The sequence below is a fragment of the Papilio machaon genome, chromosome 21 (genome assembly GCF_912999745.1).
Source record: "Papilio machaon chromosome 21, ilPapMach1.1, whole genome shotgun sequence".
Classification (NCBI taxonomy): domain Eukaryota; kingdom Metazoa; phylum Arthropoda; class Insecta; order Lepidoptera; family Papilionidae; genus Papilio; species Papilio machaon.
In genome coordinates, this window is record NC_060006.1 from 5,651,181 (window position 1) to 5,723,269 (window position 72,089).

The 72,089-nt window shown below is 33.3% G+C and overlaps 3 protein-coding genes and 2 non-coding genes across 6 annotated transcripts in view; 3 read left to right on the forward strand and 2 right to left on the reverse strand.

The window, feature by feature from the left end:
- The first annotated feature begins 9,099 nt into the window (after positions 1-9,099).
- LOC106714509 (odorant receptor coreceptor) lies at positions 9,100-13,817 on the forward strand. The gene is made up of 11 exons (XM_014507563.2): positions 9,100-9,289; positions 9,521-9,620; positions 9,884-10,094; positions 10,732-10,868; positions 11,170-11,330; positions 11,507-11,693; positions 11,964-12,180; positions 12,544-12,643; positions 12,753-12,857; positions 13,147-13,302; positions 13,743-13,817. Exons 2-11 carry the CDS (start codon positions 9,521-9,523, stop codon positions 13,791-13,793), a joined length of 1,425 nt encoding a protein of 474 aa, XP_014363049.2. The 5' UTR covers positions 9,100-9,289; the 3' UTR covers positions 13,794-13,817.
- A 522-nt stretch (positions 13,818-14,339) lies between these two features.
- Trnat-agu lies at positions 14,340-14,413 on the reverse strand. The gene has a single exon. It is a non-coding gene; the product is annotated as a tRNA-Thr (tRNA).
- Positions 14,414-29,944: 15,531 nt separating this feature from the next.
- Trnat-agu lies at positions 29,945-30,018 on the forward strand. The gene has a single exon. It is a non-coding gene; the product is annotated as a tRNA-Thr (tRNA).
- A 7,015-nt stretch (positions 30,019-37,033) lies between these two features.
- On the reverse strand, positions 37,034-57,703 carry LOC106714592 (ras-like protein family member 10B). Of its 2 annotated transcripts, XM_045683062.1 has the most exons (4): positions 57,594-57,703; positions 55,365-55,442; positions 38,004-38,149; positions 37,034-37,756 (listed from the first exon to the last, which is right to left on the reverse strand). In XM_045683062.1, exons 2-4 carry the CDS (start codon positions 55,432-55,434, stop codon positions 37,130-37,132), a joined length of 843 nt encoding a protein of 280 aa, XP_045539018.1. In that variant the 5' UTR covers positions 55,435-55,442; positions 57,594-57,703; the 3' UTR covers positions 37,034-37,129. The 2 variants fall into 2 exon arrangements, with proteins under 2 accessions (XP_045539018.1, XP_014363152.2); XM_014507666.2 differs by lacking the exons at positions 55,365-55,442; positions 57,594-57,703 and adding an exon at positions 42,995-43,103.
- A 4,475-nt stretch (positions 57,704-62,178) lies between these two features.
- Positions 62,179-72,089, forward strand: part of LOC106714499 (alpha-tocopherol transfer protein) — a 16,125-nt gene continuing 6,214 nt past the window's right edge. The window contains exon 1 of the mRNA XM_045683192.1: positions 62,179-62,273. The gene's annotated coding sequence lies outside the window, so the exon portion shown is untranslated. The remainder of the gene's footprint in view (positions 62,274-72,089) is intronic.

The following is a 72,089-nucleotide window of genomic DNA, read 5'->3' on the forward strand; positions in this document are numbered from 1 at the left end:
GGGTGACGAAAGCTGGATTTATTGCTATGATCCGGAAACCAAGAGACAATCTGCTCAGGGGGTGTTTCCTTCCAAGGAGTTGCCAACTAATTTGAAGAAAGGTCGAAGTGTAGGAAAAATGATGGTGGCCTCATTCTTCGGAAGGACCGGTCATTATGCGACAATTGTTTTAGAAGATTAAAAGTTACTTACTGCAGAGTCGTATACTAACAAATGTTTGCCACTTGTCTTGGAAAAAGATCGAGAAAAACGACCTTGAAGTAGGATCCTCCTTCATCACGACAACGCCTGTTCGCACACCTGCGGGCGAACGATCGACTATTTGGCGTCGTCAGACGTGGAATTGCTTGGTCACCCGCCATTTAGCCCCGACCTCGCACCTTGCTATATTTATTTATTCCCGAAAATAAAAGAAAAACTTGGAGGAAAAAAAAAATTATGGACGCCAAACAACCAGTGGGTGCGTTCCAGAAGGCCATCGAAGAGACCCCTAAGGACGATTGGGCAAAGTGGTTTTCTCGGTGGTTCTATCGAATGCAGCGATGTATTAATGTTAACAGTAATATTCTGAAAAGATATAATATAAATAACAACTTGCTAGTTTGCTCAGTTTTTGATTTTCTAAGAACTTTCAGTGTGACCCTCGTATAAATAATTTACTGTTCTAATAAAAGTTAAGGTTAAAAACCTTAATTGTTCAGGTTTCCTTTTAGTGCTTGTGAGTAATAAGTGAATAGGGATTCATATTTATGACTAATTAGCGTTTATTTAGTCATTTTTAATTGTTTTTTGTATACAATAACCAGGGTAAAGTCTGTTACACACCTTCATTTTTAATTGTACAGTCGGAATGTTTTATTAAAACTTAAGTTACTTCGAGCTAAAGGCAACGTATTCTTAATTCATATATTTTAGTCGCTAGGCGATGCAATGTCATAGAGTTTTTTAGTCACTAAAACTAGTCGCTCGCAATCTATTTGTCAGTATCTTCGTGAGAAAAGTCGCTACGATTTTCAAGATGGCGGAGCAAATCAGTTGACATTTAGGTAGGCTATGCCTGTAAAAGAATAGACGTCTTGCGTCGACGATTTGACGTTTGTGTACAAAGCGCGCGCAACGCTATACTTAGGACGAAAGAATACAATATAAGTTTTGAAGATTTACTTCGCCTTGTGTACGAAGGGTCTAAGTCATTAGGTAAAATTAAAAACTTTATAGTTGCACTAACTAAAATGTTGACAACACATAACTGTGCTGCCCGACTATAAAATTAAAATTGAAGGTGTATCGAACTTCAGAATTCCAAACAAAGGTATTGACTGATATCATCTTGCAAACGAATCTGGTCTTACCCAGTTAATATGAAAAGGTGTATAATGATCACTCTTCAAGTAAATCAAATTATACATTTTTTTTAAATTGTTTTATCGTGAATTATTGGATGTTTCCTTTGTTTAGTAAATTCATGATTCCATGTGGAATTTGCCTTTGAAATTAAAATAATGAAAGTATTTTTTTAATTAGTTGTAATTTGAATATTCCTGTTTATATATCAAAAATTTTCTTTTTTTAATTAAAAAAGTTTATAAAGTAAATATTGACTTGGTTGATGAGTTCGCGGCACGTGGATAACGTTATTAAAAATAACTGCTCAAAGACACGGCTTTTACAACGATCTTTTTATAAAAAAAACTCAGTAACAACTTTACTTTTGATTAAAAAGTTAAAAATCCTAAAATATTTCACCTTTTCGCAAATTCTAATACACAGCTATAATAAACATTTCGAAAGTTTTGTAGATATAAAAAAATGTTACTGGCGTTATTTTTTTTTTTTTACTTTTTGACACTTGTATTTTTCCTTGGTATTTAAATTAGATAAAATAAATAGTTAAAATTTTTAAGTACTTTTTTCACTGGCAAATCAATTTTAATCTTCTATCTATATGTATAAAAGAAAGTCGTGTTAGTTACACTATTAATACCTCAAGAACTGCTGAATCGATTTGACTGAAAATTGGTGGGCAAGTAGCTTAGAACCAGGAAACGGACATAGGATAATTTTTACCCCGTTTTCTACTTTTTATTCCGCGCGGACGGAGTCGCGGGTAAAAGCTAGTAAAATATTTTTTTCTTAGTAGTTAGTTTTCTCTGAGTACTTCGTAGTTATTTTCTCTTTGAAATAATATATCATTTTTACAAACAGTTGCTGTATACAACAACTTCACTTACCGTTGGTTTCTGACAACAAAATCTCTGAATAAAACATATCATCATCCCTGTCATTATCTATCACAAAACAGTGATAACAATATATATTAAACGGGGATTTCGGTCTTAGAAACCCACGTGTATACGTAATTTAATTTCTTAATTGTATAACACGAAGTAAGCGGTTTAAACAAGGAAACTATTGTTATTTGAAGGCACGTGTCAACGCGTCATAGATAAAACGCGTGTCTTTCCGTACGTATTAAGAATGTACATACAAACAGGATAATTACCTAACCTAGACAGATTGGCGACTAGTAGTGACGTATGTTAGATAACAATCAATTAGCATTGTAAAATATACAATTACTTAGTATAATATTGCTTAGTCAATTTTTTTTTGGAACGAAGTTCCTTATCGCGCGTTGTGAAAGGGGGCTAGACGGAAAAAATTCTTACGAAAAGTTGTCACGACACTTTTTGCTATAGTAAGTATGTTAACGACGAATGAGCGCTAATTCACCATGGCAACGACGTGACAATATATAACGAAAATTCATAGAAATAAAACGTACTTCTTGTGAAGACTTAAGTTTTTAATTCATAGAATAAACATTGGTTCCTTCACTAATTTATTTGAAAGGAACTTCGTTCCATCCGAGTGTCCCTTGACACCTCTCAAGTTTTTTATATTACAAGGTGGCAAACGAGCAAGCGGCCACATGAATTCGCCGAAATGGCGAAGCGACCGCTGCCCATAGACATTCGCAATTGCAGATGCGTTGCCTACCCTCAATCGACGAATTATATTTTATTTACTTACGCTTTTGTTTTCTCAAAATATTTCTTCAAAAATTGTTAATCAGTTTTTGAGTGAGTACATTAGAGTCTAAAATATTTTCAAAGGCAGGATTAAATAGATAGGAAGTATGTATATTTTTTATAATATAAGATCAAATAAAAAGGGATCGCATGATTTAAAGTGGCTTTTTCTGTCCGTAAATTATGAGTTTCCATGAAAAAATGGCACCAATGAAGCATTTGCATGTTTCTAGAATGTTTTAAAGTGCCGTAGATCCTTATTTTAGATTTAAATAGTTTAGTTAGTTAATAATTTAGTAGTAATGTTTTTTTTTTTCATGAAACATCCCATAACCTTCTTCCTTAGTTACGAGGGAAAATAAATAGCAGTGATGTGTCAATATCAGAAAGTTTCTCAATAATTTCTGACTAATGCAAAAAATGCGCTGAGGTATGTCATACGTCATCTTTATAAAACATTACGTAAAATATGAGTAAACAGTAGAGGATGCAGTGCCGTTAAATTGCACGGAGAAATACCTACAAAATAAATAAACATTGAACTTGATGTAAAATTCTTAACGTGTTTCGAATAAGGATGTAATAATAAGTACTCAATCTGTTTAAATTTAATAGAAAATTACAGTTTACAATGTTTGCTTGAATATATTTTATGATCAGTGGTAGCCCGCGACTACGTCTTACAGCTATTGCGGACAGACAGATATACAAAAAATTTAAAAATGCATTGTAACGACAACTGATAACGATCAGCGACACAAATGCCTTACCATGTGTGAAATATATTTTTTTTCTACATTACTTACAGACACTTAAATTTTATCAATATATGTGGATTTCACATATTGTCAAAAGGATGTAAACGATGATAAGATGTGTCAATAATACAAGAGTCATCAAAACCTACAGTACGTCACAATATGACGCGGATTCATGCACATTCTTATTTGAATCACGTTGCATTTAACTTTCCTTAACTTTAATGAATTCGTATAAAATTATTTCTACGTTTCAATTCCCTTTGTGTTATAATTTTTTCACTGTTGTATTATTTATAATCTCACCATCTACAAGATAAAAGTGTTCTACCCCGTTTTCTATTTTTGATTCCGTCCGCGCGGAATAAAAAATAGAAAACGGGGTAAAAATTATCCTATGTCCTTTTCCTGGTTCTAAGCTACCTGCCCATCAATTTTCAGCTAAATCAGTTCGACCGATCTTGAGTTATAAATAGTGTAACTAACACGACTTTCTTTTATATATATATATATAGATGCGAATGTTTAGATTTTAGATGGATGGATGAATCAATTAATTAAGAAACGGCTTAACTCATGTTTGATCGTCGTTTGAGTTAAGCCGTTTCTTAATTAATTAATTATGATGTCTCACGAAATTTTAAACAATTTAATGGATGGATGAATGTTTGTTAGAAGGTATCTCCAAAATGACTGAACGGATCTCGATGAAATTTGGCATAGATGTAAAGCATAGTCTGGAAGAACACATAGGTTAATAAGGTTAATGAGGACCCTGGAGGACAAAAACTTGGTACAGACCTTACATATATTTTTAATCATAAAATATGTTCATTACTTAAAAAATTTTTCTCTCAAATAAATATGACCTATTTTTCTGTATCGAGCTTTATTTCCCAATTTAAACGAATTCAATCTAACGAACAAAATGTGAGCGGGAAAACTTCATATCTCCCTTATAGACGAACCTTCCGGCTACAAGTTGATAGACGTCCGTTTTTTATTGCCAAGTAACGACTCTCCCTTGGGCTTAATGCTACGTCAAAAGAGCTTATCCGGACCTTTTGGTGAGCTTTTTCTTTTGCTTTATATGTGAACATGTGAAATTTGAAAAATAGTGACGCGTGTTTTTTCTGAAAGCATTTTACAATATAAATTCATGAACGAATTGGACGGACATTGATATGAATACGAGGCGAGGTTCATTTTAAATACCTCTCTCTTTTACTCATTTGATTATTTTTTTGTAAAACGATTAATATTATCCTTGAGTCTTGATATGACTGTCATTAAATCACTGAGCGCGCTCCGAGCGTTTGGCTCGTGCTCGTATATGCAGGCTGACAATGTGCTCCACAGTGTCAGTTTTTTTCGACGAACACAAAGAGATTCGCATCGCGTTCAGCTCGCGCTCGGCTCCTCTAACATAAACTCACCTTTGTGTGGGAAACTAAATCGCGTGCCACGCATGACTCACGCGCATGGCGTTAAAACCTCACGAGTTTCCTCAAGATCTTTTGTTAGAATTGTTTAGAATAAAACAATTAAAATTTCCCACATTAAACCTATATCAGTCATAGATCGTAACGATGTAATTTACCTAATTGATATAGTTACTAAATATATGATTGTTAAATTTTTTTTGGAGATTCCCAACAATCTGCATGTCAATTTATGTTAAGTAGTATATACTTAATACGTTGTAAAGGTTAGTTTACACAGCATACATCAGTTCGACATCGAGAAAGTACCGTATCTTTTTGATTAGTATATATTTCCATATATCAGGGATGACAAACCTTTATATGTATATCAAAGTGTAATTTTTCTAAAGAAGTGTTTAAGGTCATAGGCGTGCCATCAAACAATTTTGTCATTGAGATTTTGAGAACATTCCATAGCGAGGCAACACTCACGTTCACTCTTTATGTTATAATACCTACATCACATTTTTTATGCACTACAAGTACTAATGAATTTTTAGATCAGTTATGCCCAAAATAGTGTGTCGCGTGCCAGAAATGGCAAGCGTGCCATTTGTTCGCTAAACCTGATAATAAATCAGTTAAGTTCAAGTACTTTCTAACACGTTGTTTTTTTTGCTATGTTTTCTCAGAACCTCATAAATTCCGAATTCCTGCCGAAAGGCAAACTAAAGTGAAATTGCTTAAGTGGTTTCATCCATATAACAAACAAATCTTTATTCTTTGATCTATATATATAAAAGAAAGTCGTGTTAGTTACACTATTTATGATTACAGTTACACTATTAGGGAGGTAGCTTAGAACTAGGAGACGGACATAGGAACTTTTTTATCTTGTGTGCATTTTTTTTATTCCGCGCGGACGAAGTCGCGGGTAAAAGCTAGTACTATATACGTGAAAGTTAAAGTAACAATTTATATTAGTGTTTAATTTTTACCACTTCTCCGCTTTAGAGTTTCAGGTAAATACATTTTCACGACCATTTCCCTTCGTTAACGTTTACCCTAGAGGTTCCACTGATTGCTGTTTATTCCGGCTTTCATTTATCTAATTCTTCCTCGGCTTAGGGGTCGAATTAATGTACTTTTATACCGGCTGCGTTAATTACGATCCCTAAATTTCACAGCTTAATTATTCGCTGTACTGAATTTAATTTAACCGTTTCGTTAGTCCCGTGTTGAATTGTAGGCGTAAGAAATACCAAATACAGCTTCACAAATTACATTTGGCCGTTGCTTTAAATCGCCAATAGCCTAATGGTTATAGGTATGGATTACCGAGCACATGGTCGAGTATTCGAATCCTGCCATTTGACTATTGTCGTAAACCTAGCACAAGTCTGTACCTTGTAATATTACAAAAGAAAAAATAAGTAAATTATAAACATCTGCTGACATTTTAAATATTTTTTTAACGAGTAACTTGAGAGGCTTTTTGATATTTAAACGATCGTTTAGTCTGAGTTTTTCTCAATCACGAGACAATGGAAAATCAGAAGCCTATTAGCGCCATCTATATTTATTTCACAGACACAGTGACAACACTATCTTGAGTAGCTGTATGTTGTAAGTATAAAACACTATATTAAAAAAGGTGAAAATAAATCATGTGTTATACAAGACTATGTTATATTTTTATGCCAAATTTCAATAAGATGTGTTGAGGCATTGCGGAGTTATCGAGTATAAGTGAATCAAACCATACACATTTCCGGGATATTATGTGTTCTTTCAGACTATGTTCTACATCTATGCTAAATTTCATTAAGATCTGTGAAGCCGTTTTCGAGATACCTTCTAACAAACATCCATCCATTTAACTATTCGCATAATATAGTTTATATTTAAAAAAAAAACCTGTGATATAAAAGCAGCTGTCGCAGGCATAATTATTTCTTGAATATTTTATAGAAAGCTATTACCACGTATAGTGACGGCCTTTCTTCGAAAACAAGAAGCACCATTGTTAAAGCTGTCTTATTTCCATATTGTTAAGATTCAAATTTGTTTAGTGCAGTAATTCAAGTCAGTGTCACACCTATTATTTTCTAAATGAAAATTTCCAAGTTCAAGAATAGTTACAAAATCTTTAATTATTATTTCAACGAAGGTAGAACGAAAGCCTGTATGAAATATTTTAAAATTTAAAATTAAAAACTACTCTCTATTCATCTTACTAACATTATTTCATTCCTATAAATGTGAATGTTTAGATGGATGGATGGATTTTTGTTTAAATGTATCGCCAGAACGGCTGCATGGATCTCGCTGAAGAACACATAGACTACTTATAAAGTTTTTTTTTCAATCCCGCGCAGACAGAGTTGCGGGTGACAGCTTGTTTAATATAAAGCGTCATAAAAAGTCCCTGAAAATACTTAACACGTGATGAATGTGTAATACAAGTACCAAAGAGTTACTCATGATGTTAGGTTTAAAACCTAATTTTAAATTGTGTCAAAAAGTACCGTATATATTAGTAAAAGGCAATTATAGAAGTTGATGACATACTATCAAGTTATTTGTCGCCGCGTCGCAACGCATTTAGTCTTTCAATATTACTTAAATGTTCCTTAGTGCAAATTCATGCTATTTTTAACCGACTTCAAAAAGAAGGAGGTTATCAATTCGACTGTATTTTTTTATGTGTTACCGCGATGTTGGTGGTCCGATTTTGATAAAAATTATTTTAATAGAAAAGAAGTGCTGGCAGATGGGTCCCATTTTTTTATTTTTTTTTCAAATAACTAGAAGACTAGTAGATTTTGTTTTTTTTTCTTAAAACGTAGTCTTTTAATGTATATTTTTTTATTACGAGCTCACAAACGAGCAGGCGACCGCCTGAAGTCACAGAAATAACGAAGCGACCGCTGCCCTTAGACATCCACAATTGCAGATACATTGCCTAACTTTAATATTCGACGGAGAAGGGAACACACAAAAAGATTTCCTCTAATTATATGTCCCTTCCTCTGGAAGAGAAGGAGGACTTAAAATAAACCTCTGTCACATATTAATGCGTAAGTCGCTTAGTGATAAAAAACATGTGTACGAAGGGCCTAAGAAAACACATTTATTTATTTGTATACCAGTAGGCGTTCGACGGGCACGTTCCTTGATACGAGTTTTTTCATACATCTTCAAGCAGTACGTGACTCCCGATTTATCGAATTCATCTCTAACATGTTTCTATCTTGTGGATTAAAGCAGATAGAATTTCCTTGTAACATTTTCTTTTAAGGAATAACCATAGAATTCTACTGTTATGACATTTATACTATGTTTACTCTTTTACATATGTTGATTTAATTCCTGATATATTGATTCTGTACTTATCGACTTATTAAATTCCCTCGAACTTCTGAAAATACTCAAATCAAACAATAATATTATTTTAACAAATACAAATACGTATTTCGAAGCAAAAGTGCAATCAAACAAGAATTTAAGTGAAAGTTAAATACCGTTTGTAAACTGATAACAATCAAAATGTAAAGAAGAATAGGCAAATAGAAAAGCGCTAATATTTAACAGTAGCACAACATCGATTCAGGGAAATAGACCTCCATATGCCTTTATGTGCCGAAACAGTTGAATGAAAAAATATATTGCTATCTCTGTTCTTCCAAAGAGAATAAAAGAAATGACAATATGGTTCTTATACATGTGTTCTAGCAGTGGAAACTCACAATTAGTGTAAAGAATACTTGTTTGAAACACGAGTAAAGAAGTATGAATAATTAAAAAGGAATACGACCGGGTGTTCGATTGAGAACATCTGTTTCGTTTCACGATACCTAGAACTCCCTATTGAGCTGTGTGACTTTGAAATTGATACACGTCAGCGATGAAAATGTGAAGCAATAGTGCCAATAAATCGATCATTATAGCAACGATAGTCGATGTTATCACACGTGCTTATGTTAAAAAAAAATCATTAAAAAAACTTAAACCATTTTAAATTTGGAAGAAGTCAATTTCCCTAATCCAACAAGTCAACTTAAATCAGACCAAGGTATTAATTTAAAATATTATAGAGATTATTAACGAATAAGGAATGTGGATGGCTACAAAGGTTGAGGAAGAGCGAAGAAATGGATGGATTACGTGAAAGAGGATATGCGTAAGAAAGGAGTGAATTCAGATATGACGTTTAAGAGAGATGTATGGAAGAATAATACATATTGTGCTGACTCCACGAGAAAAGGGAACGAAGACGATGATATAATAATTGATAATTTTACAGATGATGACCAAAATAAAAACTCAGGGCCTAGTATCCGATTTGATGCCCAATATCAAATTGATGCAAATGTTTGGACATTTCCTTTTCAATTACTATCCAGGTAAAATTTACTTAGTAGCAATTTAATAGCTATCATTAGATAATTATATTGCCACACTCAGAGTGACTAAAGACTGTCTTAGTATAGATTCTTTATCATACGATTTTGACTTAGAAGTCTATCTAGAAACCAGTGAGGTAGAAGAAATGTCGTCTAAATGAATTGGTGATTCTTGAAATGTGACAACGACAACGAGTTGATAAAGAACTGGATTTTTTATAAGGCGATGTACGTATGTGATTTTGATACACTTGAATTTACAGAAAATGGTGGAATGTCAACATTACTTCGTAAAATCTACGCCAGTGTTCATGCGTTTCTGATTATTATCCAGTATTTGTGTATGATGGCTAACATGGCGCAGTATTCTGATGAAGTAAACGAGCTAACAGCTAATACGATTACTGTGCTATTTTTTGCTCATTCAATTATTAAGTTAATTTTCTTTGCTTTTAATTCTAAGAGTTTCTACAGGTAAGTTAACAAAGTTTACAAAATTCAATGTTACAGAAATCCTTAGTGAGAAGTTAGTTATTTGTTAAGAAACGGCTAATGAGATTTGTTCATTAGCAAAGGTTAATTTAGTGTTATCGCTCAATTTTGTCATATCTTCTTTTTTGACTTAGCCTAAAATTGGGGTGAATTCTTTGTTGAAATAAGTTTCAGTTTTCTTCTTTACTGATCTTCACAGCTAAAAAGCTTTAAATTTGCTTTAATAGCCAAAATAAAGGAAGGTGCGATCAGAATGTTCGAGAGGTTCGAATACAAATTACAGCTTTAGAGACGATATATTCTAAAACTAAGCTTTAACTGGGTCGTGCGGTTACTGTTTAATTAAAAGTTGTATTTCTAACATTCACTGAAAAATAACTAGGTCATCTAGTTTCTGCTTTATCTGTGATTCTGAAAAAAGCTTAAGAGACTTCAAGAATGAAACTGTCGATTTAGAATATTCTTTTTTTTCTGATGAATTTAAGTTTAACTAGTTTGATCACATGTGTGAAAAAATCTGGATGATCCGTTGTACTACTAACCTTCAATATAAATTCCTTCAATGTCCATCAATAATCTAGTTAACTTAAATATATTTCTACTTACGTATTTTATTTAGGACATTGGCAATGTGGAATCAGTCAAACAGTCATCCTCTCTTCACCGAATCTGACGCAAGGTATCATCAATTGGCTCTGACTAAAATGCGAAGGTTATTGTACTTCATCTTCGGCATGACTGTACTAAGTGTTGTGTGTAAGATATTTATTTACTGCTACTACTTTAGTTAACTTAACTGTAATAAAACCGATATAACGATTGGCTAAATAAAGACCAGTACCTTCTAATTTAGGGTATCTGACCTCTTGGAAAATGACGGTGACTGTAAAGTCGTTACTGCCATAGTCTGTCTTATTTAATACTACATCACAGTTAGTACTCTTTAATCATGGACATGATCTCTTTATTTTACGTTCTTCTCTTTTTAAAACGTATCGCCGGTATAAAATATTGTGCGGAAAAGTTGTATTGTGGTATAAAATTGCCTTGCATTTAGGTTGGGTGACGATAACGTTTTTCGGAGAATCAGTGCGCTTGATAACAAATAAAGAAACAAATGAAACTCTGACAGAACCAGCACCAAGGCTGCCGGTCAAGGCCTGGTATCCTTTCAATGCAATGAGCGGGACGATGTATGTCGTCGCTTTTATATTTCAGGTACGTTGAAATTTGACACAACTGTAATTGAACACCAGTTCAAGTAGTTCTCAGTAGTTCAGTTCTGGAAATTCAGGAGCTGGAAATTTAAAACTTAATTTGCTCCTGGATTTTATGTCTCTCATTCCTTGTCTGATTCGTTGCTATTGCCAAGTTTATATAGCATTATATTCTAGGTATATTGGCTACTCTTCTCAATGGCTATCGCAAACCTTCTGGACGTAATGTTCTGCAGCTGGTTGATATTCGCCTGCGAGCAGTTGCAACATCTAAAAGCTATTATGAAACCGTTGATGGAACTGAGTGCTTCTCTAGATACTTATCGACCAAATACTGCTGAGCTGTTTCGTGTTTCTAATACAGGTGATTGTCTTAATACGAATCTTTAAATTAGTGATACGTAAACTTAGGATATATTTTTAGAAATACTCAAAACACTTGCCTGTATTTGCATTTATTTGGCACTTAATTTTCAATGACCAATAAAATTTGAACTTAAATAACAACCATCGCAGCGGCTTATGTAACTATTTCAAATTATATCTGAATTTTAAAAACAAGGCAACCAGTTTATTTAACAATTTTAATTATATTATCTAACATTTTGATTCTTATTATTATTCATTACTACAGAAAAATCCGAGAAGATCCCAGACACTGTAGATCTCGATATCAGAGGAATATATTCTACCCAACAAGACTTTGGAATGACGGCGCGAGGTGCTGGCGGTAGATTGCAGACATTCGGCCAACCTGCACCTAATAATCCTAATGGTCTGACACAGAAACAAGAACTACTAGCTAGATCTGCTATCAAATATTGGGTGGAGCGACACAAGCATGTCGTTAGGTATGTCCATATCATCGTACAGACAAACATTTCCACTGAGGAGTAGGAGCCCTGAGTTATGAATGACTAGGCCATTGTTCAACAAGCTGGCCCAGTACAATTGGTTGATACAGATCTTTGCATTTTACCTTTCTTCGCAAATATGTGCAGATTACATGGTGTTTTTTATATATGTATGCATATAGTTAGATTTCGAAAATTTGAAAAACACATTGGCAGGGGTCGAACCCCAACCGATTATAAGTTACTTAACCAACCAAGTACACAGTTACTTACTTTACATTTGATACTTGTTTGCTTTTAAGAAGATAACTTTCTGCAGAATGCAGAAAGTAGATGTTATTTCAATGATACTGTTTTCAGATTGGTTGCTTCAATCGGAGACACTTACGGCACTGCTCTATTATTCCACATGTTGGTGTCGACTATCACGCTTACTTTATTAGCCTATCAGGCGACTAAGGTACAGTATTATTTAATCAGTAACAAGAATGATAAACCGTAATTTATAACCTTTTCAAAATTAAAGCCTCAATTTTGTTTTGTTGTAGTAAATTAAAAATTCTTTACAGATCGATGGATTAAATGTCTACGCTTTTAGTACAGTTGGTTACTTGAGTTACACACTTGGGCAAGTTTTTCATTTCTGTATTTTCGGTAACAGACTAATTGAAGAGGTAAGAAAAAACAAAACACAATTTCACGTTCTTTTTCTAAATTAAAAACGATTATGATGGATGTGAATTGATTAAGGATAGAGGACGGCCGATGATTATAAAAGAAACCGAATTATATAGAAGACAGGAGTCAATTTATACGTGACCAAATGGAGACCAAAACTGTCCAAAAAGATCCCTGTTAAATGCCATTTATAATAAATAATATAATTTACTTACAAGCGTATCAGTCGTTATACAGGTGATCTATTGATGTCGTAACAAGTAGTTCGTTTTTTTTTTTTTTTAGAGCTCATCAGTAATGGAAGCGGCATACTCCTGCCAATGGTACGATGGTTCAGAAGAGGCGAAGACGTTCGTTCAGATAGTCTGCCAGCAATGTCAGAAAGCTATGAGTATTTCAGGAGCGAAATTCTTCACAGTATCATTGGATCTGTTTGCTTCGGTAGAGTATTCTTGTAATTAGGTTAAAATTCTTAAACAGTGATAGAGTCTGTTTAAATTTTCCTTTATTACTCAAATGATTTTTTTGTGTAATGTTTTTCACTTAAAAGTAATTTTGATTTAATGTGTGTAGATTTTTTAGGTAACAAGTCATGCGGTTCTTTTATGATATACTAGCTGTCACCTGCGACTCCGTCAATACTTGATTAAAAAAACTTTTGAGTTCTTCCAGACTATGCTCTACATCTATGCCAAATTTTATCGAGATCCATGCAACCGTTTTGTAGATACCTTCAAACAAACATTCATCCATCTAAACATTCGCATTTATAATATTAGTAAAATTGATGTATATGGTAATTATTATTAGACAGAAACCGTCCTCATACTCTCGTCTAATTAGGATAAAAATTATATCGTAAAATGTTTGAAAATTTTCAGGTGCTGGGTGCAGTTGTTACATATTTCATGGTGTTGGTACAACTCAAGTGAAATAACAAAAAGAAACATCGCAATATTAAGATTATAATTATGTTAAAATAAAAACGATTATTGATAATTTTCTTTACAATCAAAATTGATAATATTTGTAATGTCGTGTAAATTAATTGAAGAATTTTTACTTAAGGCAATTTAAATTTTACTAGTACTGTTCCTCAGTTCGTAGTAGACTGAGCGAACTCCTCTGCTGATGTACATCAATTTTACTTAATATTAAATTGCTTTATACAACTTAAAAATTATTTGCACTTGATAAATATTTAAAACAATTTAAAGCACGTTTAAATATTTTAATACTTACTTTACTACGTTGTTGTTAGATGTTAGAATAACTTCATTAATTATTTTAGTGGGTGTAATAAAATTATAAATTTACTATTGATTTTTTTTTCGGGCTGTCTAATTTGTTTCTCTATTAGAAAAAAAAAGAGATAATAGTGTGTCTGATGTTCCAGTAGTAAAAGTCATGGTAATTCTAAAAATAGTTCTTTCTTTTATTATAAGAGGCTTATTAATTAAATAAAAATATACACTCTAAGGCCCCGGCGAGATTCGAACTCGCGATCTCCTGTTTACTAGACAGGCGCTTTAACCAACTAAGCCACGGCGCCGATTACATGGTGCATTGAAAAACACTTGTATAACACTGAGTTTCCACTGACGAAACACTGTTATAAAACAAATTTTTTCTCGTATACTTGTTGAAAAAAAACCATCATCGAAACAACAATGTTTCTATACATGAGTTTGTGCAAAGAATACCCACATTTGTAAAACAACTGCAACATTTATTAAATATAGATTTTACCCGCGACTCCGTCCGCGCGGAATAAAAAAATAGAAAACGGGGTAAAAAAACTATCCTATGTCCGTTTCCTGGTTCTAAGCTACCTGCCCACCAATTTTCAGTCAAATCGATTCAGCTGTTCTTGAGTTATAAATAGTGTAACTAACACGACTTTCTTTTATATATATACTATATAGATAAATAGAAAAATCAATATAAAATTAAATCTAATAACTAATACCATTACTAGCTTTTGCCCGCGAACTTTGTCTGCGTAGAATTAAAAAAAAAAGTATCTCATGCGTTATTCGAATCTATATTCTATATAAATGCCAAATTTCAATAAAGTGTTGAACTGTTGCGGAGTTGTCGAGTAAATATGTATATCAACATATCCCATGGACACTGTAACTATTTTCGAGACATAAGATAGCCTATATGCTCTTCCAGACTATGCTCTACACCTATGCCAAATTTCATCGAGATCCATGCTGATGTTCTGGTAATATCTTTTAACAAACATCCATCCATCCATACATTTAAAAGTTCGCATTTTTAATATTAGTAAGATTGACTTAATTTGAATATTTACGTAAGTAATTAATTTTAATCTGCACGTTTCTAATCAACGTTTATGACTTACTGAAGTAATTAAGTCGTAAGTTAACTTCTAAAGCTCTTAATGAAATTATAATATTTCTACGCTTCCGTGACTTTGGTGTGCGACTGACTGTGGTGTGATATGTACTTGTGTGTTATCAGTCATTTATAATTTTATCAATTTAGTCTTACTAGTGACAAGTGACTGTCCGTGTCAAGAAAAATACTGAGTTAGTATGGGCTTCTTCAGTCTGTTATTCAATGTTCCAAATTTCATCCAAATTAGACAGTTAGGCTACATAATTTTTTTTAATTACTAGCTTTTACCCGCGACTCCGTCCGCGCGGCATAATAAATAGAAAACGGGGTAAAAATTATCCTATGTCCGTTTCCTGGTTCTAAGCTACCTGCCCACCAATTTTCAGTCAAATCGATTCAGCCGTTCTTGAGTTATAAATAGTGTAACTAACACCATTTTCTTTTATATATATATAGATTAGCTTCTTGGTCGCGACTTTGCGACTTGGGCGAAAAAAAACTTAATATCTTACATATGTGAACTTCCAGACTACTATCTACATTCTACATCTATGCAAAATTTCAGGGAGCTCTGTTTAACTGTTCCGTAGATATGTTATACCAAACCTCCGTCTATAAACCTAAACTTTCGCTTTTAAAATATTTGTAATATAAAGTAAGATAATTTTACTTATGAAATAAGTAACCACTTAGCCAAGACCTAAATATACGGCTCGCTTTACATAATTTATTTTATTTATTTATTTAAATAAATAAATCCTAGAACTTAAGTTAAGTGACCGTTTTATTAACAAGTATTGTCGTCTCTTACATTCGTTTTGACAAAATTGAGACAACATGTGTCCGTACTAGTATCACGGCAGTCAAAACCCATAGTAATACTATAACATACTACAGAATAAGTTGCCGGCGTCAGTTTATCCATTCAAGTACGACGTGGGGGCATTCAAGAGTAGAGTGAATAGGCATTTACAAAGCTAGCGCGTACCATCGTTAGACCACATCATCACTTCATCGGATGGAATCGTGGTCAAGCGCTAGATTTTTCAATATAAAAAAATAAAAACAACTACGAATGTATAATCTTCCTTCATTTGAGAAAATACATAATAATAAATGAGATATAAATTTATTATACGCTTTCATCGCAGTATAACATTGTTTAAAATACTCTCGGAGTTAACAAGGGGGTGATTGCGAGCGCCCTCTGTATAGAAACTTATTAAGATACAAATTTCTTTTATAAAACGATCCATTAACTTGTTCTTGCTAAATTGTTTTTAAAATTATGAAGTAAGGAGAATTTATTTAGCCTTTTATGGAATTAGCAGTATTTTACATGCTCTAAGAAAGCTTATATGAAACTTTGGTATAATATAAAAAAATAACAACTTAATAAAACAACTAAAATTATTAAATTCAATTTCGATATTGCGTAAATTGTATCAACATCAAGCGCCATCTGTTAGGTATTTAAGGAAAACACATTTAAAGTGGGTTTTTATAAAAAAAATTATTAACATGGAATTATACTATGGTGAAATAAAAGTACACTAATGTAATCTTTCTCATAAATTCTGATCATTTAAAAATGTACATTTTCGTTTATTTGAACGAAATATTTACATTAATACTAAATGTATCGCTCTAGAACCAAACTCCATTTTGCGGTTCATTGAATCGACAAATTTCGACCTCTAGTTTTGAAATTAATGTCAAAGTTTGTTTATGAATATTGGATGGAGTTTATTGGTATATAATTATAAAAATAATTTAGAAATATAGGTCGTGATATCGATAAGTTTTAGGATCAGCTAGTTATTTAAATGGAGAACTGACCGCCAACCTTCGCTAGTTGGAGAGGCACCTCAAGAAGAAGAAGTTCTTTAAATATCTTCTTCTATCTTTATCTTAATAGTTTCGTACTAGTATTATAATTATATTTGGCAATAAATAGTAAAGGACTAGATGTCACCCGCGACTCCGTCTGCCCGGAATTAAAAAAAACTTAATAATTAACCTATAATAATATTTAGCCCAATTTAGACTGTGTTCTACATCTGTGCCAAATTTCATCAAGATTAGTTGAGCCGTTCCGGAGATACCTTCAAACAAACACCCATCCATCCATCCATCCATCTAAACATTCGCATTTATAATATTAGTAAAATTACCGTTATATTATTATCTAGAGTTCAGACTTTTTTGCAATGTATTCCGGGTTTAGCTATTATTGAATAAAAGCACTTTATAACTACATTACAATTTGGTGGTTAAATCGTTCCCAGTAGGCTATTTTTGTATTGTACCCGAACGACAGTAACTGGTACAAATAGGTAAGTGTACAAAAGGGGCTTCGTATGATTTCCCTTGAGAAATAACATGGGAACTGATGTATACATAACGTTATTACATTTTAAAATAATTCATACATACAAAAATAGTCTACGCCCACGTGAATAACAGTAGACATTTTTTTGCAACACTAACCATCGGTTTCTGAGATAACAATCTCAGTTTAAGGCATATTTTTTTATCCAAACACTTTTACAAAAAAAATTCCCTATGTTTATCTGTGATATGTTTTAGTACAAGTATAACAACAATGAAAACTCACGATTAGACAGCTCCGTCGTAAAATATATTATTAACTTTTCCCTTCGTAGTTATTTGTCCCTGGGGCGTGCTAAAACTTTAATGAAACGACAAAAGCTTTTCCTCACATCGCTTCAGTTATATGATGATATATAAAATAGAAACATGTTTCATTTAAAATTTCATTTCAAAAACGTTTTGTATTGTCACCGGAACTAGAGATATATACTTTTCATTTATCTATCATCATTAACTGTAGGTTATTAAGACCAAAATCTCTGTATAAAACATATGGTCATCCGTCTGTCATTATCTTTAACAATACACTTTAAGCAAATTAGGGATTTTGGTTTCAAAAACCCACGGTTAGTGGAACTAATTGCAAGTATTATTTTAAACCAAATAAACAGAGCAAGTTAAACAAAGCCATTTAAATATATGCATGTGTTATATTTAGTAATGTCATCTTTTTTTCACTTACATATTTATTAAATTTGGCTATATGTTAGCAACATAAACGGTTTATGTGCTGTTGGTTATAAAATTCTGGAATAACAAGCTTACGATGTTGTATCGTAAAAATATATTATGAAAACAGACCCTCATTGTTTTATATGTCTTTTTTAATTTGTAACCATATTCGTTCATATGTTTTTTTTTTTTATTTTGAACATCAAGCAAAATACATCAAACAAAGCTACATATACTCAAAGTAGATTTTAAAATAAACTACTTTTTGCTACACATTTTAATTATATAAATTTTGTTTTTAATTTTTAAAACGTGAAGATCTATTTTGGACTGTATTTGTAAGTTATAAGAATTTAAAAAAAAACTTAATTAGTATACATCCATGGAAAATTTAATCGAGATCTATTGAGATCGTTTCTGGTAAAACCTTCTAACAAATATCCATCTAAACATTCGCATTTATAATATTAGTAAGATTACCTGTTGGATCCTACAAATAACTAAATATTCGTACCATAAGCCTTAATGTTTTTTCATTCTCTTAAGAATTAAATAAAATAAAGTACTAAAATTAGATTTCTTGGAGAAAAGGTTTTACACAGCTAACTGTGATATAATTCTACAAATTAAGTGCTCGTCGTCCTTTTGTAATGAATTAGATTACAGAGTTAGCACTTTGAAGTAGTTTTAACATTCAGAAGGGTTGGAATGCTTTGCGGGGATTAAGTAAATTCATGCTAACTTTGTTAGATATCTGAATTGTTTTATATTAAATTGTTGCTACTTCGTTCATCATTACTTTGAATATCAGTAGATTTTATAATCACTTAATAATTTTGACAAAAATAAAACTTATTAATTTTTCAAGTAATTTACTTAATATCAAAAAATTCTGTTGGTAGAAATCGTATGAAAAATTTTCAAGACTTTGATATAATATTGCGCATTCATAAATAATATTATTCACATTATATAAAATATTAGCTTATTTCCCGCGACTCCGTCCGGGCGTAATTAGAAAATAACTATATAAGTAGCTTATGTGTTCTTCCAGATTATGTTCTACATCTGTACCAAATTTTATCAAAATAAGTTCAGCCATTCCAGAGATACCTTCAAACAAACAAGAGAGGTTTGGGTGAACACAATACCATCTTTAGCAAGAATCGATAATAAGTAACACTACCGCACAAAAATAGTTGTCAAGTGGAAGTAATTCTGCGTTTAGTATGATGAGTGCGTGTCGAAGGACTAATTGTAGTCCTCTTTCCTTCGCACCCTTTTCTTATTAGGAAAGGATGGTATTGCATAATGCAGTCCATTCTCTGTACATTTTCACAAGAATGTAGACATAAGATTATCTAAATTGTCCGCCATTACAATTCATATCACGTAGCGCAAAGAGCCCGGGATAGAGTGTACAGTCCCGAAGAGAAAACAACATAGTAATGAAAATAAATATTTTATTACATTGAACGTGACATTTTTGAGCAATAAACATGGTCAGGTAAGATAAAATTCATATTTCAGAGCTTACCATTTGCAAAAGGATAAACTAGCGTAAGAAAAGGGAATAAAACTTGGAAAGAAACGGGACAATAACATAGACATTTTTTGTTGTATTGTATTTTAACATTAGAAACCTACGAATTACTTTTTTAATACCTTTTTTACAATAGTAAAAAGTTCAGTAAAAGGATGTTAAAATGATGAACAAAGTTTATGTTTATGTTTAATAACTTTAAGTTTATTCTTACTTAGTTTTAAGTATTTTTTTTTTAGTTAAGGAAAAAATATATAATAATGAAGGTGTTAGGTACAGGTAAGTATAACTTTTTATTTATAACAAAATGTTTGGTACAGGTAAGTATAACTTTGATTGTTAACATGTATTGCCGTCGCGGCTGTAAGATGCAGTCTGCTGGCACGGGTCCGGCGCCGGGGTGGGGTCGTGACGTCGCCGTGACGTCGCTCAAGATCCGCCAGGTAAGTACAATTCGTATGTGTAAGTGCACCTGTTGTTACTCGCGGTAACATACTCCCCTCTCTTAAAGCCTTGGCTTTAAGCTGCTTCATCATCGAGGAATGGGCAGATCGTGTTGATAGCCCGCCGTATGGTACCCTTGGAGGTCAGGATATCAGCGACTCTGCAGGCTCCATCGGATCCAGGAAAAACTGCTTGAACTCGACCTAATGGCCACTGCAGTGGGGATGTCTTCTCGTCTCTTATCAGCACCAGTTGTCCAATTTTGATATCCGGCTGTCGTTGCTGCCAACGATTACGTTGCTGAAGCTCGCAGATATACTCCTGGCTCCACCTCGCCCAGAAATGCTGACGTGCCTGTTCGATTCTCGCATATCTGTGGATTCGACTGGGATTAACTTCTTGCAGGTCAGGCGCAGGCAGCGAAGTCAGTGGCCTTCCAATGAGGAAGTGCCCCGGGGTGAGAGGAGAAAGATCTTGTGGAGACGAGGACAAAGGATATAAAGGCCGGGAATTCATTATAGCCTCTATCTGTGTGAACAAGGTAGTGAGTTCCTCAAAAGTTAAATGAGTATTGCCAAGGACACGCTTCATGTGATACTTGGCCGATTTTACACCGGACTCGAATAGGCCCCCAAAATTAAGAGCGCTGACTGGAGAAAAATTGAATTTAATTCCGTCATCTACAAACGCATCGGAGACAGAGTTAGACTGAACATTAAGAAATTCACCAAGCTCGCGATTGGCGCCTACAAAATTTCTTCCATTGTCGCTGAATATCTCTCGTGGCTTGCCACGGCGAGATATAAAGCGACGTAATGCTAATATGAAGCCCTCCGTGCACAAAGAACTAACAAGCTCTAAATGTACCGCCTTAACTTTAAAATCTACGAAAATGCAGAGATAGCATTTAGATAATTTTGCTCCGCGTCCTTTCTTATCACTAACCAAAAATGGCCCAGCATAATCGGTACCAACGACTTCAAATGGAAACCCAGGTACAATACGTTGTGACGGCAAATTTCCCATGATTTGCTGGGCAGCTTCAAGTGATAATACCGGAACAACAATATCGTGAAATGATTTTTAATTGACAGAACAATCGGATGCTTCTTTTCAAAATTAAAATTAGAATTATCTAATCTCCCTCCAACACGTATTAAACCTGAGTCGTCAACATAAGGATTCAATTTGCTTAAACCAGGAAACGCTTTATTTTTATCATTATAAAAATCAGAAAGGCTTTCTCTTTGAGAAATATAGGCCAATTTTAATTCCGCCTGTTCAAGCTCATCGACAGTTAGCGACCCAGAAACAGAACCTTTCTGTTTATTTATGTAAGTGTTGATAAACCGACATACATATGCAAAAATTCGTCTTAGTCTCAAAAAACTAGAATAGTTAGACATTTCAATTACTTTACTCGCAGTACTCGGTTTGTCAACACTTATCGTATGCGTGCGTATCTCAGGTAAGTCTGTTTGTGTCACTCCGCATTGCTCAGGCCACTGATTGTTATCCTTCAGGAATGAAGGTCCCTCCCACCACAGTGACAACGACGCCAACTCGTCCGGGAACACGCCGCGGGACGCCAAATCAGCGGGATTCTGTGCAGAAGGAACATACATCCATTTCGTATTATGACATATATCATTAATTTCAGCAACTCGGTGTGACACAAACGTGCATAACTTATGCGGAGGTAGGCTCAACCAACCTAAAACTATTTTAGAGTCAGTCCAAAACCAACATTTTACAATGCTACAGCGTAGAGCTTTCAGGACCTTTTTACAGAGGCGTGAGACCAGGAGGGACCCGACCAGCTCTAGCCGAGCTACGGTTATAGCCTTTAAAGGCGCGACTTTGCTTTTAGCACTAAGAAGTCGAACCGTACAGTTGCCTAATTCATCTAATGAGCGCAAATAAATACAACCAGCGTATGCTTTCATGGATGCATCTGAAAATGCATGTATTTCAGTCGTCACTGCATTACTGCAGATTGCATGACGAGGCACAGTTACATTTACCAGGTGGTGCATAGTGTTCACAAATCTGGTCCAGATACAGTTTGGTGCCTGGGGTATTTCGTCATCCCAGTCCATTTTCTGTGACCACAAAGACTGCAAAAAGATTTTACAGAGGATAACACATACACTCAAAAGCCCTAAAGGATCGAATATACTCGAAGCTACAGATAGGACGGTCCTTTTCGTGTACTTAACATGGTTACCTATCGCTTGCAACTTTGAACACGTCATTAAAATATTATCAGCATTAGGGTCCCATTCGACACCTAAAGTGTTACTATGCTTTGATATTTTTAAATTATCTTGCGGACCATTATTACTTTGAGTAACACAGTCAAGAAAATCCCGAGAATTACTTTTTAATTTTCGCAAATTAAAGTGCGCTGTGTCTAATGTTTCAGTGACCTTCTGATAGAGGGATATCAGCTGGCTTTCATCATCCAAGCCAGTAATTAAATCGTCTATATAGAAGTCGTGAATAATCACTTCTCCCACCAGATGGTCACTGCATTCCTGTCCTAGTTGGACTAGACACCTCGTACTTAGAAAGGGAGCGCATGATGTCCCGTAGGTAACAGTATTGAGCTGTAAATGCTTCATGCGTTCACTTTCATCAACACGCCAGAGTATCATTTGGAGATGTCTCTGTGAGGGCTCCACAGCAATCTGTCTGTACATCTTTTCTAAGTCGCCTGTAAAAATAAATGTATGTTGACGAAATCGAATAAGAATAGAAAAGATGTCATCTTGCACAGTGGGCCCTACCATGAGAATATCGTTGAGCGAATAACCTGAATCCGATTTAGCAGACCCGTCGAAAACCACACGGCATTTCGTCGACTCACTTTGCTCCTTTAGAACCGGATGATGCGGTAAAAAAAATGCATGTTTAGGTTTTGCGCTCTCGGATAAGTGCCCCAACTCTGCGTACTCATTTATAAAATCTACGTACTGTGATTTTACGTCCGGCTGCCTTTTAAAACGTTTCTCTAACGAATCGAAACGCTTTCTCGCTAATCTATAGGAATCGCCTAAAAAATCGGCATTATTATTAAGAGGCAACGTGACACAAAATCTGCCATCAGCTAAGCGTCGTGTGTTCTGCTTGAAATGCTCCTCGCACGCCTCCTCTTCTGGGGACCACACTGGTGTAGAAGGAACCTCTTCCAACTCCCAAAACTTACTTAGCTGATCGCGTATTTCTCTACTGAAACCGCAATGTATTTTTTTTATTGGCGGCGTATTATTAACCATTACAGGGCCTACCATCAACCAACCAAATAACGAATTTTGCAAAATAGGTTTATCTTTGCCGAGTATTAATTTTTCATTTAAAATAATTTCCCAAAAAATGTCCGCTCCCAATAATAAATCAATCTGAGCGGGTTTAAAGTAGTTGGGGTCCGCCAACGCGATGTTTTGGGGAATCGTAAATTCCGAAATGTCTACTTCCTCAGTAGGCAGCGCATTCGTTATCTGCGGAATAATATAAGCGTCAACTTTCTTACACGAGTAGGGCTTGCTACTTGAACGCGGTCCAAATGAAACTGTGCAACGTTTTAATGCATTAAAAGAGATGTTATTAATCCCCGTAACTCGAACTGTATCGATCAGTTCCCCTTGCAAACCTAATTTTCGCATTAATGCCTCGGTAATAAAAGAAGATTGGCTACCACAATCAAGAAGACAACGCGCTTCGAAAGATTCATTTTTTAAATTATTTCTTACCATAATAATGGCGGTTGACAGCAGCACCTGATTTTCAACGCATGCCGACAGCGAAATAGGCGTAGACACAGACTCCTTACTTCTTTCTACATGACCTTGACTTTAATTCATTAATGCTACTTTGCGATACTTCTTTAAGTTTTTTAAACGATTCTAAATAATTTTTAAACGTAGTTAAGCGTCCCTTAATTGATCCTCTTTTAGCTCGTAACTCTGCCTCCGACATGATGTAAACAACTCGTTAGCCAATAATAATAGGTGCAAATAAATACCTCGCTCAATAAGTTGGTCACCCTATTCGAGTCAGCTGTGTTCGGCTGATAAGTGATAAGCGGATGCGCAGGTTACCGGGCAGGCGGCCGCGGGCGCGGACGCGGGCTGCGGGGCTCCCTGGAATGGTCGGCCGGTCTAATTATTTACTGGTTTAAATATATAATATATAAATATATAATATATAAAATATATATATATATATAAATATATATATTTTTTCTCGTAGATGCAAAATAAAACCTCACAAGGATCTTATTAACACTAAGAATATGAAATGAAAAAATGAAATGTGCAAGTCACTGGCAGGCAGAATGATTAAGCAAAACTTACAAAGTAATTAACTATTTTATCACTTGTCTATATTTTTGTAATTAGCGTTTAACATTAAATATAAGCTGTTGTGTATTTAAATATTATATAATTTAGCATGAATATGATTTGCAAGTCATTTGCAATAAAGAAATAAGTACGCATAAAAGCAGGTAGGAAACGAAATAAATTGAATAATACGCTTCTATGCTTCGACTTTTGATAATTAAGCGAATTAATTAATTTTGTTTTATGTGTAAATTAGCCATTTAAACTTAAAATTTTCAATACTAATGATCAATTTGGAATTTTAAAAACCAAAAAAAAAAAAAAAAATGCGAATGAGAACTGCTCACACAGACGAAACTTTACAGGGCAAACAATGTTAGTAGGATAAGGAACGGGCACACCTCTCGTTTCCGAAGTAGCCAGCAGCATCCACGCCACTAATTCCACATCCAACTTCAATCCAAAGGTCACGCAGCGGTCATGCATGCGTGGTAAGTCTTCTTGTGCAGGTCGTGATACGCGTCCGCGTATCAACAGTGATTACGGTCGCCAAAATGTTAGGTACAGGTAAGTATAACCTTTTATTTATAACAAAATGTTTGGTACAGGTAAGTATAACTTTGATTGTTAACATGTATTGCCGTCGCGGCTGTAAGATGCAGTCTGCTGGCACGGGTCCGGCGCCGGGGTGGGGTCGTGACGTCGCCGTGACGTCGCTCAAGATCCGCCAGGTAAGTACAATTCGTATGTGTAAGTGCACCTGTTGTTACTCGCGGTAACATAAGGTTTACGTAGCCAAGGCAACAGATAGAAAGTTTATATATAATGCAAGTTGATTACCGTGTTGTAGAGAGTATAATAAATTTTCGAGTCCTTTGGGAGTCGTAAATTTCGATTAAGAAAATTAAGAAAAGGTAGTTTATAATCAAAACATTAGTAATGTAGAATAAGTTGTAATTTAAAAGAGAGCCATTTAAACCTATACTAATATTATAAAGAAGATAGATTTGTTTGTTTGTATTGAATAAGCTCCGAAAACACTGAACAGATTTGATTTTTTTTTTTCAATTTTGAGAAGACATACTATCCCCGGTTGACATTGGCTATTATTACTAGATTTTTCTTTATTCGCCGCGGACGATGTCACGGGCAACTACTAGTTTCATATAAAATGGTTTGGTTTTTAAAAACTCCGTATTATATTTTAGATTTTGAGGTTTGACGACTGTAAAATATTGTAATATTAAATTTGTTTTTAAAGTGACATATTAAAGTGGTCACCTAGATTTTCCGAAATAGAGAAACGACACAAACATATCTGCAATCACATAGATGTTGCCTACCTTTAATCAGTCAGAGGACGCACAAAAATAATATATTTCCCCTTCATACACATCCCCTCCTCCGCCAAATACACTTCCCATTCCCATTACTTCCTAATAAGAAAAGGATGTTAATAAAAGTGGTCTAAAATTAGACCTCCTGCACATACACGCATCAGACGAAACACTGAATTGCTTCTACTTCACGCCTACCTTCTATGTGGTCGTGGTATTACAAAATGTGCAAGTTTATACTTTATTCTTATTTGATCATATAAAAACTTGAGAGGTGTCAAGGGACACCCGGATGGAACGAAGTTCATTTCAATTAATTAGTGAAGGAACCAATGTTTATTCTATGAATAAAAAACTTAAGTCTTCACAAGAAGTACATTTTATTTCTATGAATTTTCGTTATATATTGTCACGTCGTTGCCATGGTGAAGTAGCGCTCATTCGTCGTTAACATACTTACTATAGCAAAAAGTGTCGTGACAACTTTTCGTAAGAATTTTTTCCGTCTAGCCCCCTTTCACAACGCGCGATAAGGAACTTCGTTCCAATAAGACGATATCAAAATTACTTTACACTGAAATAAAGCAATACTATTTTAACACATTTGATAAACAAACACTGTGATTGAGTCTCGGCGTTTGTTTGAATAACAAGCTAAATTAACAGTTCTCGGTTTGTATAATGAAAAGGTACGGTTTATCGCAAACATTGCGCACTAATTAAGCTAAAGCAAATAAATAAAGTGATATAATATGTTTTTAAATACATTATAAATCAGAGATCTTTATTGGTTACTTAATAGGGTAAATTTCTCAGATTAAACTTATTAAATCTCTAGCATATCTCTATTTTTTACCCACTCTAGGTATAGTATGTAAGTATTAGAAGTTATAGTTATTTACTTTGAAACGAGTATATATATATAGTCTTATCTTTTGGAGCCTTATTAAGTCGACTTAACAGTAGTTTTTGCTAGTTGACTACGTCCGCGCGGAATTAAAAGGTAGGAGACGTACAGAATTTCCACTTCCTATGCGTCCCCTACCCTGTCAAATTCAATTCCCCTTCCCATAATTTATTTATATGAAAAATGTGGGAAGAGAACGTAGACTAAAAATTAGGCCTCCGTCACGCTAAAAGATCTGATAGAACCAATTTTATCGTGTAATCAAATTCTACCAGAGTAAGTACTCACTCAGAATTATATAACGTTAATTTTGTTGATGAGATATTTATCACATCATTTTATAGCTTGCAATTATGAGACTTGATCTATATTAATGACAGTTTATATGATTTTTTTTCCTACAGTATTTAATACTAGCTTTTACCCGCGACTTCGTCCGCGCGGAATAAAAAAAATGCACACAAGATAAAAAAGTTCCTATGTCCGTCTCCTACTAGTTCTAACCTCCCCAGCAATTTTCAGCTAAATCAGTTCGACCGATCTTTAGTTATAAATAATGTAACTAACACGACTTTCTTTTATATATATAGATATAGATTACTCTATGCGTATATAATAAGATCAATTAAGAACAAAATAATTTAGAAGCCATTTGGAAAAAAAAGCTTTATCATACAACATGCGTACGTAGTATTTTTCTCTACTAAGAACAGGTTAATAAGTCAGACTGACTCTTGATTTTATCGGATATTTAAGGTCCTTCTTACACAATGCAACACAATCCATCGAAACTAATATTGTATGGTTGCGTCGCTAGAATCGCTTTGTGCGCGCTCCTTACACACAACATTGGATCGTAGTCACGAGTCATCTCAATCAATATAAGCTCAGCGATTTACCGTGGGTTTCTGAGTTCAAAATCTTCGTTTAAAACATATTGCTATCTCTGTATTGTTAATGATAATTACAGGGATGACGATATGTTTTAAACGGAGATTTGAGTCTCGGAAACCAAAGGTAAATGACATTGTATTGCGTTAATTGCCCTGTGTACGAAGGGCCTTACTGAAAGAAAGGTGATGTGTACTGGAGTAGCTTAGGCTAATTTTTTTTTAGACCGCGCTGACGAAGCCGCGGGCTAATATCTTACTAATATTATAAATTCGAAAGTTTGTTACAAGATATCTTCAGAACGGCTGCATGGATCTCGATGAAATTTGGCACAGATGTAGAACACAGTCTGGAAGAACACATAGACTACTAATTAATTTTTATTTTTAATTCCGCGAAGACGGAGTCGCTGACGACAGCTAGTAATAATATGATTTCTATGTCCTCTACAAACAAAGACTCTGACACGTGTATCATTTTTATTAAATTTATTTATTTCAATTTCTTTCACGTATTCATATCGTGGAATGTATATGGTAATGAAATTGCGTATGAAATATACTCAAATAAAAGAAGCAGACATTTTTTGATGTCGACAATGTAATATTCTTTTTGTCATCTTGATAGATGAAAAAAATATTACAGAATAAGACAAAATTTAAAAAATTGCATTATAAAATTATTCTTAGGTTTTCTTATTGGATATGGTAGAAATAATAGTATTTTTTTTTTCTTAGAATCTAAGAGTACTGGACTAGTTTAAAACATTATTTGGCTATGAAAAGGTTCTTTAATAATAAAAACATTGGTTTTGACTCTGGCAAAATCAAAGCATGTTCCTATTATTATTAACTTACATACACATTTTTCAAAAATATTCTATACGAGTCTTCGTGCCGAAGTAAGAAACCTTTTGAAAATTAAATCCTAGTTGATGAAAAATGAATCTCTTTCGATCTGGGTAACTGTAACCTACGAGTACCACTTTTAGGAATTCTATATTTACAGAAATAAAATGTATTTGATAGAAGTCATTTAATATAACTAGTATATGTCTTTTAATACATAACAGAACTTTCATCCATATAAAAGAAAATAAAATTGAATAGTTTGTTTCAACTAATCTCAAAAACTACGAAACAGATTTGAATAAATCTTTTTGCAGTTAAAGTGCAATAGTTCAGGAAGGTTATAAGCCATTCAACATCAAGCTACGACTTTGGAGCCGAACTGAAAGAATAATACGATAAAAGATGTAATTTTTCAATGAAGGCAGGCGAACGAATTAAACCATAGGTGAGTTAATCCCCAAGACTAATCTATTATCTATATCTATATATATAAAAAAAAGTCGTGTTAGTTACACTATTTATAACTCAAGATCGGTCGAATTGATTTAGTTGAAAAATGATGGGGAGGTCGCTTAGAACTTGGAGATGGACATAGGAACTTTTTTATCTTGTGTGCATTTTTTTTATTCCGCGCGGACGGAGTCGCGGGTAAAAGCTAGTTACTTATAGTTCTGAAATGTAGCATAACATATGAAATATTTTATAAACAAACGAATGTTACATACAAAAATATGATTACCTATGGGTTAGAGTGTATTTTCGTGTACAGTGTTACGAAACACAGGAAACTTAGTGGAAAAACTTGTATCGGTGTTATTTCAAGAAAGTTGCAAGCCTTTGCTCTATATGTAATGTTATGTAAGCTATAAGCATTTACTTAGTCCAAAATATATATGTACTTAATAATATATATAAATTTATCTTGTATGTAACTATCTATATTAAGGTTAGCAATTTAAAAATGCTTTCATTTGATGTTATTAATTTTAAAAAAGGCCCAAAGTCTTATTAATTACTAATTTTTACTCTAAAGGGCTCTTATAAACTAAACTTTTCTAATTCAGTCCATTTCATTATGTAAAAGGCTGTAAAAACAATAAAAGGAAACGGTTTCGTCCCCAATTTTATTGCAGTATAAAACGACGTTACAATTTAAGTCTTTGAAATTTATTCAATTTATTCTGAAAGCTATTTATTACTTTTTAGTACTGTATATATTTTTTTGTCTAGAACATATCTATAAAAAACAGTGCCAATTAAATGTGTTAGAGAAGTGTTTCGTCAGTGAAAACCCACTGTTAAACTAGTGTTATTTTTCAATACTACACGTAAGCGGCGCCGTGGCTTAGTTGGTTAAAGCGCCTGTCTAGTAAACAGGAGATCGCGAGTTCGAATCTCGCCGGGGCCTACTACTTCTTTTTGTTTATTTTCCTTTTTATTCATGTAAAATCTTTCCAATTAGAACTGTTACTATGAGTTTTCACTGTTTTTACACTTGATGAACATACTGGTATCTCTTTCACTCTATTTGCACGAAACTGAAACAACAATAATTATATTATAAGTGTTACGGCAAAGATTTAACGACTAATAATTGCTAGCAAAATAATGAAACACTTTAGCTTACTAATATTATAAATGCGAATGTTTAGATGGATGGATTTTTATTTGAAGGTATCTCCGGAACGGCTCAACGTATCTGGATTAAATTTGGCACAGATGTAGAACATAGTCTGGAAGAACACATAGGCTACTAGTAATGTTTTTTTAACTCCAAGCGTAGGGAGTCGTGGGCGATAGCTAGTTAAGAATAAATTAATTACGATTCCATCGTGTAACTGTGAAGCTTTACTAAAATTCAGTTTAGTCGGTTTATAATTTAGTTTAGGAATTTGCTCTTTAATCTGACGTATCCAATATGTCAAAGCAATCTAAACCAATCAGCTAACCCCCGCCGCAGCCGTAGCTGTGTGCTGGAAATCCCATTAACTTCAAACGCCCGGGGCATAAACGTTATAGCCAATAACGACGTAAACATCGACAGCTGTCACAGAGTATAAATACTTTCGAAACACTTATTATTTTGTTAAAGTTAAAATGGTCCAGGTGAAAACCATTTCAAGGATAGTGTATGTAAAAATTGAAGTGGAAGTTTTTTGTTATATTTTCGACATTGTAATATTGATTTTTAATTAATTAGTTAATACTGTATCACTATAAGGTTCATTAAAAGTGCAATTACTAATTAATATAGTCCATTGTAAAAATATTTTTTGTAACATAATATGAGAGGTTAAAAACATACATCCATCTACCCATCTAAACTTTCGCATTTATAATAATAATAGTGTCTATTAGACATATCGTTTCCGGTTATTCTCGACTTGCGGACGGTGCATACTTGCATAGACACAACCACGTGGCCAAGATTATCAGCAACTTGCCCTTAAATATGCTCTTGTGGATACTGAGGTACCTTATTACAAATATCAACCTTCACGTGTTCTGGAAAATAGCTTTATCACGCTCTACTGGGATCCATCTATTATTACAGGTAGGACTGTTATTGCCAATAGACCCGATTTAGTAATAATAGACTGGTCTGAAAGTTGTGTAATGTTAGTCGATGTCACTATTCCACATGACGAGAATCTCGTTAAAGCTGAAAACGAAAAATTGCTAAAATACTTAGACTTGGCTCATGAGGTTACCGCCATGTGGCGTATGAAATCGACTACCATTATTAATAGAGTCGTATCGGTGATTGGACTGATAGCGAAGAGCTTCGACCAACATCTTAAGAAGCTCTCGCTAAACAGTTGGATCAAGGACCTGATACAAAAGTCAGTTATTTTAGAAACTGCACGCATAGTGAGGAGGTTCCTGTCTCTGTAGCCCTCACCACTGGTTGCTTAAGTCATGGGATTCCGCAGCCGGTGGTATACTATTTTTTATGTAATTTTTTTTAATTTTGATAACTTTTAATAATTTTGTTAATTTTTTTATAAAATGTTTTATATAGATGTCAATAAATGAATGTAAAAATGTGTAATGAGACCAAAACCCCCCGTTTAAAACTTATTGTTATTTCTTTTTTTAAGGATAATAACAGGGATAACGATACATTTTATACAGAGTTTATGGGTTCAGAAATGTACAGTAAGTCATTTTCGGCTGCAGAACTGTTCGTAAATCATTCTCATTCATTTATTCATTCAGTACATGTCATTCATTCAGTACTACCTGAGTATTAATATCAGCTTCCAGAAGTCTCTATGCAAGGGATAAATGTAATAAAATTGTTGGAATCCATTCGACAGAAACGTAAATTGAAAACACGTCACGAACACACGTCGCTTAATTTGATCGTAAATAAGAGAATTTTATTTATAGCTATTTGGTATTATTACAAGTTAATTTCTTATTTCTTATATATTTTTTTTTTCATTTTGAATAGAAAATATTATTTTATCACAATTAAATAATAAAAAAAAACTTTTATAGCTTAAATAATATTGATTCCATTCCATTCAGCGTCGTAACGCCCACTGCTAGGCATAGGCCTCCCCCAAAGATCGCCACAATGATCGGTCCTATGCAACCCGCATCCAGGATACTCCAGCAGCCTTGACCGGATCATCGGTCCATCTTGCGGGAGGCTTGCCCACGCTGCGTCGACCTGTACGTGGCCGCCATTCCAGTACTTTGCGGCCCCATCGACCGTCCGTTCTGCGAACAATATGGCCGGCCCATCGCCACTTAAGGTTTACAATTCTTCGGGCAATGTCGGTTACTTCGGTTCTGCTGCGGATCACATCGTTTCTGATGCGATAATATTGATATCATATTTAAATTATTTTTAATTAAGTTCAAAATAAATTCACATTCATACTATGGTTATTTTCGTTTGCTCTCGTAATAAAAATCCTAAACATGTTATCAACTTTTCGTGTTATTGTGTAAACTTTGCAAACGCAATAGCAAACAACAAGTTGTAAGGAAATTCTAAACTACTTTTGGACTCCACAATTCTCGTAGCACAAAGTTCTACGAAATGTGACAGTTAAGTAAGAGATAATAACAATCTATGTATATGTTGTTTAACCTTTTATTTGTACGTATTTCTTTATAATTTTTATATACAGGATGTTCGGAAAAGCGGAAGACCACAGATTCGTCAAAATTACAGTAAATAACCACATTAAAAGTTGAATAATTTTGGAAGATTATTAAAATCTTTCTCAATTTATAAAACTGTTGTGGAAAATAAGCTATAGCAAATTATAATATAGAGTGGACTAAATGTATTTTTTGTTGTTAGTTTATAAAATGCCTACTAAATTCACAATTATTTATATACAACTTTGGAGTCAGTTTTACTAGTCTATTAAAAGCTTATAAACATATGTCGAATTTCATAAAACTTTTGTACCAAACATTAACTAACTTCGAGTTAAGTTTCGTTCTCAAGTTTAGTTACCTTTATAAACAAGTTTGAGATTTTACGATCCACCTATTTTCTATTGTTGGGGTACCCTAAAAGATTTATGTGAAAAGATTTTGCCTGAACAACACAAAGTTTAATTTTTCTTTTTTATTTTTATTACTAGCGATCGCCCTCGACTTCATTGCAGAATTTAAAAAAACGTAGCCTATAAATATCGCGCATCATCTACATTCCAGTCCTAACAAAATCAGTCCAGCCTTTCCGGAGATTACCCGGAACAAAAGCGGCCTCGTGAATAGACATACAGACAGACTAAGATGAAAATTCTAAAAATTAGTTTTTAATTATCAACAACACAAATACATCATGTGTGCGAAATATCTTTTTTTTTAGGATATACTCGTAACATACAGACGCTCAAATTTTATTAATATATACATATCAGATTAAGTTATTTAGAAACTTACAAGAATATTTAGTCGTAGATTCCTTATCGTTTATGTGAGCTCTCTAAAAAAACAAATAAGCACTCACGCCGGTAACCTATAGGAGTAAGCAGATATTAAAATATTTACATAAGGAAAATTTTAGTACACTTTTCTAGTTTTCTCCCATATAAACATACGAGTTAATAGTTTTATGTTTAACAAAATAAAATGTGTATATAATATTTTCAAGACCCCTTCCAAAAATATAGAAACATATTTCAAATTTATTTCAGTCGTAAAATGATATATAGAACCTTCATAATTCATTGTCCTTTAAGTTTTGATAAATGTCCAGTTCGAGAATTTATTTCATACCTCATGAAAATAAATCAAATAGAAGTAATTCTAATACGAGAGCATCGGTGGCTCAGGGGTTAAGCAATTGATTTGTAATCTGTAAGTCCTTGTTTCGAAACCTACCATTTATCAATGTATTTTTCGATTTTATGTACATTAATCCGACGTTTTTACGGTGATGGAAGGCATCGTAGTCCAACCTGCACATATCTGCAAAGAAATTCAAATATATGTGTAAACTAACTCGCACTGGGCCAGCGTGATTGACTCTGGTCTAGTCACCCCTAACTTACGAGTAGGGTAGGCTCGGAATCTGTGTGAAAGTAAACTGTATAAAAAAGATTATAACAAATTATCATTATTGCTCTTTTGAATTGTCTTATCTTCTTTTTCTTACCCTAGGAACCTTTACCTTTTTCATTGACAACCTCTTAAAAATGGCGAGCGTATTTTTTAGCTGTTGATATCGAAAGGTAATAATAAAGGTAATAGAAATCATATGACAACCATTGTTATGTACATACTACACTACCCTTATAAACATTATTTTAGATATACTATTCCTTTAAAGACAACACATCCAATGTTTCTATGGCGTTACGGGCCACTTGATGGGAAATTTTTCTGTTAAAAAACAAAAAACAAAAACAAAGTAATAAGTATAAATAAAACGAATATACAAAAGTGTTCACAACATTTTATTGCACAGTGTAACATTTGTATAGAGGTTTGTCAACATTTCGAACCTCGGAAACTATTGCAACTGACTGTACATCAAACATAACAACACTTGCAAAACTTACATATTTACAAGAAGCATTCTAAAGTTTTATCCTAAAAGAACACAGCCGTACAATATAAAAACTACTTTGGCTTTACACTGGCAATGCTTTTATAAATTACGTAAAGTATTATAATATTCAAACTTTATGAGTGCTCTTGGTTAGCCGTGAGCTTATGCTTGCATCTGTAGGTAGTCTCACCGTAGGTGGACCATCCAGCCGATGTCTTAAATTGTGTTCTTAAATACATCTCGTGTAAAATTGCGAGCCTCTATAAAGTTTGGATAACACTGTACTTAATTTTTTTTTTCGTTCACATCAAAGACTTTCAACAATTTCATAACATCAAGCTTAGCAAACAGAAGATAGGTAGTTACGATGACAAAATTTACTAATGTGCAAATTCAAGATTTTGGAAACGCCAATAGCCAAATGGTTACAGGTACGGAATTATCTTGTAGTCGTAGGTTCAAACCTCGCCAATCGATTATTGCATATCGTCCCTTAGCTAACAACACCGCATATCACGTTTTCATCAACTACTAGCTTTTACCCGCGACTCCGTCCGCGCGGAATAAAGCGTCTCCTAGTTCTAAGCTACCTCCCGATCAATTTTCAGCTAAATCAGTTCGACCGATCTTGAGTTATAAATAGTGTAACTAACACGACTTTCCTTTATATATATATAGAAGATATAAGATAAAGGAGACAAAAAAACTGTCTATTAAAAAAATCGGTAGATTTTTTTTGTAATTTCTTAATAAATACGCTATTTAACAGTTAAGAAATAATTATTTCTTTAGTTTTTGTTGATTTACTCTATTTAAATTTTTTAACTTTATTTCTTTTCCTTTCAATTATGTGACCAATGGTTAGACGCAGAATGAGCAGCTCCATCTAATGACATTAAAATGTGAAACCGCCAATTTTCGACATGACCAGTGCTGTAAGATAAGGGACGATTATACCTAATTCTGACACAAAATTCAATCGTTTTAGGAATGGTTATTAAAAATAAATATTAAAAAATTATTTTCAATAATAAAATGTATCAAAATAAACGAAGAGAATTTTCAAAAATTTATAACAATAGTAAATTGTAACGACACCTACTTACAATGTTAAAAGTTAATATCTAAGCTACAAGTGATTTTTAAATATAAAGAATTACACAATAAAATATCTATAAAATATAAGATATGATGAGAAATTATAATCTATTCTACAATAGAGGAAGCACAAATAGTTGCACAACACAGAGTTACAGTGTGTTTCTACTGCTGAAACACACGTATAAAAATATTTCATCATCTCTGTTATATTAAACAGAATATAAGAGATGACAATAATGTTGTGTGTAAAAGTGTTAGTAGTAGAACCCTACTGTTAGATTTCATTAAATAAATCATAATGATAAGGTACATTTATGATGAAAAAGTAAATTCAGATTTTTTTTTAATTAACTAAAGAAGGTTTTATTTGATGTTCAATTTCTAAGACATAAATAAAAAAAAGTTAAAGATTTTTATTTCTTGTTATAAGTAATTTATTGTGCTGATATTATTATTTATTCCTCTCTTATTTTGAAAGTGAAGTAGTTATTTTATGTAATTATGTAAATTCAAGAGTAAAATACCCTGAACCAATGCTTTATATCTTTACATAAATAACTTTTATCAAACAAAGTAACAGAAATAATATTTAAAAGTAAAAATTTAATTAAAATAAAAAAAAACTTTATTCATATAAAGATTTAAAGTGAAGAAAAAACTAATCAGAGTTTTTTTAAGCTGAAAAAGATTCCGTTACTAAAAAAGAAAACATTAAGAAATGTGATTTTGTTAGGTTTTATATAAAAAGAAACAGAACATTAGATACATAATACGGTATATAAACGCATAAAGCTCAAATTTCTCTCAAGAAGTTATTACATAGCGAAGTATATAAAGCTCAGACTTAGTTCATTTACAATATGATAAAACTATGATATATAAATTTTACTATGCACATATAAAACATAGTTTTACTTCCACATACTAAATGTTATATACGTCTTTGAGAATAAGAATAATAAACGATCTTATTAAATAACAGTAATAAAAATTAATTATACAAAAAGGAATCAGTTTTATAGTTTTTTTTTATTTTATATTCTTTCACAAAGTAATAAATGTCCGTAAATTTCAAGTGTTTCAGTAAATTTTCCTGAATTAAAACTGACTGATATTAACTTATCAAATAAAAAGTAACTATTTGATAATTTAACTAAGTGTGCGTGTATATACAATAAAAAATTACGTTACGAAGAAAAATATTTAAAACAGTTTTTTTTTCACAAAATAGACATAAATTTCGCAACAAATATTTTAAGCGTGAAATTTTCTTATAAATTAACGTACCTTTTCTAGTACATTAAAATCTTAAAGATCTCTCTTTAGAAAACATCGACCAGAATTTAACATTAAAACTTTTCCACCACGCGTTAACGTGTCCTGAATCGGAATGCTAAGCAACCACGCATCTATTCTCGTGTGTCCCCCCACTGCCCCCCGCAGCGGAATCGGGGGGAGGTTCGGCACTGCGACCTCCCCCACTCCATTCCAAAGCATCAATCATTTCCATGAGTTCTTTGAACACAGCTATAACCCGCCAATTATACTTCGCAGAGCATTCAACGTAACCGCACTTCCAATGTTTTCTGACAAGGTTTACAATATTACGTCTCTTTTCTCTTGAATCACCACAAGCACTTTCCGCCATCGCCAATTGCTGCAACCCTGTTACCGCTGATGGTGTGTTACTGCATAACAAATCCTGTTTATTCCCAACAACTAAAACGGGAACATTTCTCATGTCTCGACTTTCAACCATTTGATCTCGTAGCGTTCTGATATATTGAAATGTTTCTACGTTCGACAAATCGAAGACTAGAATGTAGGCCGTAGCATTACGTAGGCCGTAGAAACGGTAATGGGCCCATTCGTAGTAGGAATTTATCGGAAAGTAAGGTATGACGGGTACATCAGTTATTTTCACTTCGTACAAATGTTCGTTGATGATAACTGAAGGGTAGAAGGTATGTTTGCGGTCGGTCGGCACGTATTCTTCTGAGAAGTCGCTCCATACGAATTGCTAATGGAAAAAGTAGTGATTAGTTCCTTTCTTTTACATTAATAAAACTAATAGTTTAAGTCAAGTTACATTATTAAATGTACCTAAATCTTAAGAATGAATTAAAGAAGTAAATATGCACTCAGTCTACGCTAACAAATATTTTTATACACAATCTTGGGGCTATTCATAAGCTGAAATCAGATATTCACGGTGCGTTATTTATTTAATATTATCAATCTGATTACTACGAGGACTCGGTTAATACCTGAATAATACTAGTTTTGCCGACAGCAGGTGCACCTAGTAGTACGACCTTGACAAGGTCGAGGTTGTCAGGGCTGGGCTCCACGCTCGGTGCCCCGGTCACAGTCAGCGTGCCGCCACCCCGCTCCAAATAGTCCAGGTCCAATTCTGAAATAATGGAACATATATTGAGAATGTTTTCATTTTCGTCGCCGCAAACATCTACAATCATATACACGTAGTACGTTGACGTAGCCGTAGACATAGACCCAGTCATAGATGCAGACGTAGAGTGAGACGTAGACTCAGACGTAGCAGTTTGGATAGACGCAGCGTATGCGAAGATGTAGGTAAAAATACAAGAAGCGTAGACGTAGACTTTTAATAGAAAATCTACAAAATGTGATTGTTTTGAATTTCGGCATTTCATTGTTTTTTTTTCTCACTTATGCGTATAATATAAATTGTAATTGCAAAATAAACAAATCAACGTATACCATTTTAAAACATCCTATAGATCTTGATGAAGAGTAGTCATTTCCATTTATATCATAAAATTATTTTGGTAAGAAGTTACCAAACTTGAAGCAACTCTACAAACAAAACTGAACCCAACTTTTCTTTACAATAAAAAAAATGACTTAGAAATATCCACAGCAGTTACAAAATTAGAAATCTGATTTCCTTATTTTGTAAATAAGGTCGTAAAAGAAGGCTTCATGCATGAATAATGCCCACATAGTTCAATTATTTACATTTTATTAAATTCCTATTCCGTGGGCATTTAAGGTATTTTTTAAGCCTGCCAACAATTGTTGACGTTATTTTTAGGAAAATTTGATATTCGCTAAAGTTTTTTATGAAAGTTATAAATCGTATAAAATTTTTATATAGTACTAGCTTTTACCCGCGACTCCGTCCGCGCGGAAAAAAAAATAGAAAACGGGGTAAAAATGATCCTATATCCGTTTCCTGGTTCTAACCTACCTGCCCACCAATTTTCAGTCAAATCCATTCAGCCGTTCTTGAGTTATAAATAGTGTAACTAACACGACTTTCTTTTATATATATAGATTTTATAATATAAAATTTATAATAATAATATTATTAATAATCTATTATTTCAGGTTTACATTTGTAATATAACTATCTATAAATTATCTATATTAGGGTAGGCTCCGAGCCCCGTAATGCGGACGTATAGTGAGCTGGTGATGATGAATAGGAAATTTAAATCATCTATTTTCATTTTAAATCGTATAAAATAACTAACTCGTGTTAAAATCAATTGTTCGTTTAAATAATCGTAATTCTTTTTAATTACGCAGCGCTTAATCTCTTTCTCCATTTACCTGGCTGAATAATTAATACGCGTTTGCCTTCGTTAAGATTAAACAAAGATAGAATGGTGTTTTATAATGATTAGTTGCAAAACGCTTTCAACCCTTTCACTGCTTGTTAATTAATTCTTTCATTATTTAGTTAATTCATTTATACGTTTTAGGAAAAATAACATTGTGGAGGGATCCCAGCATCGTTAATTACATTTTTCATGTTTTCTTTTATTTCTTTACGTCTAGAATATAAAATGTTTACTTTCGGAAAATCTATATCACTGTTCAAAACACTAAATTCAAATTTGTGGTAGATTTTAATTTAATAATACTTTATTAAGATTATGAGCAATCCATATTCATAGTTGATAAAAATTAGACATATGTTCATTATATTTTATTATATGATTAGTGAAAATGAGACAAACAAATGTCGTATTGCGGTAAAAGTTAACGTGCATTGCTCCACTTCTGACCCACCTGTGCAAGCAAGAATGACTTTTTGCTAATAAATTTATATCTTTGTTTCGCTCCAACGGCAACATCGAGGTGATGACGAATAGATACCGGGCGATCGCGAGACGGGATGGTGCCGGGTGAGCGAGGAGTTGATGAGTCGGCTAATGCTTTAACTCTATTTAATACTTAATGGATCATAGTTTTCACTGCAAGAAATACCGAACTTTTATCAATTGAAGTCTTTTGTTTCTTTGTTAAACGCGACGGCGACGCCTAATGCATATTTGGCAGCCATCCAATAACTCCGTGGCAATTTAGTCTCCAAATCGGAACTAGGACCAGCATACTCGACCCGTATTCGTAGAAATCGCTTGCTAAGAACTCTAAATAATCAATAAGAAAGAGCATAACAGCAAAAACATTTATGGTCAGTGAAAACATAGTGAAGCAACTTGTACATATTTGGAAAAAAAATCAAAGATATATGTGAAGTCAACCAGCTCGTACTGGGCGAGCGTGGTTGACTATGTCCTAGTCAGCCCTAACTTACGGTAGGCTGGAGTCCCTCGGTATAGACGTGTCTAAGTTGACAAATGAAATAATTTAACAGAAGCTAGACTCCTTATCTTTCTTATATATAAAAGAAAGTCATGATAGTTACACTATTTATAACTCAAGATCGGTCGAACTGATTTAGCTGAAAATTGATAGGGAGGTAGCTTAGAACTAGGAGACGGACATAGGAACTTTTTCATTTTGTGTGCATTTTTTTTATTCCGCGCGGACGGAGTCAGGTGTAAAAGCTAGTTTAAAATAACTATCTAACTAAACCACACAATTTAGAAAAATATATCAAAAAATTATCAAAGTATTTCGCATCGAGATGAAATATTGTTTACGCGTTAAAGTCGACAAACATAACATAGAGATTTATTTCTCTAGCTCGATTGTATTTATCCATTGTTCTTATAAGATCAATTTATTTGTTCCCTGACTTTGTTTTCGTATCCTGCTTTTGATGCGATAACAGAAAAACAAAAAAAAAATTGTACAACCGTGTATTTCTAATGTCGGATGATTTGTTTTAAAACGATATTATTATATCTATTTTTGTAGAGTTAGTTAGAGAATGAATAAGGTAGTTTTTAATCGTAGATATACACTGTAATAGTCCAACTAAGTTAGAAACTGTTTAGTTGAAGCAGTGTTTTAACCCTTTGACCGCCAGTGATTGATATTATTGCCATCAACGTGGTTACAAGAGTAAGTTTTACCTTTGAATACGTATCAAGAAAACCGCTTCTGGTATAAGTACTTTGTTATGTATTTATCAAGATTGCGGTCCCACACATAATCACATTTTATTAATCTTGACTACTGGGAATGTGCAATATCAGCGTTCGATAAATAGGTTGACAAATGTTTAAGCTAAAATGTAAAATTGAAACATTGTTTAACTGTGGGTTTCTGAGTCCAAAATGTACGTTTATAATAGGAATGATGGCGATATGTTTTATATATATATATATATATATATATATATATATATATATATATATATATATATATATATATATTATGGAATCAGAAACAAACGGTAAGTTGTTTATAGTTAGGCCTTTCATCTTTTTAAATATTGGAAGTGTTAATTAGTAATATTTTAAATATCATTTTTAACAACATCTTGGTGATAAAGTGTTTCAGTAAGAACGTTTAGAAAAGTTCAATATAACAATTTCTAACCTTATAATTGTTATTATACAATTTTTGTAACGTTGAATTAATTTTTTTAGAAGTTCATTTTAATTTTCTATATACGAAGTATATTACAAAATTCGGAAACTTTCTTGATTTTTGCTACAAAATGTTTCACTTATATTGGATGGTAGCCAAACATCAGAAACCTTCTACATTCTACAGACTGAAAAGGTTTCCTTAAAAATTTGTGTCATACAAAAAGAAAACTCTAAAACCACATGATGTTAAAAAATCTTCAAGATGAAGCCAACATTTACTTTAACAAATCACGACTAAATACCAAATATAACATACAAGCCGTCTCCCGCGACTCTGTTCGCACGCAATTAATTAAAAAAAAATATTTACATCCTTCCATCCAAACATTCGCATTTATAATATTACTTCATAAAACCTATCCATAAATTCCAAAAGGTAAACCTAACCCAATAATCGATCCGTTGCCTTGATTCGATGATGATTTTAATTCCATTACTCAAAGGTTATGTTAGTTAAAATTAATTTAGTTATTATTATTATGTTAGTTAAAGATAACGGTAATGAATAAGGTTTTTCCCATTACTCCGTTATCATTACATCGATTCATAGATAAAATATTATTACCTCAGAGAACAACAAATGGAGGACGCTTAATTTGGTGCAAGTCACAGTAAATTGTATTTTTGTGTTATTGATTTTAAATTAAATAAATACTTAATATCGCATAAACTTGAATGAAGTTGTATATCTAAATAATATATTTTATCAAATAAAATGTTTTTAAGTACCTCAATTCGTAACTTCGTAGACGCTTCGTAGACGCTACGGGATACGAAATCTATTTGGCAGTCGGCCAAGCGTTACACTTCACTGGTTTGTGAATAAGAGATCACCGACGATATCTCTTAATTGGAAGCTAATCAACAAAGTGCCTGAACTTGTATGAATACATAATGTCGTCCCTCACATTCTACTTTAAAAAACAAAGACAATAATATATGTCAATAGAAGTAACAAGTCAGTTCTATAGTTATAGACGTTTTTAATTATCATAAGGTACAAAGTAACCATAGAAAAAACACCGCCTTTTGTTCCGGCGCTTTTCTTATCAAGTTAAATGCGAACTTGTTTTGAGTTTCCACTACGGAAATACATATGAAAAACAATATCTTCATCCGCCACATTGTCTTTGATAACCGAAAATTTTGTAATATTTTGTAAATACATAATTCTAGTACAATTCTTTCGGCAAAAGAAACACAAGCTAAGATGTAATCTAGCTTTGATTCAAAATTGTTTACGTATCGTGATAAATATAAAAAAAAATATTATAACATAAAGATCTGTATTTAAGTGTAAAAATGGTTGTTATACGTTATATTATCATCATCAAGAGCTTTTATCTGCCCAAAGGTGAACAGAGGCTTTCCCCAAAGCCTTACACAGTATACATTACAGTTCACTGTACATATTATTTACTTACCCAAAATTTTCGTTTGCTTTGTACAGTTAGATTTTGCATTTTTTTCACTATCCTTTTCATGTTTCGACGTGTTATCAAATTTGTTCATTTTGTTACACTAACATATATATCATCCTTACACATACTTAAATAAATTCAATTGAATTTAAGTTAACAAAACAAATAAAAAATATAAAAAATCATTTCGAAATTACAACACACTTAAAAGATAAATCAAATTAAATACTATAGAACTCAAAACTTCATAGAAACTTTATCTGTTAACCTATATTTTAATTGATACTATCGGAGATTTATTTTTTGTCGAGAGCAACACGTCCGCTCGGTCTCACAGACTGAGATTAACTGACGGCAGGTTACGCTGTTACCGTAGTTCAACCCCTGATTATAATTCTCGCGTTAAGGGATAGCTTTTCTCTAAGCTTGCTTAACATCGGTATGAAAGGCCTTATATGAAATAGTTTTAGCAGCGTAACTAGCACATAATAGTATATTTTTTATCTATGGTTTATGAACTTTACCTGTAAGATTTTATTATTTAAAGTTTAATTATTATTGTGCTCTAGTTGATAAATACAAAAAACCGATATTTTTGGACGATTCTTGGTAAGGCATAACATCTATCAATCAACAATATTATAATTTAACTAGCCCGAAAAAAAATTGTTAAGTAGCCTATATATTCTTTCAGACGGTGTTCTATATCTATACCAATTATCCATCCATACATCCACATCACTATCCACATCCATATAGCCATTTCTGAGACCAAAATCTACGTGTGAAACACATTTTTATCACTGTTTTGGCAAAGATAATGACAGGGATAATGATATGTTTTATACAGAGATTTTGGTCTCAGAAGCCCACAGTAAGATAGGTTAGATTAGTAGCTAAACATATTAACAATAACATAACTCTAGAGCTAACTAGGTCATTTGACAATGTACGATTGTAGCACAAATTTAGTTACGTTTTCTACAACACCTGTGCTCACTAAATTCTCCACAGTCACTGACACTAAGAGCCCATGAACAGTACAATACACAGTCGCGTGTGCAACTATTGTACATTACATTAAATAGGTTAAAAACATAATAACCGTGGGTTTACATTGCTGGAATATCTCTATTTTCTCTCTCTATGGCAATACAGAAACAAAAAATGCTAATGTTTAGACGGATGGATGGATGTTTCAACTGATCTTAATGAAATCTGGCACAGATGTAGAACATAGTGTGGAAGAACACATATACTACTAATTTTTTTTAATGCTGCGTGGATATAATCATGGGCGACAACTACTCATAATTGAAAAATAAAGAAAATCATTACATAACATTATATTATGCTAACTTAAATACATACATATACCTATGTGATATATTTTTCTGAAATTTGGCAATACATTTAATGTTCAAAAGTTGGCTGCATATCAATTTTACGCTGCGTTTATTTCTTTCTGTTCAATTACTATGTCATTTAAACAAACCCTTGCCAAAATTTTGTAACATAACTTATATGATATATTGTTTTATATTACATAAAGATATTCATTTCTAGAATTTAATCACATACAGTCGAACCTAGATAAGCGAGTATTCGATAGGTCAGAGTTATTTTCTTCGGTTCCGACGGACGACGTCCATATGCGAGAGACTCGGGTAGAGAGACACCTTTATAAACAAGAAAAATATTACGGTCCCTTGAACTATCCCTTTCCTAGGTTTGACTCTATTTACCTTATTAACAGAAGTGTAATATTTTTTCAATAAATTCGTTCTATTGTGTCTGTCTATAACCTAAATATCTGTACCTATTTGAAGAATAGATAATAATAAGACAAAGTTATTTAGACTTTCCATTTTTAAATTAATAATTAATTAAATCTTTCTAAAGAACCTATATTTCTTCTTTTCTTGTCGTACTTATTACCTTTAATAAAGTAAAAATTTGCTAAAGTGAACCTGCAATAGCTTTCTCGTTACATTCATCAATCATTTTCAATCTCTAAGCATTATATTTATTTATTCACATCACTTTGTATTTAATATTTTGTACAAAATGGCTTATAATTTGTCGCTCCGTATTGTTAAGGTTTCATGGATAAAATTGAACAAAAGAGTATGAAAATGGGCGAACGACGCATGTTAGTGATGTTCGTTATTAATTTAAGGCTTCAAAAAAGCTCTATTGTGCTTTGATACAATGAAAAGTAAAGCAGTTGAGTGGTTTTTAGTTAGTTAATTGCGTTGCGATTTTGTGACTAATGGGTTAAATTAAAAATATTCTTGAATTTTATTTATTTTTCTACAATGTTAAGGAAATTACAAGAGGAGAAAAAATTTAACTCATTAATTTTACGACCAGAATTTTTAATTTGATTTTCTTAAGTATAATAGTTACTTCTTAGATTTTTATATTCCTTTGATTCGTTTAAGTTTAAATTACGAGGCTAAAATATTTAGTAGTAACGAATTTAGAGTTTGAACATTTTACTAGTTCATGAACAAACAATAGAAAGAAATTAGCTTAAACGTAACGGTTAAACTTTAAGTTATTAAACCTTTTTCAAGTTTATAAACCTAAATAATTTTATTTACAAAATTAGTACGATTTCTTTTGAATAATATCTTTACCCGCATTAAAATTTCGACACAATTTAATTAAAGACATTTTATTCAATGGACTTAGCAAAATCGACCGTAACTTTCAATGTTCCCGCCAAATTTAAAACAATTAATTAAAACATTTAATTAAATTGGGTATTACTAAAATAACATATAAAAATACAGTGTAATGTTTAAAGTAGCGATTGTACAATAGGTTCTTTTTATAAATTGTTCACCTTTCATTTGGCGAATCGCCAGCCTGCAGCATGAATCTTAGCTGCGATAAAATCGCCTTAATGTTCCGTATAACGACACCACAGCTGTTAAATCGCCCATCAAATTAAATGTCGATGAATGCACGTCACTTTTAACCATACATGTCAACTTAACTGTTTAATAATAATTAGTGAAATATTTGTCGTATACTGGTTGTCTTTCTATACCTTGATGACTCTAATTTCTTTTTTTTTTGTCTTAGAAATGCACCTTGATTTCACACTGTAACAATCTTGCTTTACAGTTCGGTTATTACTTAAATAAAATTATAGTTTAGTGAAAAATTAGTCTCCTAATAAACCACATTAATTGGTATGTCGATTTGATTATCTTTGCTTGATTCTCTTAATCAGTATATATTAAAAAAAATGCAGTGGCTGTATGTAATATTGAGAAAAAAACTTATTTCATACACGTAATATATTTGCGTTGCTTATAACAAAAAAACAATTTATAATTTTTTTGTCTGTCTCCCTGTCTGTCTGTCTGTCTGTCCGCAAGGCCGCGGGTAAACTCCGTAACGGCTCGACTGATTTTGAAGGAATTTTGACTGGCAAGTAGCTGATGCACGCGGGCATATTGTAGGTGTTCACCTAAATTGCCACGAGATGGCGTTATTACAAATTTTCTTGTCGCCAACCAACGAAGCGGTCGCGGCCGCATTAAAAACTGTCAACGAGTCTGCAAAACACCTAACGTCGTGCCGTGAGTTTATTTTCAATTTTAATTAACTTTACTCAATTTATCATACATAAAAGTGGTCCTTCGAGCCGGATGTGAATTAATGAACTATAAAAGTGTAAAAATTATGTTTATTACGTGTTTCTTCAATAGTTAATGTTACTTGGAACTATCGAACATTCCCGACACCCACCAGAACTACCGCCTAAATTTTACTAAAATTTTACAACAAAGAAAATGGATTTAGACAAATTAATATTGTGCCAATTAGATAAATTAGAAAAAATACAAAAGAATCAAGTAAATTTTAGCAAATCACCCAAAAGTAGATTAACACATTGTTACGTAGAAACAAGATTACAAAATTTAGAACAAAATTGGGAGTCATTCAATAGTACTCACGACGAAATAATAAGGTGCGTAAACAAAGATCAAAGAAAAAGTATAGCCTATTTTACCAAGGAGACCTTTTATGAGTGTGAAGAAATTTATTTGAACTTTAAGGGTGAGTTGAAAACCAAATTAAATGAACATGCAGCAACATTAACACTTCAACAGACATCACAAGGTAGTTCATCACATGGCAATTCATCACAACATACTGAGCTTAAACTTCCTAGTATTAACATACCAATCTTCACTGGAAAGTATACTGAGTGGCAATCATTTCATGATATTTATGAATCTTTAATTCACAATAATAACAAGTTGGATAATGTGCAAAAATTGCATTATTTAAAAACAAGCCTTAGCGGAGAGGCAGAGACACTTTTAAGAAGTATATCAGTAACTAACAGTAATTACACATTAGCATGGGAGACACTCAAGAAGCGGTATAACAACAAAAGGTACATTTCTAATTGTATTTTAAAGAAACTATTTAGCTTAAGGCCCTTAAGTGTGGAGTCGGAACAAAGCATAAAACAACTTTTAGATGTAACTTCAGAATGCATCAGTTCTTTAAGAAACTTAGGGCTACCAACACAATCTTGGGATGCTATCATAGTGTACCTCACCGTCTCCAAGCTAGATTCTGAGAGCCACAGGCTGTGGGAACAAAACATCTGCGACTTTAATGAATTTCCAACTTTAGAGAATTTGTTTAACTTTTTAGAAAAGAGATTTAGATCATTAGAGATGATTGAATACAAGAGTAAACCAGTAAAATCAAGATCCTTTCATTCTTCAAAGGTGGATGTAGAGAAAATATTAAGTTGTTCATTTTGTAAGGATAATCACTACATATACCAATGTAAGGATTTTGCAAAACAGGATTACAAGTACAAACAGACATTTGTTCAAAACAACAAACTTTGCTATAATTGTCTTATACCAAGTCACTCAGTTTTCCAATGTAAGAGAAACACAAGGTGTAGGGTTTGCCAGAAGAAACATCATTCATTATTACACCCAGAAAAAAGAGATTTTAGTGAAACTCCACAGACGTTAGGGCATGAAGTAAAACAAGCAGACGAACACAAGTCGGTATCACATCATTCATACAACCCTGGCCAAGTACTATTGGCAACGGCTCTAGTAGACATTCCCGCAAGGAATGGGCAGATACAAACCTATAGAGCTCTACTAGACCAGGGCTCACAAAGTTCATTTGTGACAGAGGATTTTGTTCAAACTACAGGTTTGAGGCGACAAAAAAATAACTGCAAATTCCACCTTAGTGAAGGTAAAACAATAAGTTCTAGATATACAGTGGAATTTGAATTGAAGTCAAGATACCGGTCAAACTTTACTTTATGGATACAAGCATATGTAATAAGTCATATAACAACATACTTACCTCAAAAACACATCAACTCGTTGGACTGGCCAGAGATAGAATCAATAACTCTAGCAGATCCTAATTTCAGAATACCAGGAAAGGTTGACATGCTGTTAGGGGCCAGCGTTACCAGCAAGATTATGGAGGAAGGTTTGTTAAGGAGCCCGGTTGGTACTTTAGCGCAGAAAACACAACTGGGATGGATTATTTCAGGAGATACAAACACAACTATAGAAAACAACAGAATTATAAGTATGCATTCTTGTGTATGTGAAAACAACATGCTTAAAAGATTCTGGGAAATAGAAAATGAATTTCTTACAACAGAGAGGAAGAAGACAAAGGAGGAAGAACAATGTGAAGACATTTATAAAACAACCACAACCAGGATGGAGTCTGGAAGATACAAGGTTAACTTACCTTTTAAGGAGGATATCCAACCTCCTGTAGAAAAATGTGGCAAAACAAAGGAAATTGCTACGGCAAGATTTCTTAAGTTAGAAAAAAGATTTAAATATGATACAAAGTTAAAGGAAGCATACAAAAATGTTATAAATGAATATCAAGAACTAGGACATATGGCTTTAGCCAATGAAGACAGTGACAATACCATATATTTACCGCATCATCCGGTGATTCGAGAAGACAAGGACACTACCAAGGTCAGGGTAGTTTTTGATGCATCATGCAAGGGCACTGGAGGTTCATCACTAAATGACACTCTACTCATAGGACCTGCATTGCAAAGAGACCTTAGAGTTCTACTAATGAAGTGGAGAAAACATAGAATTGTATTGGTCGCTGACATAGTCAAGATGTATCGACAAGTGCTGATAGCTGATGAGCATGCCGAATATCAACGCATTATATGGAGAGATAACCCGGAGGAAAACTGCCAATCATATAAACTACTAACGGTCACCTTTGGAACCGCATCAGCTCCATACCTGGCAGTACGCACATTATTACAACTAGCTGAAGATGAAAAACACAAGTTTCCCATGGCCGCAGAAATAGTAAAGGAATCATTTTATATGGATGACCTAATGTTTGGCTGTTCAAGCACTTCTGAAGCCTTAGAAGCTTATAAACAACTCACTCAACTTCTTAAGAGTGGATGTTTTGAATTACAAAAATGGTCTTGTAACCAAGAGGAAGTCTTAGACATTATAGCAGAAAGCAAATCTCAACACCATGGATTTGAAATCAAGTTTGATCAAATCATCAAAATTCTTGGACTATCATGGGATAGACATGATGACAAATTTAAGTTTACTGTAAACTTACCAGAAATTCCATCAGAAATTACTAAACGCACTATTCTATCAGACGTAGCTCGTCTCTTTGATCCATTTGGATGGTTAGCACCAACCATAATACTTGCCAAGATACTAATACAGAAACTTTGGTTATGTAGCGCAGATTGGGATGAGCAGTTGCCGCAAGATTTAATAGATGAGTGGTTAACTTACCGTGAACAGCTTCAACAACTGCAAGACATCAAGATTGATCGGTGGCTACACATACAACCTGACTGTTCACTTGTACAACTGCATGGATTCGCAGATGCATCTACTGCTGCCTACTCAGCGGTTTTGTATATCAGGGTAGTTAAGGAGGATGGTGTGACTGTAACACTTCTGGAAAGCAAGACCAAGGTGGCACCACTTAAACAAGTGTCAGTGGCTCGGCTGGAGTTGTGTGCTGCGGTATTGGTGGCAAGGATGCTTTCAGAAGCCAAAGAAGTCCTGAATGTACCTAAAAACAATGTATATGCATACACAGATTCAATGGTGGTGTTAGCTTGGATCCAGTCACCACCAGTTCGGTGGCAAACATTTGTTGCTAACAGAGTTGCAGAAATACAAGGAAGATTAGACAATGATAGATGGTGTCATGTAAGGTCAGAAAATAATCCTGCAGATTTGGCTTCAAGGGGAGTGCCTCCTTGTGAATTAAGAAACAAAACATTGTGGTGGTTTGGCCCACAATGGCTAAGTAACAGTGAAATTGAGCAACGCAAACCTCACATTCTTAAGACGGAATTAGAACAAAGAAAACAAACAATTAAGGTATTTAATTGCAATGTAGAGGACAACATTCTGAAGAGATTTTCAACATTTAATAGAATGATTCGAGTACTAACTTACTGTAGGAGATTTATTAATTGGAAAAGGAACAAAAACAATAATAAACAATTCACCAGTTACTTGTCCGCTGCAGAATTACAAGAAACATTATTCCAGCTCATCAAGGTTGAACAAGAAAATCAATTTAACGAAGAAATTAGTGACATCATAAACAAAGGACAAGTTAAGAAAAGAAGCAGCTTAAGAAAGTTTTCACCCTACATTGAACAAAATCTTTTGAGAGTTGGTGGACGTCTACAAGGTGCCAAAGTACCTCAAGAAATTAAACATCCTATAATTTTACCCAAGAACTCACATTTAACACACTTACTTATAAGAGATGCACATTTGAAACTGCTTCATGGAGGTAATCTACTCACCACCAATTACATAAGATCCAGATATTGGGTTATAGGTTTAAAATCTCTTGTCAAGAAATGTATACACCAGTGTGTCACTTGTGTGAGACATAATGCCAGTACCAAACAACCCATTATGGGAAATTTACCAGCTCAACGTGTCCATCCTGGAAGACCATTTGAGATAAGCGGGGTAGATTATGCTGGACCTATCCAAATTAGAACTTCTAAAGGCCGTGGCCACAAATCCTACAAGGGCTACATATGCCTGTTTATTTGTTTTACAACCAAGGCAATACATCTTGAGGCTGTGAGTGACCTTTCGACTTCAGGATTTTTAGCTGCATTTACAAGATTTGTGGCCAGACGAGGTCATTGTGCTCATCTATGGAGTGACAATGGCACTAACTTTGTGGGTGCGGCTAAGGAGTTAGAATTTCTATTCAAGACGACTTCAGGTGGGTTACAACCCCAGATAGCTGAAATGATAGCCAACGATGGAACTACGTGGCACTTCATACCGCCAAGAGCACCCAACTTTGGAGGCTTATGGGAAGCAGGTATCAAATCTGTTAAGACCCATTTATTGAGAGTATTAGGGAATACAACGCTAACATTTGAAGAAATGATTACCTTGCTAGCCCAGATAGAAGCCTGTCTTAATTCTCGTCCCATATGCGAATTGAACGATGATCCCAACGATGTGGCCGTACTTACCCCATCACACTTTTTAATAGGGGAACCCTTGGTGGCTGTACCACAGAAACAAGAAAATACATTTAACATCACGCCACAGGAGCGTTGGAAATTGGTTAGAAAAATTACTGCTCATTTTTGGCAAAGGTGGAGCGTAGAATACTTGCATCATTTGCAACAACGACATAAATGGAACTCAAAATCAAAGGCTCTAGAGATAGGTGACATTGTTCTTATAAAGGAACCTTCTCTTCCTCCTACTAAATGGCTTATGGCACAAATTATAGACACACATCCAGGTCAAGATGGGGAAGTGCGAGTGGTAAGCCTGCGAACCAAATCAGGCTTACTGAAGCGGCCAGTTTCGAAACTGGTTGCTTTACCTTCACATTAACAACTACGGTGGGCGGCGACAGGAAGAACGGAGTTCTTGGTGGGCGGGATGTTCACCTAAATTGCCACGAGATGGCGTTATTACAAATTTTCTTGTCGCCAACCAACGAAGCGGTCGCGGCCGCTTTAAAAACTGTCAACGAGTCTGCAAAACACCTAACGTCGTGCCGTGAGTTTATTTTCAATTTTAATTAACTTTACTCAATTTATCATACAGTAGGGCATATTTTTTATCATATTTTACGCCGACGAAGTTGAGGGCAACCACTAGTTTATAAAGTTATTAATTTTATTATCCGTCAATTAGTAACCTAAATCTCAAATGATTATAAATGTCGTATTGACACATATTACGTTAGTACAAACTGTTGTACTGTTAATAAACACAAAGCAAATTACATCAGCCATGTAGCGAGAGTTCATTATTACAAAGTTCATTAAGACGAACGTCAGACAAACAAGGATACATTGACTGCCGAAAACATTAATTTAACTTAAGTAAATAACTAGTAATAACTATCATGGATTCGGGTTTCACAGGACCGATCATCGTGGCGATCTTTGGGGGAGGCCTATGCCCAGCAGTGGGCGTTACGAGGCTGAAATGATGAAATAACTAGAGAACATAATCAAATAACTTCATCAAAAGGTGGCAAATGAGCAAACGGGCGGCCATCTGAATACGCCGAAATAACGAGGCGACCGTTGCCCATAGACATCCGCAAATGCAGATGCGTTGCCTACCTTTCATCAAGGGAGAAGGGGATGCTCTCAAAGAGGATATTCGCCCTTTCTATGTGTCCCCTCTTTCGCTAAATCTACTTTCCCTTTCCATCCTTACTTAATAAAAAAAAGGTAGGCAAGGACAGAGGACTAAAATTAGGCCTCCTTAGAAATTGATTATCACCTTAAGCTTAAAAAAACTTCGATAATACGTCATCATCATCATGATCATCATCAGCCCACTATACTTCCCCACCAAGGGGCTCGGAGCCTACCCCAAGTTAGGGGTGACTTGGCCATAGTCAACCACGCTGGCCAAGTGCGGGTTGGTTGACTTCACACATATCATTGAATTTTATCTCATATTCATCAATACGTCATCGGTAAAAAATAAAACATAGAATATACCAACTAAAATCATATATACAATGCAATGGTAATAGAGGCTATCATTTAATACGACTGAATATATCCAGCTCTTTCAATGTTGATATAACCGGTTACAATTCAAATTATTATACTCGACTACATAATTCGATTATTATCAATACCAACCAATATTGCTAATCTAAGGCGCATTTTTTAAAAATATCTAGTAATAAATGAGGAGCGTGTGAACAAATACCGATAAATCATTTTTTTTTTTTTGGAAAAGTGTAAAAGTTTTGTGGCTAATTGGAATCATAATAAAAAAAAAATATCAAAATGTTACTTTTTTGTTCCGACGCTACTCAAGAAAAGCCTATGTGATAATGTAGCTTTCTAATGACAAATGAATTTTTAAACCAGTAGTTTTTGAGTTTATTCCTTAAACTCGAAAACTACTGGATCCAACATACAAAAATACAAATTTTTCCCCTTCATAATATTATTATACTGAAAAATAAACTCTCTTACTTTAAAAATTAACTAAAAGCTAAAAGAATACTTAACAAAAGAGTATTAACTCTCTGCTATTTAATTGCTAACTAGCTATAGTACAGAACGATGGCGGACTTTGCGAACATAATCTGTTGGCTTTAAAGCTTAACTACTATAGTTGCAGATATTTAAAATAATTAAAAACTCGTACAATGTCCGATGAAACATGAAATATTTATAGTGAAAAAGAAAAACACGTGGAGCACATTTAAATACAGATTAATTACTTATTTATAATAAAAAAAATCTAAAAGTACAACTTAATGGACCTAATTAATAATAATGGACTTAATGGACTTAAATTTTGCGAATGGATACGAACGAAAAAATATTTATCTCGTCAATATTGGATCAATAATTTAGACATAGAGACAAATCCATTTATATACATACATACATATGTATACGCAAATAAACTTACCCTCCCTGAGTGTCGAATAAATGAAGTACAAAAAAATGTTTGTTATATGCACCGTCTGTCTATATTACTTCATTAATCATTAATCCTAGAAATAGCAGTGTAATGTACTAACTTATTTTTACTCTACAAAACAGCACTGACACTTTAGTCCATTAAGCGCTCTCGAAATGGCATCAAAAGCTGTCCTAGCGTTGAAATTGCCGATCATTACGCGTGCTGACGCCGCTCCAATCAATGGAAACGGGAACAATAATGACACTTGCACACGAGGACAAAACAGTCAGGTAGGGTAGTATTATTGCTGAAGCCTAGTCTAGACAACATTTGCGCCTGTCAAAGGTTAAATATGGACAATACCTTTCGAAATGTCACGCTTGTCATATTTTATCATGAATGTTACGTTATCTACGAGCTCTATTCTGTCATGGCGGGTGTTACGTACCGTTCAATTACTCCACTGTCTACAGTTCTGCCCTCGTGTGAAGGAGGCGTAACGGAAACAGAGCCGTCGGATGTTGTTAACAGCTCCTTGACTCAGTTAACACTGGCTTAAAACGGTATGGCCTGGATTTAACTGCTAATTCATGTGTGACTTTATATAAAGGAAGAAATAAAGCTTATATCCATACTTAACACCTGATTGTGGCTTCGCGAGACAAGGAGTTTTTATACTGCCAAAAGATACTGGCCAGTAAGAACATTGCACAGGTAACAACAAAAACAGAAAATAATTTGAGTTATAAATTGTAAAATCACTATATTTTAGAGTCGTTATGAAAAGTTTGTATATAAAATTACAGTAATTATTGTTTTCTTCTTTCATTATTCATTTTGGGAAACCGAATTGTATGTTATCCAGAAAATACCTTTCTATTGGAACATTCAAGTTTATTTCCAAATTCACTTAACCATTGTTTCTTGTACGAAGTAATTTACCAAATGTTATTATCCTACGCAATTTTCTCGAGTGCGAAATTTCATTTTCATTAGCTTATTACAGAAGTTGTACGCCCAATGTAAATACATTTGAAAATGTTAGGATTTTTAGGAGCAAAGATAACGGGAACTGTATTTTTCTTACATTATCTTAGGTTCAAACACAACGGATAATACATACTAATTTTGAATATAAACAACTAAAATGTAGACTTCTATGTTTCAAAAAATACGAGCATTTAATTTAAAAGAAAACATAACTATCAATTAATCAATATTAACATCAAAGGTGATGTAAGAAGTGTGCATAAAGGAGGCTTACAGAATTTAAGTCTTGAATGTCTCTCCCATTATTTGAAAGAAATAAAGATAAAAATATGATTTAGAACAAGTTTCCGGGCAGTTGAAACTTACTTTAATATGACTTGTATAGGCTTACTTACGGATAGTGTACTTCTTGTCGGAATGCCGCGACGCTCTCGTCGTCTGAGATGTACGCCGCTTGTACCGCATTATTAAATCTGAAACAACATCATCAATTAAATACTTACGTAAAATAAACCATTATGTCTGTTTTATTCAAAGTGTATGAGCAGGATGTCAATATGTTTAGATAGTTCAGAAACGGGACGCAATACTGGCATTGTCCAACAAACAGACCCGGTGGACATAAGTGAAAAACAACGGCAATATCTTATTAATTTGAGGCGCCCCTGACTCTTGTCGATGTTGAAGAAGTGCCACAAGATCCCAGTCGAACTGTAACCATCTTAATACATCTGGTCTTTTGCGTACATTTTTCTCACAATTCGAGTGAATTCAAAAAAGGTTTCAAGTCAAAACTCATTATTGGTTTATCAAAACTAATTATTACCGCATACAAAGTTGTCGTACGTAGTTATTACCCTATGAAACTTTGTGATACAATGATGCGTCACGTTCACGTCACGTTCACGTTCGTCGACATTAAACAACTTTTACTCGTTAACAAAGTTTAGCGAAGATCCATTTATTCACGTTAAATAAGTTAGCAAGAAGCGCAAGACGTTGTAACTAAATAAGCTATACAGTTTGTTGTAATGTATAAAGTTATTTTTAACGTCTCGATAATTTATGAAGAATTTCTTTTACAAAAAACATATTATAGTTTACATTATTAGCAATTTGTATGCAAAAAATATTGCAATTGGATTTTCTGCAGGCGCTACGATCCTAATTGATTACTTTGTTAAATTTATTTAAATTAAATTAAGACATAAGAGTCTTTTTCTAAATCCAAATTAATACAAAACTATACATTTAATACAAAGATATGATTATTCAATAAATTTATGTTGAAGTTTAGCAATAAGGACATCGTATCTAAGTTCTGTATCGCCAATTCAGGGCAACGCCGGGGCGAAGTTGAACCTCGAAGTTACGCTAACAAGACTGAGTAACTTTATCTGATTGATGAACACTTCGAAACGTATCTAAGTTTTGATTATCAAACTCAATTTAATAATATTTAGACTATTTGATAATTTGTTAGAATATTTAGTTAGCATTTTTAAGTTATAAACGGCCCAAGAGGTAACACTTAAGAGATGAATGGATTACGTAAAATGTGACAAGATTTTTTTTTATATCATAAGATGGCAAACGAGCAAACGGCCACCTGGATTTGCCACAGTAGCGAGGCGACCGTTGCCCATAGACATCCGCAAATGCAGATGCGTTGCCAACCTTTATGCAACGGAGATGGGGACGCACAGAAAGAGGATATTTCTCCTTCCTATGCGACCCCTCTTCTGCCAAATCCACTTCCTATTAAGAAAGGATGGGAAGGGAAAAAGGACTAAAATTAGGTCTCCGGTACCACACTCATCAGACGAAACGCGGAATTGCTTCCACTTCACGCCTGTCTCCTGTGTGGTCGTGGTATTTCACCGGTCGACCCGGCCAATTCGTGCACCCAACAAATATTGTTATTGTTAAGATTAAGAAGTGACAACTGAAATTACGTATGATAATCATTTAGGTGGACGAAAACTGTTGTGCCGACCCCACATAAAGTAGGATAAGAACAAGGAGAAGATAAAACATTTATTTATCTAGTATAAAAGAAACATTAGTTAAGCATCTTGTGAATGTTACCTATTCTAATAGGTCGTTCGGAAAGTCATTTCGTTTTTTCTCGACTGAGGATTCGTGTATTTTCGACGAAGATGCACCATGTCCTGGAAGGTCGATTGGAGCTGATAAAAGCATTATTAAACATAGAAAATAAAAACAAACATAGGAATAAACATAGTAAATAGACATAAAAACGAATAACCCATACAACAACGGCAGTTAATTTGAGCAATAATTTCGTTGAAATGGTCCAACCTATCTCGTTTACCCTATTTGAGATTTACAACAATAACATTGGCTTTTGAATATAGTCAATAGTATGTCGAATAATTACTTTAAACTATTACTTGAGTGATTAAAAAAATAATTGATTAAGACTGTACGAAGTTTTCATTACTTGTACACGCAATGAAATCATTTCATTTCACTTAAAAGATCATGAAAAGAAGTTATGAGTGTATTTCTACTGTTAGGTATGTTGTCTTTATTTTACTTTGAATATCATTTTATTGAATAAGATTTTTAGGTTATGTAAATTGTTAAAATATGTAACTCACCTTTCACTGTTAATGTTATTTCTTCAATTTTATTTAGCACAACCTGTTACACAACTCGTTTGTAATCAACAACACAACAAACAACAACAATTACAACACCGAATACTATAACAACAACACTACTAATCTCTAAAACAATTAATTATAAATACATTTAACACGAAACTACAAGTACATAACGAATTTGTATTGTCAAATATTTGAGATGTAAATATGTCAAAATGCACCATTTAATTCATGATTGTAATGTACATATATTATAATTCATTTTGTGTACATTTTCATTCATAATTAATTAAAAAAATATATAGCGTAAATTTCGCTCCAGTTCCTAGTTCTGACGTTTTATTGTAATGTTGCCAATGTGTGGATTTGTATTCCACTAAATTGAATTTAAATTAACAAAAGTAAGCTTAATTTATTACAGTAATAAAGAAATGTTAACTGCATATGAAGTTATTAACGTCAAAAAAATTAAATAAACTTTTTCTAGATCAAACAATTGAAGTTATTAATAAATATTAATAATTTATTAATAATAATAATAATAATAATAATTTTATTTCAAGCTACAAAATGTTATGCTCATAATTTTGTTAGTAAAAACACTTATTAACTATGTTAGTAACAATATAAATGGATACTATATACAATTATTCACCGCCATGTGGAGCTTTAGGCAGTAACTTACATATTTACAATCTAGCCTGCAGGCAATCATGTTGAGGACGTTGTTCGGGCTGGCTCGCACCCTACGCACCAGAGATGCGCATTTTTTCCGCATTGTGCCATAAAAGCAGTCAACGCGCGCTTTTGCGAACATCCCTGAAGCGCTACAGAAGCGAGGCAGCCCCATCAACAACCTAAATGCGTTGTTGTACTGAACGCGAAGGGCGTTATAGGACTTTTGCTTGTAGCTCGCCCATAGACTACTCGCATAGAAGCTTGTGCAGTATGCTCTGAAAAGAGTAATTTTTACCTCTTTTGAGCAGCGAGCAAACCTGCGAGCAATCATGTTGGCCCTCACCGATAACGCCCTCCGCTCCCTTTCTATGTCACAGTCGTCGTTGAGATCCGTGGTAATGATGTGTCCTAGGTACTTAAACTGATATACCCTACTCAAAATGGAGCCACAGAGTTTAATGTCAGGTACAGGATTTATATCACGATTCCTACCACATTTCTCAAATATCATGTATTCACTTTTCTTTACATTATAAATTAAACCGTGGTTAATCGCGTACTTTTCGCAAATCCCTAGTAATTTCCTCAGGCCACAGACCGATGCGCTCAGCAGCACCATGTCATCTGCGTAACTAATATTATTTACACAGACTTGATCAACATGGCAGCCGACATGTTGACTGCTCAGCGCAACGATCAGGTCATTGACGTACAGGTTAAACAAGATAGGGGAAGTTAGTCCTCCTTGCCTTACACCACACTCCAGCTTATACGGATCTGAGTACATATTAGACCACTTAACAACATTGACCTGGCTTCCGTACCAGAATTGGAGAATTTTTACGATGTTATTAGGAACTTTTTGTTCGTCTAATTTCTTCCATAGTGTTTCATAGGAAACCAGGTCGAAAGCCTTAGACAAATCAAGGAAACCAGCAAACACTCTAGTATTTCGAGAAGTATAATAATCAATCGTTTGTTTAAGGCATAAGATCGCACTTTCTGTGGAAAGTCCCGGACGGAAGCCGAACTGGTTGTCGTGAATTTTTACATATTGATTCAACTTAGTATTTAGTATTCCGTCCAGGACCTTCGCCGCAATCGTCGCCAACGATATGGGCCTGTAATTATTTTTATCTGATAAATTTCCCGTTTTATTTTTTACTACAGGGACAACCACAGTTTTCGTAAGTTTCGATGGCAAGTATGAACAGTTAAGGCACAGCGAATAAAACATGCTCAGGACTTTTGCGATATGCGGCCCCGCGTACAAAATGTGCTCAATGCTGAGCCCGTCGTGACCAGGAGATTTTCCTTTGGCAATTGATTTAATTGTGCGGACCACATCCTCCTCCGTTATACAAGTAGCCAAGTTACCATTGGGCGGCTCAACATTGTGCACCGGCGCTACCTCTGTTACAGATTTGACCAAGAAATTGTCTTTAAACATGTTAGCAATGTCTTTAGAACCGGTAACACCGTCGACACTCACAGGCAGGCCAGGCGAAACTTTCAACTTGTTGGTATTTTTCCAAAAACCCCGAAAATCTTTTTGGGAATAATAACTTTCTAAAATAATCTATTTCCGTTTGATGTTTGCGACGTTTATTTTTTATTGAAAAGATCAAATAATTGCTGTAAATACTTGTTAGCAAGTTGATTAATGCATTGTTTTACAGAAAATTATCATGTAAGAAAATTTTTTTAATAAAAGTATAGCACTTTCTAACGTAACTTAACTAACCAGTAATTACGTTTCGTTTTAATTGCAATATGATTGATTTTTTAGGCGAATTTGTTATTAATTTGCCTTAATACTGGGTAAGGTTACTTTCAATAAAGTAGCAACATTATTAATACGCATGCGCGATGTAGCTGCTCTCCCCAGATGTTTACGGACTTTTGGCACATTTATTGATCTGCACAGAGCGACCTCGTGTGCGGTTATTAACGTAACAGTTAATGGACCAATAAATCGGTACGTTCCTACCAAAATCGATACCTTGTACTAACTTTATTACCACAAATTTAGTTCCAAGCTATTATTGAAGGTTTGCAAGAGGCTTTTAATAATACTAACTTACACTGTAAAAGTTATTTAATGAACTTAGGCACGCGTTTAGTATGGGTTTATAATATCAATTTTAAATTAATCGATCACCTTTAGCCAATTAAACAACAATTAAGGTCTTTGAGTGGGAAAAAAAATTAACTGATAAAAATGTAAAATTTAGTTGTACGAAATTGCACGCAAAGTTTTATAAGCAAAAAACACAGATAAAAATATATATTTTTATAAGCAGAGTCATAACTGAATTCATTAAATCGCTTAGAATAGAAAAATCTAATTTGCTGTCTAGTCACGATCATACATTGGATTATTGCCGACCTTTTAAGATTCCAGACGCAGTTCGTACTAAAATAAGCTCAGCCTTATCAGTACTTAGTACGTCATAATAAACAATTGCTTTGTAAACAATGTAACAAAACAACGTACTTACATTTTAAATTACTTTTCGGAGGGTAAAAAACATTTAATACCATTTTCTTTCGCTATAAATTTTCTAAAGCGTAACTGAATACCGTAGGCTTATATGGTCAAAGTATCCGCACCAAATCTACATACATATTCAACCATAATTGTACCCTGTTGTACCTCTATGTTTAGATATTTTAGTAACCACATTTTTATTATTATTTTAAAAAACAAAAATTTAAAATTTTCCTTATGGCTTTTATCAACTTTTACTAATGTTCTTTATTAAAAACTAGTTGTCGCCTGCGACTCCGTCCGCGCAGAATCAAAGAAAAAACTAAATAAGTAACTACATTTAGTTATAATACTGTATACTAACATACCAAGTGCATGTTCTTAGTCATTACTAAGATGACCCCCGATGAAGATGGACCCCCAATGGGTCCGAAACTAGTCGGTGCCGCCACCGGACGATCAAAACGTGAGTTAAGCCGTTTCTTAATTAATTAATTATGATGTCTCACGAAAGTTTAAACAATTTAAATGCACTTGGTGCTTTAAAATAAAGAACTTCACTGTTCATCAATAATTATAATTTTTATTGTAGTATTAATTTTACGTTTTTCTAATTTTACATTTGCGAGGAATTAAACAAAAAACTTAATTAGTAGCTTATGTGTTCTTCCAGACTATGTTCTACATCTATGCCAAATTTCATCAAAATCCGTTGAGCCGTTTCGGAGATATGTTCTAACATCCATCCGTCCATCTAAACTTTCCCATTTATAATATTAAGTAGGATTTACGTAAATCTACATTATGCTGATTCAAATATGATACAATTTCTAGTGAAAATTCGAATTCAAATTAATCGTTACAAATACAATGGAATGATTTTTGTTGAAATATATTTAAAAAATGTAATTGTTTTCTGGAGAAATAAATTGTATACTCGTAGAAAAATTAAACAATTAATTATGACATGTCATACGAACAAACGAATAAGCAAATAAATACTTTGGTAAACCAAAAAAAATAATCTTTTAATCAGTAAGGTTGCCTAAAGTATATTAAGAGTTTTTTGTTATGTAAAAATAGCGAAAAATTACTATTTGAATTTTCTGCACTTTTGTGTTGAGTGAAAATTATAAAAAGACGAACCTCTAGTTTTTTACCCGTACCACCTAAGAGTCTAAAAGTCTAAAAAGAGTCTAAAAGACTGAACCGAATTGAACTGAATTTACACGAGTGAGGTTTAATTCGACGAAGCCTTTTCATTCCCTGATTGTAATTTATATAAAGTGTGATTGTAATTTAAGTTGTAAGTTATCGAAAAGTAGTTTATAAATTCCAAAAAAGGTGATGTAACCCTTTGAGTGCGATCGGTGATTGTTCCAAATAAACATGATCATGTCGGTAAGGTCAAGGCGAGTCGCGGAAGACAATCCGTGAACGGTGTTGCTGTGACTCAGTTCACCAGTCGACTGCCGCTGAAGTCGCGAGAGCACGCGCGCTCACTGGTACGTTTTTTTTTAATTTCCATGTTTCGTTGTTTGCTGCCAGTGTTATTGAAAGTTTAAGTTTTTTTTTTTAATTTTATAGAATTGGCAAGGTGTCTTATTTTACTATTTATATGTAACAATGTTTACCAAGTTACTAATTTCTTTATTTTTTATCTGTGTGTTTGAATGTTTTTATTTTTATTTCTCATTTGCTTCAGAAATGTATTGTTTGAAGAATATTTTTGCCTTATTTCAGTACAGGAAAAAAAACTTTTTTTATGTACCTTAAAAAATAACAAGCCAAGACGCAACGTTGTCGTGCGTATTTTTTTTATTAATATTAAATTCAAGGAAACTCGTATTTCCAGAAAAAAAACTTTGATAATATAATAGTTATATTAAATAACACCGCTTTAATATGCATGTTTTGTAAACAAACCATGAGTCGCCGTTCAAAAACCAGTTTTGTATATGTTTGATCCTAAGATATGTTACACATGTCATCAACATAGTAATAAACAATATTTAATATACTATACATACAAGATTAATATATAGTTATGATCATGTATCATCTGACGTTTTCCCGGTTTAATTTTAAAACTACTGATTGCGTTCTCACTCCTTCCTTGCTCTTTTTCATTCCCATTTTATTCTTGAAATGAAAAAACGAGTAACTCAAAAATTACTGTACACTTTTTAATCTAAAATTATATCTTTCAAATTAAAAAGGATCATCAAAACCGGTACATCAGGAACGAAGCTACAAGGTGTCATATATAAAAAAAACATCAGAGAAATGAATACTTGAACCTTTACAATTACTATTACTATTAGACATTTTTATATTAGAAACTAGCTTTTACCCGCGACTCCGTCCGCGCGGAATAAAAAATAGAAAAAGGGGTTAAAAATCAATCTATGTCCTTTTCCTGGTTCTAAGCTACCTGCCCACCAATTTCAGTCAAATCGATTCAGCCGTTCTTGAGTTATAAATAGTGTAACTAACACGACTTTTTTTTTTATATATATAGATATTCTTATATAACAGAAGTATTTATATATTAGAAGGTTAAAACGAGTAAGAAAATATCGCATACTTTTCCATCAATTCCTTTCATAGTCACGTTTTACGGAAAGTATTCGTTTCTCGTTTACTTCTGATTGAGGTCTAATGAAACAAATCAGCTAATTTATTGTGCGTACAAACATTGTATTAGTTTGTATTGCTAATGACCAGTTACTATGTTAATGCGAAATTTGCAATCACGAGACTGTTTTGTAATATTTATTAGTAGTTATTTTTAAATCAACTCACTTCTTTTAATGTAATTTAAAGATAGCTGTGAGATTCAATGTGCACGGATACAAAGTTAGTAGAAAAACGAACGGAGTATTGATTGTATAAAAGATAAGCGTAAGAAGGGAGTAAATATATAATATGTTAAGGGTGTATGGAATAATAGAACATACAGACATAATGAACGCTCTTCTTATAGTAAACTAGCTTTTACCCGCGACTTCGTCCGCGCGGAAATAAAAAAATGCACACAAGATAAAAAAGTTCCTATGTCCGTCTCCTAGTTCTAAGCTACCTCCCCATCAATTTTCAGCTAAATCAGTTCGACCGATCTTAATTTATAAATAGTGTAACTATCACGACTTTCTTTTATATATAGATGACTATGTTTATTTCAAAAATAAACTTAGATTAATTCGTGTATGAAATTCGCTGCCTGACTTAAAATGCCGCTTTGCTCAATCTTGCATTACAATAGAAGTCATTTGTTTACTAAAGACCCCCTAATAATCATTAAACTATAAAGTGCACTCACTATATATGGACAGGCTATAAATAATTATAAAATATAATTATTAAATACAATAGTGCCTATTTGATTTTCTCCATTTCGGTGCTTACGGTAGCGGTCTGTAGCGGTGGTCAGGATTCGAATTAATAACATAGATAGAATTATCTATCAGTTGTTAACCATTGTGCATGGCACATTGTCTATGAATACGGCAGTTAGAATCGAGCGTCTATTTCTTGTTTCTTTGTTCGAATTACAAAAAAAAAATCGATTTATTAAAAACAGGTTGAATAGTTCAACAATCGTGATAACAACATCGTGATCCGTTGTATTATTTCCTGTCTGTATTCATTTGTTTGTCCGCATAATCTGAATATTTTATATGGTCTGCATTACAACATTTATAATGAACTAGCTATTCCTTAAAGCTGAAAGAGACTATACTAAAGAAATCTTACTACATCATCTAAATTGATGAGATAAGAGATTATGGCCTTAAGAGAATCCAAAACCGAAGTGCATGTATGCTATACTAAAATATAGAATAGTATTGTAGTATCTATGATGCTATGAATGAATGGAGAAGAAGCGAGTGATTTTTGGAACGAAGTTCCTTATCGCGCGTTGTGAAAGGGAGCTAGACGGAAAAAATTCTTACGAAAAGTTGTCACGACACTTTTTGCTATAGTAAGTATGTTAACGACGAATGAGGGCTACTTCACCATGGCAACGACGTAACAATATATAACGAAAATTCATAGAAATAAAATGTACTTCTTGTGAAGACTTAAGTTTTTTATTCATAGATAAACATTTGGTTCCTTCATTAATTAATCGAAAGGAACTTCGTTCCATCCGGGTGTCCCTTGACACCTCTCAAGTTTTTTTTTAATCATAAAGTAGCAAACGAGCAAACGGCAACCTGAATTCCCCGTAATATAGAAGCGATCGCTGCCCATAGACATCCGTATTTACAGATGCTCGATGATCGATGAAGGAGGAGACGCACAGGAAGAGAATATTTTCCTTTCATATGCATCCGCTTCCCATCCTTTCCTTGTAAGAAAGGGACGCTAAGATAAAGGGGACTGAAATTAGGCCACCGATACGCACACTCATCACATGAAAAGCGAAATTACTTTCACTTCAAGCGTATCTTCTGGGTTGTTGTAATCTTAATAAAAACTATGATAAAGTTTCATCTTTTTATAGCTTTTTTGACAAGTGATTAACACTTCTTGATACTTGAATAAACTTTATTTAGACTACTCATTAGAACTGCTTTTACGGCTTAGTCATTTAAGCGAGTACAAATTACTGAAATACATTCAAATTGAATGAATACATAAACAAACTGTTATGTTGTCGGAGATTCTTTGTTGCCGTGTTTTAGTGTTCATGACGTCGATTAAATGGCGTCACAACAAATGCCTCCAATTATGATGATCGCGTGTTCTTTTGTTTGTCTACAGATCACTTGGTGATCACTGACCCCAAGACAATAGAACATTAAAAGTCCAATTTAGGGCATAATGTTTCAAAATCAGTACTAAGTTATTCATCGCGCTTTGCCTGATGAGTATATCTACCGTCAAATTCTAATGATATCGTGGAAGTAGATTTCAAGGTGAAGGGAATGGATAAATAGTTAAATATCCTTTTTGCACGTCTCCTCCTCTATCTATTGAAAGTATGTATACATCTGCAACCTTTTAATTTTGTTTCAAATGTCTATGGGCAGCGATTACTTTTGTACGATGCTATTTTAGCGGAATCATGTGGCTGCTAAAAACATCGAATCTTGCATTCAACTCTTAGCTATAAATTAACTCGATATCGACACAAATATTACGCAACGTCCCTTAACCGTATAAATGCACTCATTTATCTTGTCGTCCATATTCGAAGTCAGGAAATAATAAATTGGGAAAATAGCCCAGCAAACCTTAAGATATATGAAGTTGTAATAGTGATGTACACATCGATATCGATATGTCGATAAATGCACCGACATATATTATATGTCGTCATATGTTTTCGTAGAAGTACAGCATTAAATATAGTTTTGAAAATATCACTTAGAACTATGTTCATCTTCATTTTAACAAGGATTTATTATTTTTGACATTTAAGTTCATCCATCATTCGTTATCCGAATCAAAATACCTAACTAAAAAAAAGTTCAATTTTTTTATTTTAAAACGGAACTTTAGATATGTTTGGTGTTTAATTTAAAAACATACAGTAATGAAACGGACAAAAACAAAACAAAAACACTTAAAATTGTAATTTATTTAGCAGTACTTAAAAAAAAATAATATTGCCATAATTCAATAAATTAGCTGTGGTAAATTCGTTTTATTCATTACTGACCAACCCATTACTGTAATAACCATTTATTAAAATTGGCAAAAAACATCGACATAAATTTTAATAAACTATTGGCAACACTAAATTATATGCAGGAAATTGCCTTGCCATCGGCCTTCTAGTCTTGTCTTACGGAGATATCGACAGAATTTACCCTACGCAATTATTATGACTAAGAACATGCACTTGACTCTTTTAAATGAAGAACTTCATTGTTCATCAATAATTATAATTTTTCTTGTATTATTAATTTTACAGAGGTCGCTAGTAATATTTTGCTCAATGTCTATATGTATCAACTGTCGCCTGCGACACCATTCGCGCGGAATTAAAAGTAAACTTAATTAGTAGCCTACGTGTTCTTCCAGATTATGTTCTACATCTATGCGAAATTTCATAGAGATCCGTTAAGTTGTTCTGGAGATACGTTTAAACAAACATCAATCCATTTATCCAAACATTCGCATTTATAATTAGTAAGATTATTTAATTGTCAATGGTCTAGCTTTACTTAGTTCAGTTAGGTAAAGAGTTATAACTTAGAAGAACTATTTTTTGTCTAGTAGAAGTTGCTATTTAATACAACGATTAGCTTTTGTCCCGCAGCTTCGAATTAAAAAAAATTATAAGTATGCCTATGTGTTCTTCCACGCTATGTTCTACATCTAAGCATTTCATCGAGATCCGTTGAGCCGTTCTAACAAACATCTATCCATCCAAACATTTTTAATCTTAGTAAGAAGTAAGATTTTACCATCGTCATGATATATGGTCAAATTACATTTCATCATACTATCCTTAGTAAATAAACAGTGGACTTTATAATCCGTTTAATACTTGTCTTAGTTTACGACATGCGTTAATCTCGAGATAAGTTGAACTGACTCTAAGGTCGTTTGCTTTCCGCGTGGAATTTAATAGTACAACAATCATTGAATGATTCTAAACGTTTTTTCCACACTCAGAGACATTTAGTACAGATTAAACATGATATATCCAACTTAAGGTACTACATTAAAGTTTTAAAGAAAAAAAACTATTTCAATTATAACACTTCAAATGATTTAAAATACAAAAGAATAAGTGATATGTATCAAGCATTTCTTTGTATGATAGAGGTGAATGTTTTTTGACGTTTTTTATCAATAGATTATTAAATATGCGTTATTAAAACTATTTAGATATTTGACCTTTGTCGTGTGCGGCTTTGTGACATACAGACAGGCCGGTATCGCCTAAATACGTGTAATGTCAAGGGAATACCGTGATAGGATATGCTGGTATTTGATTCAGACCAAAGAATATAATACTCTCTATAGAGAGAAGAATGACATGTTACATACTATAGTATTATAACTTTGGTCTATACGCTTATACTACTAGCGCCATAATGGTCGCCCATATGAAAAAATAAAACGCGGGAATTTTGAATATACGTTTAGTATTTTAATTTATTTATAGTTAAAAATTTATATTGGAAATTATGATTATTTTGATAATTTGGCAAATGTAAGATTTTTTTAAAGAAAGAATAATTTTAAAATGAAATAATCATTATTTCCAATATATTGTGTTAGTAAAAGTTATTAACTTAAATTAGTTAAAGGAATAATGAAATGAAACAGAGTAATTTAACATCATTTATTTAATTAAATTTAGTTCCCGATTTTTTTTAATTAAGAATCGCTTTAAAGATATAAAAATTATTGATTTTATTATGAAATCACAATTTTCATTATAATGTCTGTCACAATTAAGTAAAAAGCTGAAATCCACCATGCATGTAAGGATGGATTTTAAATTTTTAACTATATAATTTTTGTATCCATTTGATTCAAGTTCATTATTAATTATTGAAGCACTTATCTCCACACATTGAATAAATTTTTTACTGGCGTAATTTAAGCTTTCAGCATAATCTTTAAATTGTGTAAAAATGTGTATGGATTTATGGTCTGATGATAAAAACAATTCCTTACAATTATTACAATTTATATTTCGTTTTTTGACCATAAATCCACACACATATGCACAAGCCTGGGCCTCTGACGTACCACTATCAATGGTATGAACTGCTTCACCAATAATATCTTCAAATTGATCTTGATGTGGATCAAATTGCCATTCTATGTCATCTGACGTCTGTTCTATTTGGCTATCGCCGGCTATCAAAAATGCCTCTAGATTATTAATATTTCAATATTTCACTTATCAGAGTCAATATCTCAAAACTTAAACACTCGCGTTATTAGTTCAAAAATACAATGCAATATCAAAGATTTCGGAACCATACGAGAACACGTTTTGAAACAAATTTGAAAACTTATTTTTTTAACGGTTATGATTTAAAATTGCCATTACTACATTTTTTTGCGATGTAGATATAAGATAACAAGTGATCGTATATCTTGATTTATAAATACAAATGTAAGAAATAAGACAATTAATAATAGGATTTTTTTTAAATCATGTTTTCTTATTTTTAATTATAAATACTTTATTATAATAATAAAAGGATGAAATATTTTTTTTATATGGCAAGTATAGCTTGGACTATCGCGAGCGAAAACGGCATAGATATATGCTCTATCTCGTTCATATTATGGAACCCCTCAGATGAAGAATTATATAGATATGGCATGCGCGTTCACCCGTAAGGGACAGATAGAGAGTACTATAGACTATACCTATATATAAGTAAAAGGATTGGGGTTACCAGTTATTTGTTTTGTCCCGAAAATGAATAATTACGATATAATTTATATAGACCAATTATATATTCCCAATTAAATTGTAATTAATAAACGTAATAAATATAAAAAACAATGCGTAATTTTTGTTTATGTGACTAAGATTACATAAACAGATTTTTTTAGTAATACTTAGTCAGGTCATAAATTCTGTTACATGTTTAATATAAAATAATTGAAACAAGTTTATTCATTATGTGACCATTTATATACCAAAATGAACTTAACAAAAAATAGATTCTTATGACACTAAAGTTTATTCAAAATGACATCCGTGATTTTGAATACAGGCCTTCAATCTGCTCGGCCAGTCGTCTATCACAGCACGAACGTGGTCCATGTCAATATCGGCGGCTGCCTTAATCAAGGATGTCTTGAGTGACTCCAAAAAAAGAATTTCCCGATATTTTTTTCCCGCGTACTGCTTCAACAAAGCGCGGCATCTCTTCAGTCTTAGGTCCATTAGACGAGCATTCAAACGATGTCCTATTTTTCTTCGATATGCACGAAGCCCTAAGTCTTCATAAAAAGCTACAAAAAACATACCAATATTATAGTCATATAATTTTAAATTACTCTGTATATCATTACAGTGAACACTACATGTAAAACTACTTAATATTAAACTATTTTGATTGTAATTTCTAAGAAACAAAATTTACATGGGACAAATTAAAAAGCATACTCTTTAAAATCAACGGGATAAGAAAGTATCAAATATTTAAAAACACAGCATATACCAGAATTAAAAACTCCTTTTGAAATCTGTTGAAAATAGTATAAAAAATGTGAATTGTTTCATTTATATACATTATACATACTATAATTTATTTCCCCTAAATTCAGGGTAATTTTTACAACAAGATGGTGGTATTATTTTTACGGGTAATAACCAACCAATTTGAAAAGAAGTTTAATATGGCCGCTTGTTTCCCAGATCTACAGTATATTATTTGACACAAATGACATCTGCGTTTGGGCGCATAATGTTCGAAAAATACTATTTTATTTTAGCTGATTTTACCCGTATTTTAACATATTAGTTATTACAAAGACTGTAAAGAACAACTAGTTTGTATTTTCTTCCTTATTTTGTATGAATACATGTGAATAAGTGCGTAGTTTCAGTACTTACGAGTGAAAGGTTATGTTTTTCTCTTTTCGCTCACTACGGCTTTTACAACCGACGATACAGCAGTATACCATGTTTTATAAACTTTACCTTACTAAAACTGTAATATCAAAATATTTTTGCACAATTACAGACACTAAGTACTCACAATTTTCGAAAAATAGCACGAATGTCAAACTTTGTTAGGGACAACCTAGGTTGTTTGTAGGGGACAACCTTTGTTCCAAACAAAGCCCAAACCCTGGTACGCAGAAAGGGACGGAAGATAGTTATCCCTGTCTTTGTCACGTCACAGGAATTGTGTATAACTGTATCTCTCTCACTCACGGTATTATTATTACCGTGTCATAGACTTGTGGAACCCAGTTAACACAACAACAAAATTGTCTCTGTGTGAAGTTTCTTGTTTTTCGTTCGAAGTTGGCGGACCCTGATTCAGACTTTCATTGTATTGTATTGTAATCGGTATTTAGGAATGTAGTTTAAATATTTATACAAAAACTAGCTGTCGCCCGCAACTCCGTTCGCGCGCAGTTAAAAAAAAAATGAAAAATAGATGTTGGCCGATTCTCAGACCTACTGAATATGCTCACAACATTTCATGAGAATCGGTCAAGCCCTTTCGGAGGAGTATGACAACGAAAACTGTGACACGAGAATTTTATATATTAGATATGTATTTATATGTCATCAATTATGGTGTCTTATGTTAAAAAATATGTCTAAAAGGTTCCTCTGAAAGTTCATAGAAATCTGGGTATATTGGTCATTGACACTAAAATCGTTTCACCTACTCCTATTATATTTACACGTACGTACTACAACAGTATATACCAATTTCTTTCCGTAGGTTTCCACTGTTGAAACACCCATACAATATCATTTTAACATCAGTCTGTGTATATGCATTGCTGGACATACGTCTTTTTCAATTATATGATTACTTGTTCTCGCCCGTGACTCCGTCCGCATGAAACTAATAAAAAAAACTTAGTAGCCTATGTCTTTCTTCCAGACTATGTTCTATATCTATGCCAAATTTCATCGAGATCCGTTGAGCAGTTCTTAAGGCACGTGCCATCCAAACATTCGCATCTATCTATATATATAAAAGAAAGTCGTGTTAGTTACACTATTTATATCTCAAGATCGGTCGAACTGATTTAGCTGAAAATTGATGGGGAGGTAGCTTAGAACTAGGAGATGGACATAAGAACTTTTTTGTCTTGTGTGCGTTTTTTTTTTCCGCGCGGACGGAGTCGCGGGTAAAAGCTAGTTTATAATATTAGTAAGATCACAACGATAGTGATAAATTAAATGATACAATTTTTTTATTCCGTACTCATGTAAATTTAAAATGTTTATCGATTTTTTACTTTTTGTGTATAACTCCATACTATTTCTTGCATGACTTGCAAGAAAACTATTTAAATTATTTTCATAGCATAATAAAGTGCGTGCCATACAAATTTCAATAATTCATTTTGTACTTGAATTGGGAGTTTGTAACAATTTTTTGCTCTGAATATCCGAAGGACAATCGCAGAGCGTAAAGACGACAAAAAATTATTATACATTTTTAATTCTCGTCTAAGTCATAGACTGAAACGGAAAATTGTAATGTGTTATGTAAGAGCCGAAGGGTTTGTTTGTTAGCTTTTACCAAAACGGTACGTACTAATTTGTAGCAAATTTTCAAATGTTATTAAATTCTACGGGTCTTTATAAGACAGATTAAACCTTAACACTATGACAAAGGCTTTGTAGTAGT

Coding starts and splice junctions, on each gene's coding strand:
- LOC106714592 (XM_014507666.2), bottom strand. CDS start 43,082: ATGAACAAATTTGATAACACGTCGAAACATGAAAAGGATAGTGAAAAA. Junction 38,150..42,994: donor AAAGCAAACGAAAATTTTGG/GTAAGTAAATAA, acceptor CCATTATTTCAG/AATTGGACCTGGACTATTTG. Junction 37,757..38,003: donor GCAAAACTAGTATTATTCAG/GTATTAACCGAG, acceptor TTTTTCCATTAG/CAATTCGTATGGAGCGACTT.
- LOC106714509 (XM_014507563.2), top strand. CDS start 9,521: ATGATGACCAAAATAAAAACTCAGGGCCTAGTATCCGATTTGATGCCC. Junction 9,621..9,883: donor CCTTTTCAATTACTATCCAG/GTAAAATTTACT, acceptor TTGAATTTACAG/AAAATGGTGGAATGTCAACA. Junction 12,644..12,752: donor TAGCCTATCAGGCGACTAAG/GTACAGTATTAT, acceptor AATTCTTTACAG/ATCGATGGATTAAATGTCTA.